General features: G+C 40.5%; 1 protein-coding gene across 2 annotated transcripts; it reads right to left on the minus strand.

The window, feature by feature from the left end:
- Nucleotides 1-9,574: 9,574 nt before the first annotated feature.
- LOC128737280 (uncharacterized) lies at nucleotides 9,575-51,905 on the minus strand. 2 transcript variants are annotated; one of them, XM_053831885.1, is made up of 8 exons: nucleotides 51,813-51,899; nucleotides 51,430-51,682; nucleotides 26,660-26,712; nucleotides 26,021-26,530; nucleotides 25,805-25,951; nucleotides 10,872-11,129; nucleotides 10,111-10,489; nucleotides 9,575-10,050 (listed from the first exon to the last, which is right to left on the minus strand). In XM_053831885.1, exons 3-8 carry the CDS (start codon nucleotides 26,693-26,695, stop codon nucleotides 9,785-9,787), a joined length of 1,596 nt encoding a protein of 531 aa, XP_053687860.1. In that variant the 5' UTR covers nucleotides 26,696-26,712; nucleotides 51,430-51,682; nucleotides 51,813-51,899; the 3' UTR covers nucleotides 9,575-9,784. The 2 variants fall into 2 exon arrangements, with proteins under 2 accessions (XP_053687860.1, XP_053687861.1); XM_053831886.1 differs by lacking the exon at nucleotides 10,872-11,129 and having other exon boundaries at nucleotides 51,430-51,905.
- Nucleotides 51,906-72,089: the final 20,184 nt, after the last annotated feature.

Consider the following 72,089-nt stretch of genomic DNA (forward strand, 5'->3'; position numbering starts at 1 on the left):
TATTTTTACTATAATCTTCAGAGAAACGAATCTTTTGTTGATTTTTTTCTACTAAGGATTGCTGCTATTCACCGAGTCTTCTTTTCACACAGTGCTCTCACATTAGAACACTCTACACAATAGCAAAATTATTGATCCAGTTGTCGCGCCGTATTATTTCTGATTCGTTTAGGATTAATGCTAGCTTACCGAATTGCACCATCCGCCCAGCCAGGGTTATTCCACTTCTTCCATTTCTTTTCTTTTGCTCGCTAATGAGGACACTCAGAGAATTCAGCCACTCGACGACTTTCTTGCAACAGGATTACTTAGTATTGATCGACCGCTTACAGTTTTCCTTTGCCATTAACCGCATCTCTCTCTCTCTCTGTCTTTCTGCACCCAACCCAACCCAGGCCCCGGCACTGACCACAATCACTGAAGCGTCGACGACTGTGACATTTCAGAATGAAGAAGCCAATTTGATATCCACCCGCAATTCTACAACCGTTCCGTTTCACCTCCTCAGGATACTCCACAGACTGCAACTAGTGAGTATAATTTTTCATTCATTCATGCTTCGCTTCTGCCAGGCTCTAACATTTATCCGTCCGTAGGTCAAAGCTTTTTTCGCTGTACACTCAAAACTTTCATCCGACACAAAATCAACACCGCAAAATGTCTAACCCATTAGTATTGCACATTTATTTTTCAATTTTCCACTATTCACCGTAAACTCAGGCCCCATAACACTGCCCCTATTCGACTTTAGACGCGTAAAGAATCGTTTTTCGCACCACTGAACATCACCATCAACCCGAGCGAGCTGTTTTCTTCTATTGTCGCCCACTGGTCGGATCCGTCGGTCGGTCCGTCACAGCGAAAGCTGCTGCTGATCAAGTGGAAAACTTTCCACCCACCGACCACACCGAAGGGTGTTTCTTTAGGGTACTCGAAAAACACAATCACTTGTAATCGGATCTCGGTGCTTGCTACCAGCGATCAAGTGAGCAAATCTGCCCTTTTGTTAAACGAACCTAAATCGTGAATCAATAACATCACCAGCACCAGCAGAAGAATTATTGTTTTTTTTCTTCTGCTAATTTCTTTTGTTGTAATTTGCTTCGCGAAATACACACTACGGAGCAGAAAATGGCAAATGGCTCTCGCGCGTCCGGCGCGGCTCCACAAACTCGACTGGTTCGTCGTCGGCACGCACTGGGCACTGGGGATGCAAAGTGTAGAACGGCTAAAGCTCTCACTCGCTGTGTTGGAGCTTTTCGAGATTCAGCAACATTCTCTCACTCTCATGATGCTTTTTTCTGTTTGTTTATTTGTTCTCACGCTCATGCACAAATACACCCACACGCCCGCAACACAAATGGACATGATAGTAGCTGTTCGTTAAAACTGTCAAGCTTTCCGGTCGGTGGTACTGGCTGGCGGTTCATAACACAACACTACCACCGCCCACGGTGAATACTAGATCGGAAATCAGCACGCTTTTTGTTGTGACAAACTAATATGTTTTTGCGTTTGCTTTCGAGCAAAGTTGCCAGAAAGTTCTACAAAAATATAGTGAAGTTGTCCGACGTTAAACAACAAATTTTGTTTTGTAGCTTAAGATGTTACCTAGGGTTTATTTCTAATTCCCGTCGTAGTAAGTAAAGCTAGTCTAATTTTCATCATTTGTTAGATGGATTTAATGAATACTCCAAAGGTTCTTGTGCTGTTTTGACTAAAACACACTTCTCTTTCGATCCGTGAAGTTAGAAATCACTGAAAAGCGATTATTAAAGCATTTTATTGAAATTACCCAACTGGCTTTATTTCTTAAATTCGTCGTACCGTTTTAAAATCCGTCCATCAAAATTTTTTATCGTCCGAACTAAAAATCACAACAATGTTTACGAAGCTAACGCGCATGCATTTGTGTAGGACGGCATGATAAATGTTATTCTGCAAAATTTCTGCAGGTCAGGCAAGTTTTCTTGGCTGTAGAATAATAGAATGTATTTTCAATTATGAATGACGAAAATTAAAACGATTAGTCAACATTTTCTTCTTCGTCGCACGAAAAAACGTAGGAAATTTGGCTGGTAGAACTTCTTCGATGATAAAAAGCGTTTTAATAGATCTCAGCTCACTTTGATTGATCGCTAAAATATTGGGGAATAACTAGTTTTGCATTGTGCGTCATAAAAATGCTGATATTTTTAATAATTTGTGTTGGATAGGACGGGAATAAGCAATTACGACGAAGCAGCAACATACCCTACTTCAAAGTAATTTAATGTAACACAGATGTTTCAAGGGCGATGTTGCGCTACACTGCCGCTTCGACACGATTTTGCGAAAGCGAATTACGAGACTGATGAACAAAAACTAAATTTGTTTACCTAACTTTCAGTTATGCGATTTCAGACCTCGATGGTTCGTCGCTCACCTTGAACGGAAAACTTTCATAACTAGATATCGAAACGAATTCCAAGTCCATTGACTGGAATGCCCACAGCAGCGGTGGGTACAAGCTATGAAAACATGTTTGTGTCTCCTTTTTGCTTTAACTAAGCGAGTGTAATGGGAATCACTTAGAATTATTGCAATCTAACTTCAAATAGATTTATTCAAATGAATTTTTGCGCAATTTGGCAGTTTGCCAGAGATTGTCATTACTTGAAAAGGTCTGAGAACTATGGACATGACAACTAATGCATAGGAAAATAAATCCTTATAAAAATGTGACAGATTTTACTTGGCCTATTCCAGGCCAAGTTTTTTCAACCCAGTAAACATTTTCATATGCATATCAGAGTAACAAATGAGTTATATGTACTTATATATACCCTGAAAAATCGTATCTGATGCACAAAACTAGCATATGCGTACTAATTTGGAGGCCATATACGTACTACAAAATATACGTTAACAATTCCACTTTATGAGTCTTTATATGCGATAAGATCCGACTCAAAGCGATTACTTGTTATCGTCAAATACGACAGAATATAAACTTGTGTCCGTTTCATTAGGCTATTTTTACGATCCTGAATTTATTAAAAGTCAATAACGATAATTTTCGTACATTGATATACGAGTTGGTGTTTGCTGGGAAAATACTTTCGGTAGATTTCTGCTATCTGAGTAACGGTGGAACTCGCTGCATTAACAGCTAACCATTTAAAAGCTCATCTAGACTTTCTTTAAAAACAAGAGTTTCTCATAGTGGCGTTTTTTTATCAAATGGCCGAAACTGTTTACTGAATATTTTTGATTAGAATGTATTTTGTGGATTTATTTTATGCACTTACTTTCATAGTTTTCTGCCAATAATTTATTCAAATTCATTTTTCTACCTCTAGTTTTTGTCGTAGGACTACGTCTCTCAAGGTAGGTAGCTGGTCAGGGGATAATTCCAAAAAATCAGAAGGGTTCTGCACAACACACGACCGCATAGATGACGTAGGACTACGTAAGTCTCTTTGTAGCGATAGTAGCATGAATCCATGTATATAATAATACAATTCTTCATGTATACATGCTAGATGCGTTGTATGTAACGTTTATCAAAGTAAGAACCTTAACAAATTTCGGAGGTATTTCTATAAATTGATTGAATCTAGGGCACAGGAGGGTATTTTCGGCCCATTAAGCGATTGCATCTATTTTTTCGGCATGTAACCTAGTTCTTGTGGAAGAACAGGTGGTTTTGACTTTCTTTAAATAAAATCAGTAGATTACTTACATTCTTGAGAAAATAGATATAACTTATTACAATTGTATGTTGGTAAAGTATTTTTATTGACGAAAATGCTGAAAATACCCTCCCGTACCCTATTTTATTAAAACGAATCAGTCACACTAAACCAAACAGTAAATCATGAATTGATCTGTTTCTACGTTGAATAGTGCTTTTCCTATGGTAAGCGGTATACGGTACGCGCTAGTTTTCAAAAGGCTGAAGATTTTACGCAAAACTTTTCTGCGGCTTACGAAAGAAGAATACTGATTTACAAGCTGCAGGCTTTTTGGAAGTGGTAGAAAATGTCGTCCGTGACTAGAAAACTTATTCCCGCCATTTGTTGGTCGTCCGCAACGGCGAAAAATTCAACTTTTCACTCGTTGCCTGTGTTATTATCGTATTAACAGGACGAGAAAATATTATAAACTCTTCAATTGTTGCGTGGTCCTTAAAAGAACCGATTGTTTGATTATCATAACTAAAGCGTGCCAAAAACTTGCACTAACGCACTTAACGTAATCTTCTTTTCGGTAAATTGAAGTGCCGATAACCGCAAACCAGGCACGGCTTGTTGCAACGAACCAACCGGAAAGCCACATTTATACTGGTCATAATTCTGGTCTTTTTGTTGTCGTGAGCAGCAGTTCCGCAGTTAATTATTCCATCACGGCAACCAGCTCCAGCTTCAATAGTTTCTTTCCTCAGCAGCCGATGAATGCGACTGACCGCGAACTTCAGACGTGCACGACTCGAGCGTGACTTTCGCTTGCCCTTGATGCTTTTTCCTTTGTCGCGTCCAGGCATGCCAGTAAGATGTTGGCCGTAGCTCAGCTAGCATTTGAATAATGCGGTTTGCCGGCTTACCTCGTGCTATGTACCAGAGCAAGTGACAAGAATCGGTTCCCCCTTTTTTCGTGGTCCAACATTCCATCATCTACGTTGAAGAAAATTTTAAGCATTTCAATTTCAGTCTGAACAAAAGAGCAAAGTTACTCGTGCGACGTTCACCTTTTGCTGCCAAAGGAAAATTACGCTACGTATTATTACTTTAGCATTGGTGATGGATAGATTTGTGTTGCTAAAGAAAACCTAGTGAAAAGCCCTAAGTTTCAAGTTTCCTAAGTTTCATCAATTACCGAAAATCGTTTTTTAAGAATGAACAAATTCGACACTTTAGTTGGACCACTGATTTCTAATATCATACTAGGGCCTAATAAGACTGTTCTCTCCTGTTTCGTCAGCTTATCGACCACGTTATGCACGTTATTAGCCGGCCACGTTATTTGCTCCATTCAACCCATGCTTCAGGTCTTTCGGTTATTTCGATCGGGTCATCAGCATCAGCAGAAATGTAAATAGTAGATTTTAATTGGAAATGTTTTCTTTTTTATTTAATTTTGTATTCTACTAAGACGCTTCAAAAACTTCAGTCAAGTTGATGTTATCTATACTGATTCGAAAGCAGCGTTCGATAGAATTGACCCTGCAATACTATTACGAAAACTGTCTCGTCTTGGTGCTTGAAAACAGAACCTCAGTAGTAGTAGTAGAGTGCTTCGTGTGAAGCTCGGATGCAGTGTTTGGAGTTCCCCAAGGAAGCAACATGGGACCTTTGCTTTTCTTTCTACTCTTTAACGGTGTTGCATTACTGCTGGGTGTGGACTGCAAGTTAGTGTACGCCAATGACCTGAAATTGATTGCTTTGATAGGAAATATAGACAACTGCCACCGCTTGCAAGATTTGATAAAGATAAATAAATAAATAAATAATCTAGATACCAACATGCGCTTCCGAAAAAAAAATCATTCTGTTGTCATGAAAGTGATTTTCTTTAAAGTTCGGACTCAGTATAGCATGTGAGAATTGACCGTCACGATCGCTACAGGATAAACAAAGTTCTTATACTGCCGGCGTCATTATTTCATTTATCTGGTAGCGCAAACCATCAGTTGCTAATTAAAACTGGCTCATTTTGGCGCACTTTCTTACTACTGACTATCAACTTTTGCTGCCCTGGATCTAATAAAGATCACTATATTCGAAAATGTTGATATTATTGGTTTTAGCAGTTGAAAATGATATTGGAAAGAATATATTTAAATTTTATTAGCGTTTTTTCCAGCCGCACCCTGTAGATGGTGACCCATGCACCCCTTTTTGTCATCCAGCCACTTATATAATTGCTATCAGTCCAAATACAAGAGAACGATAACTCCTTTACCTATTTGGACCTCCCCATTGTCAGAGACCATCTCCATCTCCGTTAGTCAACCTCTTGTGCTGATACTATTCTGCCAAAAAAACATCTGTGCCAAGTTTGAAGAAGAACCATTCAGGCGTTCCGGAGTTATGGTAGAACATACATATATACTCATATTCCTACATCTCCCCTCCCCATGATGGCGTCCCCACAATCAGCTCTCCCTTCTATCTCGCAGCCTCTTACGCACCTTTTTGCTCTCTGAAAAATTTTATAATGGAAGAGAAACAATGCCTTTTCCCTAGCTGCTATCGCCCTTTCACAGCTGCTATCGCCTCAAATGTAAGAGAAACACAACTCCTTTTACTTATTTGGTTCTCTCCCCTTGTTAGGCGGACCTTCTCCCTCTATCAACCCCCAATGTTGACTTCCTCATGCATTGAAACATGTATTTTCAAGCTTTTTCTTTCTTTCTCAGTCACTCACTCTTTATCTCTCGTTCTCTTTCTTTCTCAGTCACTCTTTATCTCTTGTTCAATCTCCTTCTCACCCTCTCTGCCTCTCTCTTCTTCTCTCATTCTCTCTATTCCTCACTCTCACTCTTAATATCTCTTATTTCTCTTTTTCACTCTCTTATTCTCCCACTTTTTTCTCACTCTTTCTTACTCTCCCTGATTCTGATTCTGACTCTCTCTCTCTTCCTCACTCTCTCTTATTCTTTATTTTACGTTTTAACTATGTGTGTCATTATAGTCCAAGCTGACTTCCGACCAGTCATACCTCCGATTGTGCCGCAACACGAATTCGCTCAAACTTGTTTGACTTTTTGCTTCAATTAAGTTCTTTTTGCCGTTTGTGGCAGCGAATGATCGCTTCATTAAAATGCTCAACGAAATCAGGAACTGGACCGTCCCAAATGGTGAACAAGACGGAGCTGTCATCAGAAACAGTAGACAGTATTTTGTAGACTGAAGCCGTTGCAGAAAACCTACGTTGGCGAACATCAGAGCGGTTTTCGACAGGGACGCTCCACGACGGATCAAATGTTCACCTCGATAAATTCCGAGAATTCAACTTGCAGACTCACCATTTGTTTGTAGACTTCCAAGCGGCGTACGATTCAGTCAAACGAAATAAGCTGTGGCAGATTATGCTTGAACATGGGTTTCCAACAAAGCTGATTAGGCTGATGCGTGCTACCCTTGATAGTTCAAAATCAAGCGTAAGAATAGCGGGTGAAGCAACGGTCTCGTTTGTGGCGTTGCATGGTTTTAAGCAAGGTGACGGGCTATCAAACTTGCAGTTCAACAATCACAAAATCTCACATACTGCTAGCGTTCGCGGTTGACATCGATATGTTCGGTGTTACCCGTACACGCATCCTAAGGAGGAATATGCGAGGATAACGCTTGTCATAGACCCTATCAAAACAAAATATATAGTGGCTGGTAGAGAGCGTGGTAGCCCTTCGGGTGTTGGTACTGTGGCGGTGATAGATGGAGGTACTTTTGAAGTGGTCGACGAATTTGTTTACCTTGGAACGTTAGTGACATATGCCAACGATATGACCCGTGAAGTAAAAAGGCGGATAACGGCTGCCAACAGGGTCTTTCACAGATTACGTAACTAGTTGAGATCCTGCGGCTTGCTGCTCCGTACGAAACTCGTACTCTGTAGGATGCTAATTGTCCCGGTGGTGTTTGACGGCCACGAAGCGTGGACGTTGAAAGGGACTGCCCGACGAGCTTTTGGCGTTTTTGAGTGTAAGATCCTGCGAAAAATTCTTGGCGACATGTTAGATGATGGAGTGTAGTGCAGGCGGATGAACTACGAAATTTACCAAGTACAGAAAAATGCGGATATTGTGAAGCGAATAAAACCGGCATGCTACAGTGGGCTGGCCACGTAGCAAGGATGCCGGATGAGAGAACAGTGAGAACAGTATTCAGCAAAGAACCTGACAGAGGCCACCAACTTCGAGGCAGACCCCGTACCCGTTGGATGAGCGCTGGTGACGAGGATGCTAGAGCAGCATGTGTTACGGGCGACTAGAAAATGGCAGCCTAAGACCGAGTAGCGTAAAGACGACTCCTAAATTCGGCTCAAGATTACAATTAGATTTTCAGAAGGTACAAATCTTCCACATTATTGTGAGAAACATGTTGCTCGAGCCAGAAATACTAACAAACAGGGACGCAGTATTCTACAAATAAATCCCTTCGTCAAGTAAAATTTCAGTTGAATTTTGACGCTTTTGGCTCACGTTCAACTCATGTGGCAGTTAACACTAAGGTTTGAATCTTACAAGACTGGTTTTTTCGTGTTTCTTTCCGGCAACATCCGAATTGCCATTATTGAAGCGCTGGAAACATCGGAAACATATCGAATACAGTAACACATCACTATATGTGACAATTATTAATCTTGGAAGTGTCCATCGATTTATCGTAATAATAGTTATAAAGTAAACGGGAAATTTTTTTGAAAAGGTGTTTTTTTTCTTTTTTTTTTCTCTTTATTATCGAGATTTTCAGCCATGGGCTGGTTCATCTCGTAATGAAAAGGTGTTTGCAGCTACATTGAACTAAATTTTAAGCATGATTTGCACTTTCAAGTAGGATTTCATAAAAAGTGAATTATGTTGTTAAGAAGAGGATCCATTCCTCGATCTATTTCGAATGAGGATTTTAACATGTTGTTGCATCAAACCGTTGAAACTTGTTAAGGTCTATAGACAGCGTTTGATTGTAGCATTCTTCATGTAAATTATAGTAACAATACAGACATTACCTGTTAAGAAAGGTCAGAATCAAAACCCATTTTGTGCAAAATTTTCTCACATGACACAATTACTTTTCTCATTTCACAATACCGGTTTCCTAATTGCTACGTCACATGGTTGTCGGTGTGAAACACTTCGAAATGAAATTGTTTCCAAAATTACACTGACTGCGTGTTACTTTATTGCACTTTTAATTGGTAGCATTATGGCCTCAGTCTGCTGGTCAATGATGTGCATAATCGTTGCCACTTGCATGCACAATTTTACGGCTGTTGTACAGGCGACGATTTTCCGAGTAATTTCCGACAAGGTTTTTTCACTCGAAACATCAGTACGTTAGTAGAACGTTCACCGACCGATAATATTTACGTCGCAAAGTTTAATTCCCGTCAAATTTGCATGCATTTTGAATGCAAATTGCAGCTTAATGCATTTTCCCTTTCCGACCGCGTGATTACCACAAGAACAGAAGGAAAACCAACACTAAACGCTCGTATAACCTATTGAATGAAAACTGTATTCATACACTTACCGTTGCCGTCGTCGTCGTCTTCGCGAAAGTTGATAAATACCGAGCTGTCAGCATGCTTTGCATGCTTTTCCGCTGAGAGGAGAGCTTTTCAACATAGGGGGAGCGAATCAAAGCATGCGCACTTTCTTGTGGTTTGACACTTCTCACCATGTGACAATCCGACTAGCAGCAGCCACCAGCCACAAAAGCTTCATTGTTGATGACAGCCTTTGTTGATAACCTACTAAGGAGTAAACAAAAGCCCGAACGTTTTCTTGTGGCGGAAATTAGAAAAGAAAAGGAAACAGCCAACCAGAGCTGCCAGACTGCAATGAAAAAAAAAACCGGATCTTGTTGCTTACGTGCTATATTTTATACGACAAAACAATCTTCCAGCAATCCTCGGTTAAGAAACATATCGAATCATGTAAATAAATCAAATAATGTTACACTCAGTTCCACAATTAAATATCCATTAGACAATCATTAAGCATTAGTAGAGTAGAATGAAGAATAAACCGTCGAGTTACCAGCAAAAAAAAAGATGAATCCTCTTAAAAGTGTTAAACTTATGAGTGGTTCTGATTTGGTCTCTTCTGTTTCCGCGTGCCACCACTGCCGCCGTTCGCCGTGATTGCTGATTGATGGTTCTGTGGCTGCAGGGGAGCCGGCTGGGGGTTGAGCTGCTTGATCTTGTTCTCAATGTTCTGCAACATCCGCTGCTGGGTGCTGTCCCTCATTTCACCCGACGGGACCGACGGTACTTTGCTCTTATTGCTGCTGTTCGTGTTCGTGTTCGTGAGACTTTTCGGGTTCGGGGCAACCACTTCGGGAGCTAAATTGTGTCGTTTCCGATTATTAATACTTAGTTTTCTGAAAAATATTTTCAACCTACCAACAGCGGCGACCGTTGTTTTGGCAGGGGGCGGTACGGCGGTAGTTTTGCTTTTCGAGTCCTGCTTCGGTTCGCTGGCCACCACCGATTCGGAGGATCCATTTTCGGCGATTGCCTCTACGGCCCGCTCAATCGAGGGGGAGAGGATCGGGACGGGCTCTTTGCTGATGTTCAGCGATGCCTTTTCCTGGGGCTTTTCCGGTTCCTTAGTGCTGTCGGCCGGCTGAGCTGACGCTACTTTCGGCTTGTCGCTTTCTCCGTGGCCATTCATGCCGTTTTCGTGGAAAATAGCTTCCGGTGCGTCCAGTGTCGTTTCAGCTTCGCTGGTGGATTTTTCGGAAATAGACGAGTCTGAAGATTCGCTAAAAGCTTCCTCAATCTAGAAGAAAAGATTAGCTTAGCCCAGTGATAATAAATTCAATGAGAGTAAAGTGAAATGATAATCATCTGGGATTGAGGCACAGTTCGATGCATAAGAAATGCAGGTTAATTGGTAATTTGATTTTGAAAAATAATCCAAAATAGTTGACAAAGTAGTTTTACGGACCCAGAATCAGTATCTTTTGAGCTCCAGCCAGTACATCTGTCACTCGTAACATTTGGACTCTTTTTATTCGTATCGAGATGCAAATGATTTCTTAACAGCTATATCGAAGTTTACTATCATGTTAGGTTTATTGGTTGCAATGGATGTTTAGCCAAATCATGTACCAATGGATGACGAAAAAATCCCCAAACAGTGCAAAACTGAAATTACTCACATCGTTAGTAGATTTAGCAAATTTTGAAGTCGAATGACAGAAATAGCGCCCATACAGGTTGCTAGTGAACATCGGAATCGGTTGTACCACGCTTCCGGAGAAAAGGAACGAATTGGATGCTCCCAGGGATATTTGTGCTTTCAAGGCAACTGCTAGGCTTAAATTGCATCTATCTGGTGGTGGTGGTCGAGGTGGTTCATGGCTTTCTAAATGATCTTCATGGTCGGTGGCAGACTTGATATGACCGTTACTAATTTCCTGTGGAAAGCGACGATAATTTAGAATTCTAAAAATTTTGCCCACACCTTAACCACGGAGACAATGATTTAGGAATGCTTTTTATGGTTCTAAATTGGATGAATGTGATTTAGGGATGACGATGATGATTTAGTAAGCCGTGTTATCATTCACCTAATGTTTCTTTATTGGATGATTCATGAATAGAAATAGTCGTGCAAATTATACTAAAAATTCTACTACATTTATGTAGTTTTGTTCCCCAGAAAGGTCATCAAACCGATTCAATCAACGATGGATGGTACACCGTGCTGTGTTCGGATCTCGGATGTCTTGTCAAGTCCATTCGAATCACACAGAGGGCTTCGTCAAGGTGATGGTCTCTCATGCCTGCCGTTCAACATAGCGCAACAAGGTGTTATAAACCGAGCGAATATCAACACGCGGAACACAATCTTCAACAAATTTCAACAAACAATGAATATTATCAGCAGAATATCTGTGGTGGTGGCTGCCCAATTAGCACACTTTTGGCATTTTTAGTTGAAGAAACTTATTTACGACTGAAATTGGTTCTAAATCAGTTGCCACAACTGCTTTATAACAACTGTGTTAATAGGGTGAACAGTACACCAAATTAAAGCGCGAAGATTGGGTTAAAAGTAAATACGTCTAAAACAAAGTACATTCTAGCCAGCCAGCGGAACCAAAGCCAGCCGACGCCGCTGGTCTTGAGGTAGTCGATGAATTTGTCTACCTTGGAATACTGGTAACGGCGGACAATGATACCAGCCGTGAGATTCGGAGGCGTATTATGAGCGGAAGTCGTGCTTACTATGGGCTTCACAAGCAATTGCGGTCGAGCAGACTAAGCCCCCATACAAAGCCCCTCTACGCGCATAAAACATGGACAGTGCTCGAGGATGACTCACTCGGAGTTTTCGAACGACGAGTGCTAAGAACGATCTTCGGCGGCGTACAGGAGAACGAAGTACAGAGGCGGAGGATGAACCATCAACTCGCACGGCTCTATGGCGAACCCAGTATCCAAAAGGTGGCTGAAGATAGACGGATACGATGAGCAGGGCATGTTGCGAGAATGCCGGACCAGGACCAGGCGAGTAAGATGTTTAGGCCAGCGGTTAGGAAAGTGGTAACCCACAACCGAGTTAACCGGAGAAACCTTGATCAACAGGCTTAGTCTTAAGCCGGCAAGCCACCTAATACTTACGTATCTATTGTTATATTGAGCAACTCTTAGAGATCCACCATGATTGAAGTTTAGTCTTTCTTCTGAACTTCCAAGCATAAAAGCTTGGAAACCTATATTTCTCAAAGCACAATGTACTACCGCTCGGAAAAAACTAAGTCTATGAACAGAGCAAGTGTCTGATCAAGATTAAGATTTGTTGCCATCACGAGCCGTAATTGAAGAGTTCAATGAATTGTTTGCAGCAAATACTAATTCTTTTACAACGTTATTTGAGTTGAGACCAAGTCTGCAGTTCGCCGTTTTCTGCTTTTGTTGAGTAACTTTCGAAAACCGCAAGCTGCCGAGAACTACGCGCGAGTACTGAATGAGGCACTGCCTTCTTCCGAGAAGTTTGGTGTTTCAAACCTCGAAGACGGTTGGGGCAGAATACGCTCGGCCATCGGAGAGGCCGCCACCGCGGTACTAGGTATTGAGCCTCGGAGTACACAAAATGATTGGTTTGATGGGGAATGCCAACAAGCGGTGGAGGGGAAAAACTGCTTGAAAAAATTGTCTAAGTATTGCCACTAGAGAGTACCTGGCCAAATACCGACGAGCCAGGAACCAGTTGACCACGATCCTGAGGAGGAAAAAGCGCCAAAAGGAGGACAGAGATCGTGAAGAATTAGAACAACTATTCCGAGCTAATGACACGCACAACTTTTATGAGAAAGTGAACCAAACTCGGAAGGGCTACACATCGAAGCAGTTCTTCGCTGAACACCTCAATGGCGAAGTCGCAGAAGGAGGCGGAACGGAAATTAACCTAGGAGCGCCCATGGAAGATAGTAATGTCTCAGCACCTGATCTCCGAGAAGTCAAACGAGAAATCGGGCTGCTGAAGACCAATAAAGCTGCTGGGAAGGACCGCCCGCCGGCAGAGCTTTATAAACATGGCGGAGAAACATTAGTAAAGGCTCTACACTGGGTTATTTCGAGGATTTGGGAGGAGGAAAAGCTACCGGAGGAATGGATGGAAGGGGTGGTTTGTCCCATCTACAAAAAGGGTGATCGGTTAGACTGCTGCAACTATCGTGGTATTACGCTGGTAAACGCCGCCTACAAGGTACTCTCTCAGATCCTGTTACGCCGGTTGGCACCGATAGCACAAGGTTTCATAGGGTATTATCAGACGGGTTTCATGGGGGTTCGCGCAACTGCGGACCAAATTTTTACTATCCGACAGATCTTGCAGAAATGTCGGGTGTACAATGTGCCCACGCATCACATCTTTATTGATTTCAAAGCAGCATACGATACAGTCGATCGAAACAAGCTATGGCAGATAATGAAAGTACACGGTTTTCCGGACAAACTGACGACGCGACTGATCGGAGCTACATTGGATCGAGTGATGTGTTTCGTATGCATCTCTGGGACATTCTCGAGTCCCTTCGAGACGCGGCGAGGGTTGAGACAAGGTAACGGTTTATCCTGCATGCTGTTCAACATCGCTCTTGAGGGGGTGATCCGACGAGCGGGCATCGAAAAGAGAGGCACGATTTTTATCAAGGGTAGCCAACTTCTAGGCTTTGCAGATGACTTCGATATCATAGCCAGGACCTTTGCGACGGCGGAGGCAATCTACGCCAGACTGAAGGCGGAGTCTAGGAGAATTGGGCTAAAAATAAATGCGTCGAAGACCAAATACATGAGAGGAAAAGGTTCAAAGGAAACAACCGCGCGTCTCCCACGGATGGTAACCGTTGACGGCGATGAACTAGAAGTGGTTGAGGAGTTCGTGTATTTGGGATCGCTGGTGACCGCGGACAACAACACTAGTAAGAAGATCCAGCGGCGCATCCAAGCGGGAAATCGGGCCTACTTTGCCCTTCGTAAAACGCTACGATCAGGAAGCGTACGCCGCCGCACGAAGCTAACAATGTACAAAACCCTTATTAGACCGGTAGTTCTTTATGGACTTGAAGCCGTTTCGCTGCTCACGGAGGACATACGCGCCCTTGCCGTGTTCGAGCGGCGGAGGCGTATGAATCACGAGCTACAGGCACTGCTTGGGGAGACTCCTATCGTACATCTAGCGAAAGTTAGCCGGCTACGGTGGGCCGGACACGTCGTTAGGATGCCGGACGACAGTGCGACGAAAATAGTTCTCTTCAACAACCCCACCGGCACCAAGAACAGGGGGGCCCAATGTACACGATGGCTCGACCAAGTCGAAAGTGATTTCCGACTTCTGAGACGACTAAGAAATTGGCGACGAGTGGCCCAAGACCGAGTTGAATGGAGACGAGTGCTTGAAAGAGCACGAACCACCCCGGCTCTACCCTACTAGCACAGTTGTTAGCAAACAATTGTAACAACCGAAATGCGACTAATTCTAGTCATAAATAAGTTGCTGCAACAAAAAGTGTCAAAAGTGTGCTACTTGGGTATGCTGAAGAAGAAGAAGAAGAAGTGGTTTCTGAACGCAAGACCAGTGTCTAGAGTCATTCCAAGATCTCGGACAGTTTGTACTCTGTTCAATTGTTCTCCGTTAATATTATAGTCAAATGATGAGATGCTCTTTTTACGATGGAAGCTACAACACTTAGCGATACTAATTTGCATTCCATTGACTCTAAACCACTCAGTAAATTTGTTAAGTAAAGTTTGAAGCAAATGACAATCATCGATGTTGCCAATAACTTTGAACACCTTTAATTCGTCAGCATAGACTAAATAGGAGCCATTTCTGAGACAACTGATTGCATCGTTAATGAATAATGAAAACAGAAGTGGGCCTAAGTTGCTACCTTGTGGCACACCTGAACTGTTAGTAAACCAGCGTGAAACGGACGCTATCCAATGAACGCAGGAGAGCATCCGGTTTTGTTTAATTTTGCTAACAGTATCGAATGGTCTACTTTGTCGAATGCTGCTTTGAGATCGGTATAGACCTAACCGATTTGTCGCCCTTGTCCAATGTTACGAAGGCAAAACGATGTGAACTCGCATAGGTTTGTCGTAACACTTCTCCCAGGAAAAAACCATGCTGGTTCGTTGAGATGTAGTGCTGAGTTTGATGAAACAAATATTTCGATACGACGATCTCAAGAAGCTTGGAGCAGGCACAGAGAGAGGTAATACCTCGGTAACAGCGTATATCACCACGCATGCTGTCTTTTTTATGCACGGGAAACATAAATGAAGCTTTCCAGTAGGTTGGAAAAGTTGCTTTTCTAAGAGACATATTTATAAGGTGCATTAACGGTAAAAGCAGTTGAGCAAAGCATTTTTTTAGGATGCACGCAGCAATTCCATCCGGTCCTGGTTTATATGAAGTTTTCAGTTTTTGTATAGCATTGTTTGTATAGCATTGTGGAGAGGCGAAAGCCGGCATTGAGCGAGCGCGGACCAGATCGGCTAAGACAGCTGCCCGTCAACGATACGCCGAACTGGAGAGGGCTGTTAAACGTGCTTGTAGGCGGGACAAGAGAGCCTGGACTAACTCCCTAGCCGAACAAGGAGAAACCGCCGCCGCCAATGGTGATATCCGTTTGTTGTACGATATTTCTCGCCGCCTTAGAGGTGCCAGGATGAATACAAAGATGCCGCTAAAGGACAGAGCTGGTCAGCTATTGACTGACCGTACAGAACAGCTTAAGCGATGGACTGAACATTTTGAACAACTCTCCCGAGTTTCAAATGTCAGAGACCAACAAAACCAGCAGCGTACGACGCCTACAGTTCGTCGAATAAATCGCGTGAACTCGGAGGCGCCATCGCTGGATGAAATTGTAGCAGCCATCAAGAGTATGAAATCCAATAGAGCGCCAGGGATAGATCGTATTTCAGCCGAAATGCTCAAAGCTGACCCATCTTTGTCAGCCCAGATGATGCATCAGCTTTTCAGCAATATTTGGGAAACCGCAACTTTTCCGGTGGACTGGATGCAGGGCATATTGGTCAAAGTCCCTAAGAAAGGAGACCTAACGGAATGCGGTAACTGGCGTGGCATCACGTTGCTCTGTATTACTCTCAAAGTACTCTGTAAGGTAATCCTCAACCGGATCCAGGAGAAGATCGACGCTACTCTCCGGCGGCAGCAAGCTGGATTCCGTGCTGGCCGATCATGTGTAGACCATATCACAACGCTCCGCATTATATTGGAGCAGATCAACGAATTCCAGGACTCTCTTCTGCTGGTGTTCGTTGACTTCGAAAAGGCGTTCGACCGACTCAATCACGAAAACATCTGGGGCGCACTTAGGCGTAGAGGAGTTCCAGATAAGCTAGTCCATCTCATCGAGGCTCAGTACGAGGCGTTCTCGTGCAAGGTTTTGCACGACGGCGTCTTGTCCGACCCCATAAGGGTTACTGCTGGCGTGAGACAGGGCTGCATTTTATCACCGCTTCTGTTTCTCATCGTTATGGATGAGATATTAGTTGGAGCAATTGACAGTAGACCAAATCGAGGATTGCCTTGGAATCCTCTAACGATGGAGCAGCTAAATGACCTCGACCTAGCCGACGACATTGTCTTGCTCGCACAACGCCGAAACGATATGCAGAGCAAGTTAGACGACCTCTCCGAGAGCTCCCAGGCAGCAGGTCTCACAGTCAATGTAGCGAAAACTAAGTCTATGGTAGTGAACACTGACAATTCCACCAACTTTACAGTAGCGGGACAACAAGTTGAGCAGGTAGCCGTCTTTCAATATCTTGGTAGCCAAACAACGCCCGATGGTGGTACCAAGACTGATATAGCCACACGGATCAGGAAGGCCAGGGGTGCCTTTGCAGGTCTGCGAAACATTTGGCGCTCAAACCAGATCACTCTACGTACGAAAACCCGAATCTTTAATTCAAACGTTAAATCCGTACTGCTGTATGCCTGCGAAACGTGGTGCGTCTCAGCGGAGACAACGCAAAAACTGCAGGTATTCATTAACCGGTGCCTGCGATATATTATTCGTGCCTGGTGGCCTGATAATTGGATATCCAATGAGGAACTCCATCGTCGGTGTCATCAACGGCCGATAGCCACAGAAATTCGTGAACGTAGGTGGAAGTGGATCGGACACACCTTGAGGAAAGGAGCGAACGAGGTTTGCAGAGCAGCACTCGACTGGAATCCACAAGGACAGCGTAGAAAAGGCAGACCCAGAGGCTCATGGAGACGGAGCTTAGCCAACGACATCCGGGCTGTAGACGAGAACCTGTCCTGGCGACAGGTAAAAGCCATGGCGGGTAACCGTCAGCAGTGGAGATCTCTAATTTCATCCCTTTGTTCTGCCGGACCGGCGGACATGGACACATAAGTAAGTAAGTAAGTAATAGCATTGTTCATGATTTCAGGCGTCACTTCGAAGATGTCCACATCAACAGTATTACTGGGTGTATACTCTAAAGTGTCTCCGACTATGCCGGAAACACCGTGGAAGACTGAATTAAAGAAAGTAGCAAAAAGGTTGCATTTATCAAGCGTTGTGTTAGCTGTACGTTCATCCAGGAACATCGACGATGGTAATCCTGACTCTTTCCACTTAGATTTTACAAAATCCCAAAGGCCTTTTGGGTTGCGTTTAAGATTTAGTTCCGTGGAGGCAATACGGCGTTGATAAAGTAAGCAGTTTAAGCGTCGGTAACGGCGGCTGGCATTGTGAAACGACAATTTATTAATTGCTGTACGATGTTGTCAGTAACATTTAAGCGCGGCATTGCAGCATCTTTTTCTATAGCGTAGCTCGGGATTAGACCATAACGGTTTCTTTGGAGGTCTTTGGACAGGAACGTACATTGTGAATGCATGCTGGAGAGTACTAGTGAAGTAGCCGACTGCAATGTTGAGATCCAAGCATTCGGTTACATGATCCCAGGTGATTTGCGACAGATACTGGCTTAACTGTCTAAAGTCAGTTTTTCTAAAATTAAGCGCTTGAGCATCAAAATCTTGGTCAACAAGCTCCGATGAAAAATCAGTTCCATAAAACATGCACGTGAATGGTGGGTGGCAGCTGTCGATTGTAACGAGGGGGTCGCAAGCGTCATCGATAACAATCGAGTGCGAAATCTCCTCATTGACGAACAATAGATCTAATGTGTTACCATAACGGTTTTTGAAAGGATTCATTTGTCGCATGTTGTTGGAGCTCATTCCATCTAGCACTCTAAGCTACTTCTACTCAAATTTGCAAGAGAAAATACCTATTGGATAATTTTCTACAGCGTTTTTTTTTTCGTGATGCAATTTGATGTGGGACATCCATTATGGGGGCCCGTGCTACTACGGATCAAATTTTTACTCTCCCACAAATCCTCCAGAAATATCGAGAGTAAAACGCATCATATTTTCGAGGATTTCAAAGCAGCATACTATACAGTTGAACGCGAACAACTATGGCAGATAATGTAATGCACGAGTACGGTTTTCCGGACAAACTGACGCGGCTGATCAAAGCTACTCTGGAGCGAGTGAAGTGCTACGTGCGCGTCTCGGGGACACTCTCGAGTCCTTTCGCGCAGAATCGCGCAGAGGGTTGCGGGATGGAATGTCCTGTATGTTATTCAAAATCGCTATTGAAGGCTAGCGGTCCTCGAAACGAGAGGAACGATCTTCAGCAAGAGTGGCCAACTCCTAGCCTTCGCAGACGATCTCGACATCATTACTAGAAACCTTGGAACGGCGGAGGCAATCTACGTCAAACTAAAACCGGAGGCTTGGAGGTTAGGGTTATAAATCAATGTGTCGTAAAGCGAATATGTGGTAGGCTGCAGAGGCTCCAGCGAAAGCAACGTTTGCCTCCCACAGACAGTGACTATTGACGGTAATGAACTGGAGGTGGTTGAGGAGTTCGTATATTTGGGATCCCTGGTTACCGCCGACAATAATACGAGTAAGAAGATCTTATGACGCATTCAAGCTGGATATCGAGCCTGCATTTTCCTCCACAAGACGCTTCGATCAAGGAGCATACGCCGCCGCACAAAGCTGACAATGTACAAAACGCCAATCAGACCGATAGTCCTCTACGGACTTGAGACAGTAACTTTGCTTACGGAAAGCATACGTGCATTTGCCGCATTTGAATGAAAGGTGTTGCGGACTATTTTTGGCGAAGTACAAACGGAAAGCGGAGAGTGGCGGATGCGTATGAATCACAAGCTACACGGACTACTTGGAGAGATTCCCGTCGTACACCTGGCGAAAGTTGGGAGACTACGGTAGGCCGGCCGCGTCGCAAGGATGCCGGACGACGATGCAGTGAAATTTGTTCTCTCCAAGAACCCCACCGGCACCAGGAATAGAGGGGCTCAACGTGCTAGATGGCTCGACCGGGTTGAAACCGACTTGCATGTGTCGATACGCTCATCGAATTGGCGACGAGTAGCCCACGACCAAGTACAGTGGAGAGGAATTCTAGATACAGCAAGCGCCACTCCGGATCGGTGCTGCTAGAACTAAGAAGTATGGATTGTATGCTTGTAATTATTAGACCTACCCTATTTTCGTGTTACATGACCCTGACGAACCAAATTGTCACCACGAAACGAATATGTAAGGAGAGTAGATTATGTTTTGATCGCGTACCGTCAGATACGCGTCAGATAAAAAAGAAAAAACACCCAGAGGTGGTAGAATCACAAACTTGCCGCAGCGACAGCCGGCAACAGACTGTCTGTTTCTATCGCACTAACCGAGTAGATAACAGCCTATCTTCTCAGCGACAGAAACAAAAAGCAATTATAAAAAAAACATTATCGTATTATTAGACCACCTAATATAAGTGTGTGGTAGTAGTTGCTTTAGTCTAGTCAGTAAAACATTTAGTTAGGGGCCGTGCAATAATTACGTAAGGGCTTTTTCCTCATTTTTGAACCCCTCCTCCCCCCTATATAAGATTTTGTAAGATTTTGGCCAACCCCCCTCCCCCCCGTAAATAATCTTAGTAAGATTTTTTGAAACATCAAAATTCAAGTTTTACTTAAAAAGTTAGACATCGAAAAAACATTGTAACAGGTCAATAAAGTTCAAACAAGTTCATAAAAACCAAAGTTCAAACAAATTCATGAAAAAAACAAATAATATCAATTATCTGTTGTAAATCCCTTTATGGCCCACTCACAAACAGAACGTATTTCAGCATTGAAGTTGACAATAAATGTTGGTGTATGCTTAGAAATTCACTAGCGTTCACTTGATTCACATTGATCCACTCTAAATCGTCTGAACACGTGTCCTCGTCAAGTAGCGTACAAAGAACTTCTTTGCCTCTTCTAGATGGCACGCGACATGGTCTTAAGTTGGAATTGGTACAGCGTTGCGTCTAATGTACGGATCTGTAATGACCATCCGCGGTGTCATTTGACGCAAAATACCGACCCCATTCTGGTCACATGCGGCAGGCAAGATCTTTGGGAACAGAAGAACAATACCGTCAAACGGGGTAACTTGCAACAGCGGGGTAACATGCAACAACGCTATATGGATCCAATTTAATGTACTTTTTGATCTGTTACTTGAATTTTTAATCTATATCAGTCACTGAATCTTGTTGTTAACACTTCAAAGAAGCCTTTGACGTTGATTTTCTGCTGTTTTGATGATTTTTAAAAAATCTCACAAGATGGTGTCAAATTCATCGTCAATTTTTCGTCAGTAAAACGTTTGTGTCGCCCACAGGCACTTCAAATAAAAGAAGCCTAACAACCATTTTTTATAGTAAAATGAACAATAAAGAAACATAATAATTGATTTATGATAACTAGTTTTGTTTATCTTACTTGTTACCACGTTATTCGTAAAACAAGTACTTAAACGGGGTAACTTGCAACAGCTGGTAGATATAAAAAGCTGTTTTCCGTTACCTTCAAGAGGCGCGTTATCATTTAATTTTGCATAAATCAAAACTAAAGCACACCTGAAGAGTGTAAGAGACTTTCGGTAAGTCGGTAATATGCCAGTTTTTCTCTGGATATACTGAAAATGGCCATAGAAGCGGCCAAAACGAAAATAAGGTCACTGAGAGAATCGACCAGCAATATGGCAGTGTCTAATTACGATCACTCGTAACGTAATGAACAATCATATATTACGTAACCGAGATATCGATGATTTTTAACTTTTCCGCCCCACTTCATGACGCGATTTTGCATAATGGATATACGACGTGTAATGCGTTGTTACACAACTCCCACTTCACTAAGTGCGTTACGTAATATGTGAGTGGTCCTTAAAAAGGCAGCTTTATTGTATCCAGACAAGGAATATCAACTGCATGAATAATATAAAAAGTTATTTCTGTAATTTCCGTTACGGGGCTCATAAATTGTTTTTACCAACGTGACATAGGGCATTTATGCGTATATTCATAGCAAAAGCATTAAAAATCGCAAGTCGGATTATCATTTGCATATTCAAATCAAAAGAAATTCATACAAATCTTTAAATTCGTTCAATTTCCAAAAAATGTTACTTGTTGCAAGTTACCCCGTTTAAGGGGTTACTAGTAATAAATTAGTTAAAAAATTCTACAACAGCCAATATTGATCGCATATTTTTTCTCAATATGTGAAATTGTTCTATGGTAGACCTAATAACTACGTATTAATCAAACGTCCTCAAATGTACTACAGATAAGTTTTCACTTGCACTCATAGTTGAGAACTGTTGCAAGTTACTCCGTTTGACGGTACATCCCAAGAAACATTTTTGTTGTATAGTAGCTTATCAAGCACTTGTTCCATTGGTACAGCTATACATTAGTTGAATAAGCTACTTTTAAACAAAACTGCTTCTCGTGATATCATAAGGGATTTTGCGGCTGCCTTGCGGAATTGGAATAGGCAATTGCAACGAAATATGTTGGAATAATAGCATAAACCGATGACATCAGATGGCTCTGGAACAAGTAGGCCAACTGCAGTTTCAAGTGGGCATACCTAAAATACTCAGCAGGTTACTACGCATTTCCTTGCAGCATGAAGGATTTCGACACTTCACAACTTAACTCATCAATTTAAAATTTTTTGTAACAAGTAACATGAGTTGCTATTAAAAATATGAATTTTGTCGAGTGTGAAAATCTTACGTAAGAAATGATTAAACCCCCCTCTCCCCCAAATAAGATTTTGTAAGATCTCGCGGAACCCCCCCTCCCCCCATTATACCTTACGTAATTAGTGCACGGCCCCTTACCAACCGAAAGAGCGTTGGCGCGAATTCCACTTGCCACTGAATGATCCAATATATTTTTGGCCCAAATACCGACATTTACCAGTTCATCCAATTTATCATTCTTCGCACCAGACACTTTTTTACTTTCCAAAAAAGGAGAGTAGTGTTTATTGGTAAGAATTTGTGTTAGTTTTCTCTGCGGGCATGGAGAACAATGGGCAAACCATAAATAGAAGCAGGACCAGAAATAGAAACAGCAACTGTTTGTTTTGCATAAGGGAAGCGTAGACCCTGGCCATCTGCATCAAAGACTTGGTAACTGTTGTTGCTTCACTGAATGAAATTGCCAATGCTTCCATTTTTTCCATTTATTCATATTTGAGCTTTTACTAAGAAACTCAAAAATAACTATTAGATATTCCATTGCTAATAATGGATGCAGATTTGAACACCATTAGCTACATTTAATTCAAGATAGGCGTCGACCAAAAGTTCCAATTAGATCCATTAGTTCCATTAGATTCCGCCCTTAGTTCGGCTCGCCAATCGCTCTCCGAATAGCGCTAAGTCCAGCGACATCTTTTCTGGAGCTTTGCTCCAATTCAACCCTCATCCTAATACTCAAATGATTTGTGCTGTACTTCTAATACCATGCAATTAGACGATTTGCCATCAATTCCCGGCCTTGCTGACGGTACCTCGACTGCCGGCCTACCTACATTACCAGAACGTTAGTGGTCTAAAATTTTCGATTTATTTTTTAAATGCCATAATAGCAATAAGATACGTAGCGGTGAAATGTTGACTACTGTCTCCAGATATTTGGTTAGCTTTGTCGACCCATCATTGACGTCCGCATTATTTATGTTTATTTTGCCCACACATAAACAAGTATTCTAATGTGCCACTTTTGTAAATAAAGGAGTTGTCATGAAAAATCGTTCTTTTTTAATCATTTTTTATATTTTGCAACGTAGAATAACAATCAAATTTTCAATATACAACCAACCAATTTTAACATTTGCTTCAATTCTGGTAGAGCAAATGGGGAATTATCTAGGGGTATTTTACCCCCAGTTCCTTCACCTGAAAATTGTTTTCTGTCACATGCGTGTTAGATAAAGAGAGCAAACGCGAAAGAAAAAACGTGACAAAATAGGAGTGAAAATTAGACGTAAAGTGAGAAAAAAAGTGGATGAGGAGAAAACTGGATAGAAAAAAAGGAAAAGTGAGGTAAAAAACTAAGAGATTGTATAGAAAAAATAAATGGCAGAAAAAAAGAAAAGAGCTCCATAGAATATGAACAAAATGAAAAAGAAATTGCGGATAAACTGCGCAGAATGAGATAAAAAACGGAATAAAAAAGAACGGATCAGATGGAAAATAAAACCGGGGCGATACCGATATGGAGGAAAACTAGGACATGATAAGAAAAAAAACGCAACAGATGAGCGAGAAAAAAACAAACGACGAACTAACGAAAAACGGGGCAGAAAAGGAAAAACACAAAAGACGAAAACTGGAACCGAAAAAAACTGTTGAAAAACGCCAAGACAGGCCGGAAAAAACGAAATGAAAAAGTCGAAAAACGGAACAGAAGAAATTCAGGACTCACGGAAAACCACAAGACAAGGGACAAGATAAGAAGAGAAGTAGAATAGAGCAAGAGGAAATAGCGGGCATAAAAAAGAAAAACAAGGGGGAAAAAGATGGAAAATTTGACAACAAAGGGAATATAAAATAGAAAACAAAAAAAAACAAAAGGGAAAATAATAATAACGAGAGGAAAAATAAAATTGTTAGAAAAAACGAGAAAAACGGGAAAACGGGGTAAAAACGTAGAAACGGAATATAAAATGCATTCTTTTTGTTAAATATGGAACAAAAAGAAAAATGGGACAGATAAAAAAGAAAAGAATAACAGTAAAAACCGACTAAAGAAAAAGATAAAACGGAAGAGAAAAAGTCCAAAACGGGAGACAAAAAGAACGAATAGGAGAGAAAACAAAGGGAGCCAAAAACAGAATAAAAAGACAGAAAAGACGAAAAATGGTGGATCAAAAAGTAAAGCGGCACAGTCGAAGGCATAAAACGAGAAGAAAAGAGGATAACAAGAATTAGAAAAATACGAATACTGGACACGACAAAAAGGAAAAAGAGCAGAAACTAGACTGAAAACGGGGAAAAATAATAAAAAAACAAGAGAAAAACACGAGGGATAAATATCTAAAATTGGAACAGGAAACACGGGACAGAGAAAAAGGAAAATGATAGAAAAAGAGCAAAAACAGATGAAAAGTGGAAACAAAACCCAGAAAAATAGACAAAAAGTAGTAGAAACGGGAAAAGGGTACTGAAAACGAGAAGAAACAAAACAGAAAAGAAATAAAACGTGTGAGAGAGTAAGACGAAAAGTGTAAATTTTAATTTCAAGTAAAACTTCGTGACTAATTTCGTGTCTATGTCCGGATTGCAATATAATTTCAGGTTCAAATTAGTCCAAATTCAAGTCCACTTTGATGTCCAATCTCAAGTTCAATTTCAAGTTCAGTTGCATGTTCAATTCTTAAACCAAATTTTACGTCTAATTTAATTCCAATTTTAGGATCATTTTAAATAATTTAAATTAAGCTCTCTTAAACTTTGTTTTACAATTCCAAGTCTAATTCAATTCCAATTTCAAATAAAAACTATAAATGATGTTTCCGATTTCATGACTACTCCCAAGTAAGGCTTCCAAGTCTAATTTTAAATACAATTTTATGTCCAATTTACTTCAAAGCTTCAAGCACTAATTACTTCAAATTAAAGCCAAATTAAATACCCTATGTTAAAGTCCGATTTCAAATACAATTTCAACTCTAATTTTTAGCCCAGGTCTATGTCTAATTTACAGTTCAATTTTATCTTTGATTTCAGTTGCCCCCGAAAGTCCGGTGATGTCCGCTTAATCGCCCAGTATTTGTGTGATAAGTAATAATACATTCGACATGTTACGATTTCTCCGTTTATCCGGGCCAAAAAGGTTCTTCTGAAAGGCCGGGTGCCCCACCTTTCATTTATGTCTGAGCATGCTAGTGTTTATGCTGCCGAGGGAAGCGGAAGAGAGGAGACGAAAAGAAAATCTTTCATATGTACATTGGACCTTTTGACACGTTGTTTGTGAAGTATGATTTCTACTCGAAAATCAGTGGTGAAAGCCTATTAAATGATGCAATTACTTATGCCATTGTTATGTCAAGAATTCATAACAAATGAAATAGCGCTACAATTGTGCAACAATTTACCCAATTGATCTAACACAAAAAATATTGTTTTCGTACTCACATTGAAACTGGAATCTTCGTCAACATTTGCGTACTTCTTTAGCAGTTCTGCACAAACTGCCCCTTCCACCGAGTCATCACTATCCTCAACGTCCCGCTCTTCGGTACTATGTTTCTTAGCTGTATGCTTCTCACACGGATTATGATTCTACAAGTAGAAAAAATATTTTAAACATTTCACAACCGCTAAACGATTAACTATTCGTTAGTTGCTTACTGCCCGCAACAGTGCTGGTTTTTTGGTGCTAATCACCCCTCGGAAGGGCAAGGCAACTCGATCCAGCCAGGTGGGTCGAGGTTCGTCCATTAACGACTCTACTCGGATGATTCTGTTTAGCCGTTGGCCGTGATACTTGAGCGCTCGCAGCTTTCTGCGCTTGTTCTGCAGGAAGCCTACCATCGTCACGGGATCCACCGGGGGTTGCCCAAGCATCAGCGCCAGAAACGATAGTGTAGCGCGAATCAGCCGCAGTGCGATCAGCGCCGGAAGAAACAGCAGCCACGGTAGTGGCCGAATCAAAGGAGGAGCCGTAATGTTGATCTTGTTCGGGTCATCGTTTGCCGTAACCAGCGTAACCTGCGGAAGGCTCCAGCGAGCCGTTTTCTCCACGATCGACAGCACACTGTCCACCCGGCGGTATACGAACTGGCCCACCCGAGTCGTTACGGCACGGGCCGACCCATCGTACAGCAGTTCGAACAGTGAATTCTGAGCCTCAACGGTTTCCTGGGGAAGAGAAGCAGAAGCCATTATTCCGGCGTTCGGTAGAACCGGTGCAACAACGTGTGTTTGGGGTTCAGTCGCTAAAATCAAAACATGTCTAGCCTGCTGCTGGGCAGTGGAAGAGGTTCTTACCAGCTCATCACTCGTCTGAGCTCGGAGAATGCTCATTTTGCTATCACGTTCGGCTGAAATGAGCAGGAAAAACAGAAACAAAAATGAACAAAAAGAAGAGCACGGAAAGTAATCAATTGCAGTTCAGCCGGCTTAGTATATATAGTTGGATTTATTATTTGTTGTTGCTCAATGTTGCTACTATCATCTTTTTAGCTCGTGACTAATTTAACCTGACGGGCGAAACGCCACGAACGGCTCGCGCGGCCGGCGCGGTAATCGAAAGTGAGCACCGCCGGTTGTGCCCTTTGAGACCGGCATCCTATTAATACGTAATGTTCCGTTGAATGACGGAGTTGCGGACAATTAATTGTAATCTGGTTTACTTACACTAAACCCATTGTCAGTGGAAATGTGTTGAAATGTTGGATTTCTTTAAGATTTTTTCTTGAATGGATTAATTCAATTAGTTTCATTTTTAATTTGGCCACTTTTTTTGGAAAATGTAGAAAAAATAGGTTGAAATGATTAAAAACGAATTGACGAATGAAACAAATCCTTCTGCACAAACTCTGAAGAAAAAAAGACAAAATTGCCACTCGTACAAAGTAAATGCAGCAAAATGACACATCACAGTCGGTTTTGTTATGGAGGCGGGAAGTATCTCGTGATAACATTATCTGTTAGTAGATTTGTGTGTCTGTACCGTTCCGGTTCTAAACCCGGTCATGTTAAATACCAAAGTAGCTTTATACTACGATGATTTCAGTTTTATGTAATTCTTCTAGTGAAATGCTACAAATGTTGGAAAGAAAAATAAGCAAAACATAAACATCTCAATTCACTACCCAACTGCTCGAATATTAAACCCGTACGGTTGTTCTTCTACCTTGCACGGGGAAAGGATGCACAGTCCAAAGTGTATAAAACACAAACGAACGAACAAACAAACAAACAAACCGGCTGCTGTCCGAGCCAGCCTACACATCCTGTTTCTCGGTACGTACCTAACCTACAGTCAGCCCCGGTAGAGTACAGTTCCGTGGCCCTACTTCAGCTTGAGACAGTTTTTGTTACGCTATAATTGAGTGGCTGTCAGTACACAACTCGAGTCCGATAGCCGGAACAACAGCAGCAGCACGCTGATTTCGGAATCCGCTTCTGCCCTGACGAGTGAGTGAGTGCTTGGTTGCATGCAACCTATTGACTCTCGATCGACTGATAACCGATTAGCAAAACGCCTGTTTATTGAAGCACACAATACACGTAAGGAATTATTGGTGGAGGAATTATATGCGCATTTTCGACCTGTTTTGGAAAGGTGAGCTTACTTGAGGAAATGTTTTGAATTTTGAAGGGGGTAACAAAAGGTTTAAAAAAACTCCCGCGATAAGGGAAATCAGTTTGATTTGTTTATTTATTTTGGGTCGAGGCTTCGAGGAGATGATTAAATTTTACGAATTTTTACAATTACATGGCCTGTGATCTGCGTGATCTCATTTGTTTGGGAAAGGCAGTGAAATGAAATGAAAGATGGTTTTGAAATTATTAAGCTAGTATTTGTTGGACAGTAATTTTGTTACTTATGAATAGTGAAGTAAAATTACAGTAGGCAAACAAACCTAAGAATTCTTGAAAACATTTTTCGATTTTTTAGATGGAGGCTCATCACTAACCGAGATGCATGATTAGAATTAAGGAAAAACTCTTTAACTGTAGCGTACGCAACGACAAACGATTAACCCGCAACGCGAAGGAAGAATTTTACGAGTTCTTCGATAAGACATAAGAACATACGGTATGTGCTCAGGACAGGATATTGAATTCGAAGCTGAACCCATATTACACCCATATTGGACTGGTAATTCTTTATGGGCTTGAAACCGTGACGCTGCACCGTGGTCAAATTTTGAAAACACGCGGACATTAGCAATTGGGTAAAAAATGCGTAATTTTTCAAGGGTGATGTCTTCAGAGAAGTTTAATAATAAAATATAGTGCATCTTTCTGCACTATTAGGGTGACCCAGGATTCACCTATTAGGGTGATACGAACTTTTGTTTTTTTTTTAAATTTCAAAAAAAAAATTTCTTCGAACGGTTACAAAACATACCAAAATAAGCAACTTTGCTGAATACATTAACTATCTATCAGTTGCGAAATATGATGATGTGTTAAAAAGGAGCGCATAAAAATTAATTATGCTCAATAACTTTGCACACGATTTTTTTGCTGCTTACGAGTGTTCTACAAAGTTATTCAGTATGCAAAAATACACAATTTCACAGAAGACTGTATGCAATATTCAAATTTTTTTTTCAATTTCGGGCAGCTTCGCAGCTTTTATCTATAAAAAAGTACAAGGGTCCATGCCTAGTGGCACGGGCGCAGGCTTGAAGTAGGACTACGAATGTAGATCAACTCGTCTCCCAATCCCAAAGCCGGTGATTTTTGTAAGAATTTCAAATAATAGATTCCCCTGTTGCGCAGTAACGGAAGGTTTATTTGCGCTGTTGTATTTTGTACAACACCTGTGAACCGTTGACTTTACCTCGGTGTATCTCGGGAATCTAGCAATAAATAAAATTACTGTTTTCAGTAAGGTTGATCCGCAAACAAAGATCTTTCAAATGGTGGAAAAAGTTCCATAAGTTTTTCACCAAGTGGCATTAGTATTCGAGAGAATTCTGTTACGTTTTAGCATGCCTATAAATCGGAGTTGACGCGAGTAACGAAAGGTAAAGGATTGTGTGTGTGAGAAATTCATAATTTCAACTCTTCAGCTAATTTAAATGCTGGACCTGAAAAGGTCCGTTTGTTAATCTCGAATTCTCAAATTTCTGACTCGTGGTGTCCATTGTCTACTTTCGTCCATCAGATAGGTTATTGGTGTGTGGATTAATCGTGGGAATACTGTTTATGGGACAAACGCTACTGGTAGAATCTGTAATCAAGATAGATTGTTATGTTTATGATGTTATGAGTCGCAAGCTAGCTGCTTGCCGATGTGTTTCCAACGAAAGCCGGTGACCGAAGAAGGGAAGGAAAAGAAGTTTAACCCAGAGCTCATCTCGTACATATTTCTGTCATCCGTGCTAGGGAAGCACTGACGTGGGAAGGCAAAAATGCAAATAATGAAATATTAAATATTCGACTCAATTCGATATTTTCTCAATTATTAAACGTCTGTTAGGGAAACATGTAATCTACTGTGTTGTAATGGATTTTTTGAAAAATTTTCAATCGAGTGATACCAATATCTCTAGAATCTTTTGACGGATGACTGAGTTATAAGCGTGCAAACCATAACCACTTTTCGTTACATGTTCCCTTTTCGTTTTTCTAAAGTGCACACCAATATAGAAATCAAAGAAGTAGTCCTACTTCAAAAAAATATTTCCATCAGGAGCACTCCAAAGGAATCTCAGAAAAATCAATTGAAAAATGTGTTATTTTTTGATAAAAATTTTTATAACTCATTAAATATGCATCTTCGTGAAAAACAGTCTTCAGAGAAAATATGTATTCAAGCATACTAAATAACTTTGTAGAACATTTAAAAGCAATAAAAAAAATTGTGTGCAAAGTTATTGAGCATAATTGATTTTTAGGTACCCCTTTTTGGCACATCATTATATTTCGCAACCGGTAAGTGATAGATAGTTACTATCCGATAGTAGTTCTGCAACTTTTGAAGAAAAAATTTTTTTTTTAAATTTTATTTAAAAAAACAAAAGTTCGTATTGCCCTAATAGGTGAATCCACGGTCACCCTAATAGTGCAGAAAGATGCGCTATATTTTATTATTAAACTTCTCCGAAGAAACCATCCTTGAAAAATTACGCCTTTTTTACCCAATTTCTAATGTCCGCGTTTTTTCAAAATTTGACCACTGTGCGCTGTTCAAAGAGGACATACGTTCCCCTGCCGTGTTCGAATGGAAGAGAATAGCAAAGAAGAAGGAATCACGAGCTACAGGTACTGCTTGAGGACAATACTATCGTACACCTGGCGCAAGTCGAGAATTTACGGTATACCAGACACGTGGTAAAGATCAGGGTATGAAATGGGGAAGGCAAATGAGGAGCGTCCAATATAGCTCAAGCCATCCCAAGCCCCTACCTAGCGCCTCCACGTGGCCATTCCTGGTAATGCTCTATTGAGTAACCAAGCTAGGAGGTGCGCTGCCTGGTAGTTCCCGGCTGTCTGGTCTCAAAACCGCGGTTTTGGGCAGACGGCGGAGCCACACGGCCTAGCTAATAGGGAAGCCTGATAAGTTATTTTAATGATTTTTTTCGTTTTAGCTTATGATGCATCTCCTGCTATATAGTAAAAACTTTGGTCAAAACGAGTTTTAATACTGCACATGGATACCAGAATGAAAAATTAAATTAACTAGAACTAGAAGCATTTATGGAACCTCATAGGACGCTACTCTATTCCATACGAAGGACTGCTGGTGAGATTGTTCTATTTTTACCATATATACCACATTACATCTTAATATCATATTATTAAAAGTATTATTATTGATATCATAAACGTGGAAGGCTGGATGACGGAATGGATTCTGTCCTGAATCCTTAAGGTCTGAAGCAAATATGGCAGTTCTCAATTCTCACAAACAAATCATCACGTGGGTTAAAGTTGGTACAGCGGAATTGATTATTACATGGAAGAATCCTAATGCTGGAAGGCGACTCTTATAATCCCGGAATGCGCACAAGTGCCTCTGCTTGTGGGTCCGCCCAATCCCTTTTGGCCCTTCTGTAACAACATTAGTGTGAAATTCATTTGATAATCAAATTTGGAGCTACTGTAATTCTACCCACATTTTTTTTCCCGTGTTGGGGACTTACCACCGCGACCATTATTTTGATCTATTGTGGTGTGTCCTCTTTCAATTTACGCCATGTCGTATGGGTGAGCTATCAAAGTTTGATGAGCCACCTCAACTACTGTCGGCATTTATCCCAATCAGGTGATGCATTTCGTATGAAATTTATCACCTGATTAGGAGCAGCATTCCAAATATCGCAGGGCTCAGTCAGCCCCTTATCAAGATATCTACGTCATTTATGATATAGTGCAACACAGTCGCACAACAAATGTTCGGAGCTTTCAATCTCATGATTACAAAAGCGTCAGTTAGCTTCATTAAGTTTACCGATGAGTTTCAGGTGGTACTTACAAGGACAATGTCCTGTTATCAAACCGGTGTATGTGCTCAAGTCGGGTTTTGAAAGGTTTAATAGTTTTTTTGATTGAAGAGCATTTGGCTCTATAAAACGTTTCGATTCGAAGGGCATTCGAGGTAATATTCCAGTTAGACTGTACCTTTAGTTTTTCCCAATTCCTAAGTTCCATTTTAAGGGCACATGAAGATAGTCCAAAAAAGGGTTCGGGTCCTATGAACTGCATAGATGATCCCTTCTTTGCCAATTGATCAGCGGTTTCGTTCCCTTTGATTCCACAGTGACCAGGAACCCAATAGAGGTTGACCATATTGCGAAAGGAAAGTTTTTCCAACAGTTTTATGCATTCCCACACCAGTTTAGAAGTGTGAGTTTTTGATTTCAAAGCATTCAATGCTGCTTGACTATCCGAGCAAATACAGATATTTGCATTTTTGTAGTTTATTTTTATGCATATCGATACACACTCTAGTATTGCATATATTTCTGCTTGAAATACAGTGGGATGTTTTCCCATTGAAACTGAAACGTTAATCCCTGGGCCTGTTATACCAGCACCTGCCATGTTATTTTGTCTTGATCCGTCTGTGTAGAACACCAGTGATCCTGAGCGAAAGTTACGTTCTCTGGCATTCCAATCAGAGCGAGTAAAATCAAGAACACGAAATTTGTGATCGAAGTAGTTACGCTTAGGCATATGATCTTCGTTCATTAATATTAAGGGATTGACGGAAAACTCTTTGAATTCTACCCACATACATTGGCAAGTCCTTGAAATGATGGTGGCTTTCCCCTACTACCACTACTACTACCAGACACGTGGTAAAGATCATGCAAGAAAGTGTGGTGGAAACTGTTTTCTTCAAATAGTTCCACCGGCACAAGAAGCAAAGAGGCCTAGCATGCCAGTTGACTCGATCAAGTGCAAGGCGACATGGGGCCATCCATATTCCACGTGGACAGTTTAGAGGGAAGTTGGCGGGGGGGCGTGGATGGTCGTTTATGAAAGTGTACACGCTTGTCCACGGAAGGGGGGAGGGGGTACGGAAAATGTCCACATGGACAAGTTTTTTTTGTACCAAAAACAGAAATTAGAAACAGAAATACTGAATTAATTATACATATTAGCATTAACCATTGATCAGTGATTGTCTTTAAGCTCAACTAATGTTTTATCTTCTGATGAGCCAGATGTTGACGTAAACCTAGACGTAAACACATGAACCGAGCATTACGGAAGGATTCGCCCTCAAAAAATTTTACGAACCACATCGCCTCGGAAAGGTCCTGTGTTGTGTTGAACTAGACGGTCAAGCTGAGGTGCTCTTGTTAGACAGGGATACTCATGACGGAGAAGATTCGTCCAGCGAAAGTCAAGCTGAAACGGAGTTTCTTGCAGTCGATAATAATTCACTGTAGACAAGATTACTATGAACAGAAGAATTAAGGTCCTAACACCTTGCGTTGCATTTTAATACGATGCGGATATTTAACAGAAAATCCTCGGAAAAACTCAAATTTCCACAGCGACTCAAAATCCATATGCATTGTGTCGGAGCCTTTAGACTGGAGCTTCCCTTCGCGTTAGCTGAAAACCAAATTTAGCATTACTGTTTTGTTAAATTTTACATAAGAAAAAATAAACTAGGTTGAAAGGAAGGGGTGGTTTTATGCTTTAACAAAATTGTTTACTTTCAGGACATCAAACGGGACTAGGCTTGTCGCAGTCCTAAGAAATCTTGTTAGAACTAGTGGACTTTATCACTCTTTCTGGTATACTTCCCAAGCACAGATATCAAATTAGTATAATTCTAAGCGTAAAGAATCTTCGACCTATTGGGACGAGGTGGTTTCGTTGCTTTTCTTTTTAAACATAAAGTAATCGAAATCACAGTAAACAGATGGTGTATTTAACTGTCGTCCCTACCAGTAGAGCAAGGCGATTACAAAGAAAATGTATGGGATAATTTGACCTTGAAACTGTTCGGTAATTTTTACTAATTAGTGATTGAAAAAGCATATTACAATAGAAATCACATAATTGCTACATCTTTTATTAGTCGGTCGGTATCCAAACCATGAAAATCTATTCATAATTGGCAGAGTTATGCGTTCAAAATCTTTCATTCTTTCGTGACGCTGGGTGGAATCCAAATTTTGGATTGACACCCTGCGGTAAGACGTAGTTCTACGTCAAAAAATGTCCACGTGGACAAACAGGGAGGGGTGCAGGTGTGGGGGTTGAGTCAATGTCCATGCTTGTCCGTTGAAAATTGGTATTTTTCTGTCCACGTGGTATCTGGATGGCCCCCATGCGACTTTTGAGATACCTGTGAAAGCAGTTCAAACCGAACAGACTGTAAATACTACTTGAAACATCGCCATAGTCACACGACTAGCATTTAAGGACAAGGTCGTCAGAGTCCATTTATGGCAGTCAGTATGGCACCGAATATCACCCTTCCCTTCCCTTCTTCAGTGTATCAACATGCTCCCATAGACTCGGGAAACCATCACAAAAAAAACTACAAGGTATACAGCCCTAAGGGTTGTACGAAAGAGTGACGTAGGACTATATCAGATAATCAGATCAAAGACTAATGCAAACTGCATTTCTGGCAGAGGTATGTTTATAAGAATCTGTGAGTGCCATTGTTTAAGTGAATGTTTAAAAGAGAGGAGCGAAGTATTCAGACTCAATTCTTCATTGAATGCAGAGTGACTTTGAAAATACGTGGATAGGGGTTCATAAGTACAACGCCTGCAACCTCTGAGACATAGAGAATTCTTTTAAAAATCACTTGTGTGCATCATAAAGTTTGAAATGGTAATGAATGACCATTCAACAGATTATTGTATAGAATACGCTTATGCGTAGTTTGATATGTTTCAATAATCTTTCTTTAACTCGCTTGTGGATTTTAAACGAACCATTGGTTATAAATAACATTAAAACCAAAGCACGCCGTTCATCGCAAATATAACGTGCCATTCGAATGTCCTTCTCTTTCGATTCACTGTCTATTGCTCCGAGAAGGTTTTACTAGTTTACTTTTACAGTTTACCGCTTGTTACATAGCAGAAAATATGGCACATACGCAAAAGTTTCTGTTTTATTTATATAAGAGTCCCTATTCTCCTACCACAGGGGTGAGGGGTCTCAAACCATCATAAAATAAATAAATTCAAAATAAATTCATGCTTTAAAAACGCCCACATGCCAAATTTGTTTCCATTTGCTTGATTAGTTTTAGAGTTATGAGGAAATTTGTATTTCATTTGTATGGGAGCCCCCCCTCTTCGAAGAAGAAGGGATCTCAGTACACCATAGAAAAACATCTTACCTCCAAAACATTCCAATTTTGGTTCCTTTTGCTTGATTAGTTCTGGAGTTATGGGGAAATTTGTATTTCATTTGTATGGGAGCCCCCCCCCCCTTAGAAGAGAAGAGGTCTCACCGTAGAAAGAAATCCTGCCTTCTGAAACCCCCACATGCCAAATTTGGTTTCATTGGCTTGATTAGTTTTCGAGTTTTGAGGAAATTTGTGTTTCATTTCTATAGGAGCCCCCCCTCTTACGCCCTCCTTAAAATTGCTCTCTTATCCACCTATAAAATTGCTGGTCATTTTATCTATCCAACGACACATAAATTGTTCAGTTTCGTTCAGTAATTTAGTAGTTATTAACATTTGAAATCTTTCATTCAAACGTTACACTTCTATTTTCGTTTTCACAAAGTGCTACCCAGTCCCAGTATAGTAAACAAAGACGTAGTCCTACGTCAAAATAAAATTAGTTCAATTAACCTGCTAGCCGTAATCAGATCTTGCAACTCGAAGTACTAAACATTGCATTCTATAGGTTCTATTACTTTTTGGGGCATAAATTACACTAAATACTGAGATTTGTGGCCAAATAAAATTCATCACTATATTTCCACTTTTTCGCCGTCGATTTTTCTTTAATTTTTTTCGGCCGTTCCATTCATCACATCACTCGCGAAATTTAACTTGAAACACAGAAAACTTTAATTTACCACCCGAACAGTTATCTGGTAAGATATTATAATGATTTTGCCCAAACTGTTCACTTGAATTGATATGAAAAACTTTACTTCGTTTCGATTGCAATTCCGAATCCGCGACCGTCGTTGTTGATCTTGTTGATACGTTACCAAGGAAACGTGAGTGATGCCATATTTACGTTGAGCGTGAAATTGGCCAATAATTTTCACTATTAAATTAACGGTCGTAAAGTGTCGAAAATATACTTATAAAACTCTCTTATAATAAAATTCACCGTAAACAACATTTGATGTGATAGAATTACTGTCGGATCTAGTTCAATAGCAAAAATAGATACGCGGATCAACGTTTCATAATTGTTCATAACAGATTATTACCTACTACTAGCAACTTAGCATAAACTTAGCATAAACAAAACGATAGTGGAAACAAGTACTGAAATCAATAAAAAAGCAGCTGGCCTCTGCCGACCTTCACCTTAAAGCACCCCTCAATTACTCACACCACACCTCTTTTAGAATAATCCGTCAGTCCCGCCAGCTCCCAAGCCGACGCTGATAGATTCTGCAGGTGATCGTACACAATTACTTTCATATCTCCTCCTGCATAATGAATATCTCGAAACCATGTTATCTTTCAACTGCGAAAAAAATGTACCGACCAGAACTGTTTACAAATACAACGCTACCAAAAGCTAGCATCCACGGCCGCTGGGAGGGCCGCTATCGCCAAAATGAAGTTCCCAATTTCTAAATGATCCCATCTCTACTACCGAACCGATTCAGCAAATAAGTCATTCAATATGTTCCGCATTCATCCAAAAAATCCTGGCACAACCTAGCAGCAGCATATGTACGCTCAAACTTAATTATTATTAGACAAATTATCCAAGCCTTGCCACTAGCGAGAATTTGGTCAAATCTCGACTAGATGCAAGTTGACCACAATCTTGGGGAACAAAATGAGCCAGAAAAAAACGGAGATCGTGGGGAATAAGAACAACTATTTCAAGCTAATGACAAGCGCAAGTTTTATGTGAAAATGAACCAATCTGGTAAAGGTTGCACATTGAAACTTGATTTATGTATGTAGGGACGAGGGAGGGAGTAACAAGGGAGGGTAACAACGACCACAAACGAGCGAGGTGATCAACTGGTGGAAGCAATTCTTTGATGAACGCCGCAATGCTGAAGTTCGGAAGTTGACCTAGGAGTGCCCATGAAAAATAGGTGTCTCAGCTCCTGATCTCCACTGGAAAACGAGAAAGCGGTTTGAGAGCGATCAACAAAGCCGCCGGAGAAGACCACCTACCGACAGGGCTTTATAAACATGGCGGAGAAACACTGGCAACACTGCGTTATTTGGGAGAAGGAGCAGCTACCGGATGGATGGATGGAAGTAGTGGTTTGTCCCATCTACAAAAAGGGTAGTCGGCACGAATGCTGAAACTATCACGGCATAACGCTGATAAACGCCGCCTTCAAGGTACTCTCCCAAATTCTGTTACACCGGCTGTCATCGATGGCAGAAGGTTTCGTAGGGAATTACCAGGCTGGCTTCAAGATTTTACCATCCGACAGATTTTGCAGAATTTCAAAGTTTTCAAAGCAGCATACGATACAGTCAATCGAGACCAGCTGTGGCAGATAATGGACGAACATGATTTACCGGACAAATTGTGGCGACAGGCTAGAGCTATGGTTCGAGTGAAGTGTTTCGTGGGCATCTCGGAGACACTCTCGAGTCGCTGCGAGACGTGGCGAGTGTTGAGATTTTTTTGTGATGAAGGGGGGGGGGGGGTTGCCGTGACGTGACAAAATGTGACAAGGGAGGGTTGATTTTGGTCAAAATTTGCGTGACGTACTAAATGGATGTCGCCCAATTTGTAGACTAAACTAAATTGAAATGTACTTTTTGTAACTTAAAGTTGAACTGCTGGGGCTGCCACATCGAAAACACTCACATGAACAACTTGCATTCTGCGAATTTAGAAGTAAAATTTGTATTTTACCAAAGTCATTCTACTGCTCATGCATATTGAACTGTGTTGATGCCTTTAGCTCCATACAATGCTCATAAGAAGGATGAATAAATTTTAAAGTAAAATTTCTATTTAAGTCACTCATGAATAAAGAGCTGTTGGGACCCTATCTTTTATTAAATCGTCTTATTTGACGCATTTAAATACTTATGTAACTAACCGTATAGTTTAAAGCTTGTTGGAAAACAGAAGAGTGATAAATGAGGAAATGCTGCGTTGGCTAAAAGATATGCAGTAGCACTCGACAAAACGTGGAAAGGCACAGACAGACGAAGATACAGTGAATCCAAATCTTTCGGGAAAAAAATCGCTGCCTGGAGGAGCAAAAGTATACTACTAGAAACTCAGAGGATACGAATTATCTGTGCAATCTACAAGAAAGGGAATAAGACTGTGAGAACTCTCGTACAATCACCGTTCTCAATGCCGTATACAAAGCGTTCTACCCGGGTTCGTTGAAGGACAATCAGTGATGGATAAAATATTTATGCTCCTGCAGATTCTTTGAAAAATTCATGAACAAAGAGTTTTCACGCAAAATTATTTCATTGATTTCAAAGCAGCGTATGATACTATCGACCGTAAAGAACAATGGAAAATCATGACAGACAACAGCTTTTCCTGGAAGCTGATCAAATCAATTAAGATTACGTTGAATGGTGCGCATTACGCACTGTGTATGGATTTCGGGTGGTTTGCGGAGTTCATTCGAACCCTGCAGAGGGCTTTGTCAACGTAATGGTCACCCGTGCTTGCTGTTCAACATAGCGCTACATGGTATCATGAACCGGGCGGATAGCAACTCCAAACCAAAGTACACGCTAACTGGCGAAACCGAGATTGACCGACGCCGCTGCGATTCGGATTCGGACTCGGAGATTCGGAGGCGCATTATCAGCGAAAGTCGTACTTATGGACTTCACAAGACGTTCATTATATCAGTTGTTCTCCAGAACAGTATGACTAGGTGGACGAGATCTGACGAGTCACGGTATCCAAGGAATTGAAACGCGGCAGCTTACATTGAGCTAAGTCATATGACAGAGAGCACATTACATAAATAAAAACTTTATATAATTAGTCAATTTACGGTCCTTACAACACAGTGTTATCCTTTGAGTAGATGCCGTTTTTGTGTTAATTTACTATCATGATAATATTGCAGACTGGGCCCTCTGACTGGGCTGATAGGCCCGGTGGATCCTTAGACTTCAGATCTTTCAGATCAGCCATCGTCGCCGTCTCGTGGCACAGGAGTTGAAAAGTAAAGTTGCCCAGAAGCACCCATTTATCTGTAAGGTAAACCAAACCAACCAAGACTTAAGTTTACTAAGGCTCTTGAATTTGGGAAACGTTTCTCTGGACGGACGAATCGAAATTCGAACTGTTTAACCAAATGCGGCGGGCTCGTGTGTGGTGCAGATCGGGTAAAGAGCTTCAGGACCGCAAATGCTTGAAATGCTTTACGGGGCATGGAAGGAAAAGCATCGTCAAATCGACAGGATAATGATGGCAGTTTGGGGGAAAAATTTGCAGGTATCGCTGATCCGGGCGGGCATTGAAGGGAAGTTCGTATTTAGGCAGGACAATGACTCGAAGCACACAGCTAAGAAGACCAAGTCTTTCTTCCAGTCTTGTACAATCAAACTGCTGCTGCGATGACACCAACAAGCCCGAACCTTAACCCCATCGAAAATTTGTGGGTGACTCTCGATGCCAGGGGTGACAAAACTGGTGTCACCAATAAAATAACTATTTTGAAGCCCTGTAGCGCGCCTGGGAAGAGTTTTTTTAAGTAAAACTATTATAAGGAGGAGTCTAACGTAGTGTAAAGAAACAAGTCTTACAAAAGGATTCTTTAGAAGAACATAAGAATTCAGGTATCAAAAAATTTCAAATAAAACCAAATGAAAGATGAGGTGGGCACTTCGTTTTGCCTATCAGTGTAAGTATTTCAGTCACATTTAGAATTAACTAGATTCAAGCTTCCCCTGACAATTACAATACGTGTGTGAAATAAAAATTTTGGCTTTTTCTAACGCAAAACATCATAATATGGGAAATTTATTAATGGAACGACCGATTTGTATATTTTCTTAAAAACTGTCTTCAACCGAGGTTCCAAGATTTCGTAACGTCTCAAGTAAATGTGGTCATAAGTAAGAGAAAATAATTTCTCGCATTCTTTTGTTTAAGCTACAATTTATATTTTGACAGGAAGTATCTTCAGTGAAAAATTAACTGAATTCTTTAAAATTAAATTAAATTCTTATTAAATTATTGAGCGAATTTTAAGGTTGATACCCACTTTATTAGTACACTTTGAACCCTAGTACTTAGATACAATTTACACACCAGTTTATTCTTGAGCTGTTAACGCACTCTTATCGCAATGTTTTACAAGTTTCGCAATGAAATAATACTTTAAAGTGTAATCAGAGTTCTAGCAGAAATCATTCTGTTTTCCTTTTTAATTTCGGTTAACCTTTTATAAAAAAACCCGAATTAATCCACCTAGCGGTGTGACCTAGCCTTTCTACTGCCGCTATAATTATTTTTTAATTTCTCAGGAATATATATATAATTAACTTGACTATATTTTCAAACATCCGTTCCTTATTATTTCTTTGAAACGATGATTCTACAATTGATGAAGGGACGGTAAGGGAAAGTAATGAAGAAGGATTTTTTCGGGAATGAAGGGGAAGGGTGGAAAGGAAGGGGGGGTAATAGGTAGCTATGCTTAACAAGTTGTCGTTGTGACTCCTATCTTTTGTCCAATGCTGGAAGGTGCATGGGTCGAACCAAGCTGTAATCAGAGATTATAACCGGATTTGATTACAGCTTGGTTCGACCCATGCACCTTCCAGCATTGGACAAAAGATAGGAGTCACAACGACAACTTGTTAAGCATAGCTACCTATTTGATTTGATTTTGATTTTATTGATTTTATTCATCTGACTTGTGTCTTAATGAATTTGGGGAAAAAGCCGGGAGGGCATAAAAACCCTTCTTTTTGGTTGCATTAAACTTAACAAAAACAAACTTAATAGCTAACAATCAAGCTTAAACGTGTACAGGTTAAAATAACAAATATGCAATAGTCAGGACAATACATCTAATAGTCTACGTTTAAAACTAACTCCGAATTCAAAAAGGTGAAAAAATTCATTAAATACTGTGCACATAGAATAAAACGGAGTGTTACGTAGAAACTCGGATCTAGCGAAAGGAAGGCTGAAGAAGCCATCACGAGCTCTTAAATGTCTAGATTGGACCTCAGCACCAAGTAGTTCCAAAAGATTGGGACAATCAATTTCGGACGAGATAATTTTAGCAGCAAAAACAGCTTTAGCGATTTTCCTCCTATTTTCGAGTGAAGTGATACCAAACAATCGACAGCGGGATTCATACGGCGGCAAGTGGTCAGGGTTGATCCAGCGTAGGTTTCTAAGAGCGTACCATACAAACTTCCGCAGAATATTTTAGATGCGACGGATCCAATTCATATGATACGGGGACCAAATAATAGCAGAAGACTCAAGATGGGATCTAACTAAAGCATAATACAGCGACCGGAGACAGAGGGGGTCATCGAACTCCTGAGCTATCTTAAACATAAACCCGAGTTGCCGATTAGCTTTATCGACTACTGATGCTTGTTGCTCTCTGAACGTAAGCTTCGAGTCTAGGTTCACTCCCAAATCTTTAACAACTTCTGTCCGCTCCAAGGTATGATTTCCAATTGAATAGTCAAAGCTGTAAACTTCCCGGCTTCTTTTGCGATGAAAAGATATAACGACGCACTTCTCAACGCTAAGGGTCATTCTGTTTACTTTACACCATTCAGCAAAACGATGCAGACGGGCTTGAAGAACATGGCAGTCAGTGAGATTTTCGATGGTGTTGTAAATTTTGAAATCATCAGCGTAAACTAGTTTACATTTACCGTCATATAAATTCGCTGCATCGTTGAAGAACAAGGTAAACAAGATAGGTCCAAGGTTGCTGCCTTGTGGAACTCCGGAGCAGTTCGAAAATTCATGCGATAAGGCAGTACCAACTTTGACTTGTAGGGTTCTATTTTTAAGATAGGATTCCAGCCATGCACAAAGCTGCCAGGAGAATCCTAAATGTCTAAGCTTTTTAATGACAATGTCATGATCAATGCGATCAAAAGCAGCTTTTAGGTCCGTGTAGATCGCATCTACTTGAAGACCGCTACCGATAGCTTCACTGCAGTGAGTAGTAAACTCCATTAGATTAGTGTTCACTGAACGACCAGGCATGAACCCATGTTGCTGCAAAGAGATGTAACCACGGCAGTTGAACATAATGACATCGCAGACAATTAACTCCAAAAGCTTAGATCCGGAACAAAGTGATGTAATTCCACGGTAGTTTTCAACCAGCTGTTTCAGTCCTTTTTTGAAGACAGGAAACATGACTGACTTTTTCCATTCAGAAGGAAATTTCACCTGCTCCATTGAAAGGTTGAAAATCCGTAACAAAGGAATTTTGACCATAGATATACAAGTTTTTAGAATTGCTGACGGCACTCCATCTGGTCCCGGTGCATAAGATGGCTTTAATTTTCGTGTAGCTTTCATTAACATATCTTCAGTGATAGTAAAAGTATCTAGATCGATCAGATTAGCCGGAATATGTTCTATACATTGATTGTCGACCATTGCACAAGTTGGAGAGTTGAAAATTGTAGAGAAATGGTCAGCAAAGAGTTCACTTTTCTCCGCGTTCGACGTTGCCACAACATCTCCACGGGTTATGTTTGCAGGAAGACCATGATCGTTGGTTTTGCTTTTAACGAATGACCAAAATTTGGCAGGAAACCGTCGTAATTGCTCTTGGGTTTTGCGAACATAGCAAGAATATCTCTGACGATTGTATCGACGATAATTGGCGCTAGCGACATTAACCCTCTAGTGCCCAAATTTTTGATTTGCTTGAAAATTTTTTAAAATGCTCATTTCGTGGCCAGCATAATGGAAAAAATATTCTCTAATTACTAAGTTCAGGAATAGTTTGATTATTTATAGAAATTCGTAACCCGCCAATTGGCGGGGTTGGGCACCTGGGCGCAAAAAAGTTGCAAAATCAAATTTTTCAATTTAATTCGGGACCTCGATTTCAGAACATCTATGACAGTGCTAGTATGTATGAAACTAGTTATAATGAGCTTCAACTGGAATTTTCGACCATATGGCCGATTCCAGGTCCCGGACAAGTTCCTTCGAAATCCGTTCCGTACTTGAATCAGAAAAGAAACCCTCCCCGGGCCCGGAACCGGTCATACGGCCTCTGTGAGACATGAGATGATCGCCAATCGCTATTTTGTCGAGTGCTGATGTTTTTTAATATGCGACACGACATAATTTACTGATGCTGAAATGTCCCTTTATGGGAACCGGTTCCAGATTTATAATATCCCCCCGGATTCGGATGGCGCGCATCATGGCTCATAACTACGGCAAAGTAACTGATATGTCCACAGTCGATGATATGCTTATAAAAATCAACAGATTTCAAACCAGTTTTAAATATTTGGCAAATTTATGTAAAAAAGCCATGTCACGGTCGCCCAAGGAACTCCGGAATAACTCCGGGACCATATGACATATGGCTATTATCTACAGATATTATGAAAATAGAAAATATTAGCGGAAAAAATCTCAAATTTGGTGAAAAAATATTGAAAGATAAAAAAGTTACGGCCATTTTAGTGAATTTTGCAGTGCTAAAAATGAAGTAGACCCTAGAGGGGTTAATCGAAGCGTCTTGCGGAGGGAAACTAGACTTGACTTCCAGCTTGAATGCATCATTGAATCTCCTTGCCCGTAATATTGTCGGCGGAGACCAGAGATCCCAAATATATGAACTCATCAACCACTTCCAGTTCATCGTTGTCTATAGTCATTGCCCGTGGGAAGCGAATCTTTCCAAACAGACACAGAAACAGTTGTATTTTCAAATTTGGCAATGGATTCAGCAGAATCACCACGATCTTGCCTATTGATGTCCTTATCAGTAAGCAGTTTGCTTTTGGGGATTCTATTACTCCGAATAGTTCCCAGTCGTATATTCCTCTCGTTCCTCTCGAGTGGAGATATAAAATGGTATGGTAATGTCGTATAATAATAATCGAAAAATATGATTTTTAAAATCCGGCAAAATTTTAGAAAGACGAACACCAACAGCTACTAAAGCTGCTCCCAAGTCAGGATTGCCTACACCATAATATGCTTTGAAACTGTAACCTTTGAAAAACCTTTAGAGTCTGATAGAACATGAAACTTAAATCCTCATTTATGTGACTTGTTTGATAAATTGGGTTTTTCAATTTTGTAGTACACATTTGTTCACTGTAATCTTTTATCGACTGGTAATTCATTTAATTTGTTCATTAACACAAACTTATTAAGCGGTATAGATTAAAATTTGCGGTTTTAAAATAGTCTATGATGGATCCCATTTTCAATAATATTGTCTTGCTTATCAAGAATTTGTCGTTAAGCAGTAAAATTCGCCGGGTTTCAATGAATCTGTTTCTTGGTTATAGGGTTATGGTTTTCAAATACAGCTCGTCAAAAGGCGTACTGAAAATTAGGTGATAAATCCTGTAAATTCCCCTTCCATATTAATCCCACTGCATGCTTGTGTATTTTTCAAGGCATATAAAAGAAGCTAACATGGCCTTTAACAATAATTTGTAGCTTAAACTCGAAAAAAAATCAACAAATACAACGAAAACAACACGTTGTCAAATTACCAAAAAAAAGTTGACGTTAATGCCCAACCCCGCCAATTGGCGGGGTCAGTTCCTTGATAAAAATCGGCCAGTTCCTAAACTTTTTATCGCAAATTTACTTTTTTACCATGAAGTACAACTTATCAGCTACTCACCAATAATTTTTTTGTTCATTTATTCCAAGAAATAAGCAATTTACAACAATTTGAATTTCACTCTGCAGAGCAAAATAATTTCTTTCTCAGTTTTCTTGCATTTTTCAAGTTTCGCACGAAATATCTATTTCTAATTAACGTAATAAAACAAACAAACCTCTCGAATAGTTAGATTAGACTATAATGAGAAGTATGGGCTGATACCAACATAAAACGAATAAGCATAGTAGATTTACAACGATTTTGCTGAAGCTCGCCAATTGGCAGGGTTGGGAACTAGAGGGTTAAAAGCCATTTTTGTAATGGAACAACAACGGCGGGTATATTTACGTAATGCAGATGCACGGAATCTCTTGAGTAAGCGAAGGTGTGCATTACCCCATATTGGCTTGGAAGGGGACTTAAAGCGCGGAGTATATCTTGATAATGCGTCTCGAAAAATGAGGTTGAACTGCAGTGTATCATCATGCACATCGATGCAGCTTGTGACTGGATCCCAGTTGACCGACTCGAGAAAACGAAGTAAAGCTGGTACATTAGTTCTCTTAAAATTTAACGCTGTGCTGTCCTGGTCAGCAGTTTGGGCGACTTGTACGTATACATCGACGTTAAACTCTAGTGCAGGATGATATTCGTCAAGTGGAACTAGAGGGTCAATGGCGCGGGACGGGACAGAGTAACTAGCTGTTTCGCTGATGAATACGAGGTCGAGATATCGCCCATAAGGATTATAAATGCCATTAATCTGTAAAAGATTGCATCTAGCTGCACCATCAAGTAGTATTTCTTGAACCATTGCTTCATTACGTCCTCTGGAAAGAGTATTGGCTGCATCGACATACAAATAGTTATGCTGCGAAAATTTCCACTTCAAATTAGGCTGATTATAGTCACCGGCCACAATTATTGTATCATCAACATTTGAAACTTGGTGAACCCTTTCAATACAATCCACATGTGCTTGAATAACCTCAAGATCGGCATGTTTATCCGGGGGTAAGTAGAAGCATCCAACAAATAGATGTCTGTTTCTTAGTCGAATTGAAACGAATATCTGTTCTAGACCAGCGGAATAGGCAACTTCACAATAGGTTGAGTCAAAACACTTTCTGACGGCAATTACAACACCGCCACCAACCCTACGGACACTGTTTAAAGGGTTTCGATCCATTCGGTAAACAGCGTACTGATTGCCAAATAGTTGTACGGAATTGATTCTGTCGTCGAGCCAAGATTCTACTAACATGATAACGTCATAGTCCTGGTCAATACAAGCTAGAAAAAACTCGTCAATTTTAGACTTTAACCCTCTGACATTCTGGTAGTAAAGTCGCAGAGAAGTAGCGGCGTCGTCGTCATCTTTGCGTGATCCATTTGGTCCAGTAGAAGCAGGCCGGGAGCCCTCTGCCCCAGTCTCACTCACTGGATTAGAATGACTCGGTTGGTGAAGGGTAGCAGAAGACTCGGCTGGATCGGATAAAGCTGAAGTTCCCGAAGTGTCTGAAGACGTGCGTTCTGGTTCATCAGCGAGTCGATAGTAACAATTGGGTTGCATTACAAGACCATCGTTGCCGCGAATAGGTGGGAATTCAGGAAACGAAGGAGCGTGAACGTGAGGATACTTGCCTGATCGAGCAAGTTGGAAGAACCCTTCGCCATTTCCGGACACAGGAACGGAACGACTTTGCAGGCGGGAACTTTCAGTGTCAGGATGATAACTGCAACGCACGACTGTGTCGGAGGGCTTAGGGTCTTCCACTATGCTATTTATCGTGCGTTCCGTTGTCGAAGCTGTCATCAATGAAATGGAAGAAGCATCTAGACTGGACTCGTTTCTTACTGACAAGGGGTGATAAATGGGGTGGGCGGTGGGACAGCAGGCGATGAGTTCCCGTTGATTCGAGGGGTTTTGGAAGGCCCCCAAAAATCCCGTTCCGTACGGATATTTTCAAATTCCAGGAAGAATATTCCTTTCGGCCAGACGGATGGATCAAGAGCAGTTTCCTTCAACTTGATATCGACTCCAACTTTGAAGGATATAAATGCCAGTTGAGTAAGGTCGGCGTCTCTACGCACAAGTTTTTTCACATCTATTGGCTGGTCAGTCTTTAGGCAATCTTTCACTAACTTGGCTACATCCTGTTCGGTCACGTGAGGTGCAATTCTGGAGACGTAAATCCAAAATTTCTCTGGCGGCTTAGCAACAGTTTGGACAATCATATCTGCTTTTTCGATGGGTTTCGTACCACCAACGAGAATAGCCGTCGGACGAGATCTCGGTGTTTCCCTTGCAGAAATTTCACGAGGACGTTTCAAGTTTGGCCAAACGGGTCGGGTCAGATTTAAACTACTAGTGCTGCTCGATTGTACCTTTTCATTCAGTGATACCGCCAATTGCTTAGTCTCCTGCAATTCAACCTTCAATTCAGCTAATGAATCAGTGAGTACATTTTTCATTGCATTCACAATATCTGCCGTTGGTGCTGGGTTTTCTTTGAATGTTTTCAATTTTAATAAACACCCGTCACAAAACCATAGCAAGTTTTCATGTTCATTTATGAAGTCCATGTTGGGACGTTTTAAGCCGACACATTTGAGATGCGCGGTTTGTTTGCAAAAGCCATCGCACTGCATGAACTCGAGCGATTTGATCGGCTTAGAGCACTCGCAGCAATTCGAATCCATTTCAACAGCACCACACAAAAGATGGGTTCAACGAGAAATGTAATGATGGGAGAAGTTCAACTTGTTAATCGTTTGCCACCACTTAAATTTTTTTTTTCAGAACTTTTATTTATTTTCGATTTTAGCCAAGCGCATTCACACTGAGGACCACCGTGATTTCTATACAGCGGTACCAATTGCCACTCTGCAGCGCTACCGGCACAATGACTGCTTGTTTATCTTATGTGACAATGAATTACACTCAATAAATCTTTCGTTTACACTGTTAGTTTATCGATTTTCACCAAACTTTCATCTAACACGTACTAAAAAACATTGCATCCGCTCACTAGCGCAATTTTAATACACACCGTCAACAAAATACCGGTAAAATAACGAAAAGAATTCCGAGCTCACGCGATACTGTTGCTGTGTTTGCACAATGGGCCAATTTACCCCCCCCCCCTTCCTTTCCACCCTTCCCCTTCATTCCCGAAAAAATCCTTCTTCATTACTTTCCCTTACCGTCCCTTCATCAATTGTAGAATCATCGTTTCAAAAAAATAATAATATATGCCTGACCGCATTTCAAGGTCATGACTAAAGTCACGAGTTTGGTCAATCCGTCCTTATTTTTCAAAATCCTAATCCAAAAAAGATAATATCTGTGTTTGAAAAAATAACTGAGTAGAATATAAGATTTGAAAAACAAAAAATGAGAAATTGGACTTTTTCTTAGTTGGCGCTGTTTCAGTTAATTATTTTTGCATGAAAATCAAAACTTGAGCTTCTTTTGAATAAACTTTAATGAAAAATTAGTCACTAGCTTGATCGTATCGTTTATATGATATTGCCCGTTAGATGTTTTAGAAAACGATAAGATCAAAGAAACAAAAGCGGCGCCATGAACATGCTTGAGGATGGGAAATATGATCGATATAATTTGCGGCACTTGTTATTTTCGGTGGTATGAGTGGACCCATATTTATTTATTTAATAAAACAAGATACATGACATATGACTATTATCTTTTAAAGTGTCACTAGCGAAAACAAATCGTACAAAATTATTAGTAACCTTTTCTTCCTCTTCTTCATATAAAATTTTTAAGCTCTAGCATCTGTTGATTGGAAAAGCATCTATTAATACGCAAAATTTGTTTGAAATTGGTATAAATTTATTTGGAAAAATAAACTTGATTAATTTATTTCGATTTTACACATTTTAACGGTTTAATATACGGTGCTTAAGTGATAAAGTTTGAATAACTTTTGAATAAATCGTCCGATTTTCAGTAACTTGGTTTCGTTTGATAGATCTCAACAGTAACTTTCAAATGATAATAAATTGCAGGATGTTTCCCTTTGAATTAATGCTTATTTTTGTTACATAAAGCAGTTTTAAATACATTTTTTCCACATTTCTTTATTTAACTTTCAAACCACTAGCCCATTCGTCGTGAAATCTTGAAGTTATGGCTTTGAAAGACTCCCCTTTCATATGTAATCAATTTTGTTCAAATCGGTTAAGGGACCTATGAGGTAGTGAAGTCCCTTATTTTTCGTATTTTTATACATAACTTTTGAACTAAAAGTCCGATCAGTATGAAATTAAATAGCGAACAATGGGACACCTAGACCTTTCATTTAACACTAAGATCATTAAAATCGGTCCAGTCATCTCCGAGAAATGTTGGCTCAATCAAAAGCGTTCCACACACACACACACACACACACACACACACACACACACACACACACACACACACACACACACACACACACACACACACACACACACACACACACACACACACACACACACACACACACACACACACACACACACACACACACACACACACACACACACACACACACACACACACACACACACACACACACACACACACACACACACACACACACACACACACACACACACACACACACACACACACACACACACACACACACACACACACACACACACACACACACACACACACACACACACACACACACACACACACACACACACACACACACACACACACACACACACACACACACACACACACACACACACACACACACACACACACACACACACACACACACACACACACACACACACACACACACACACACACACACACACACACACACACACACACACACACACACACACACACACACACACACACACACACACACACACACACACACACACACACACACACACACACACACACACACACACACACACACACACACACACACACACACACACACACACACACACACACACACACACACACACACACACACACACAGAAAATGCTCAGTTTTCGAAACTGAGTCGAATGGTATATGATACTCGTCCCGCTAGGCTTTCTTTCGATTTTCGGTTTTTCGAGTGATTCCTATACCTTTATACTATATTTTCATATAGTAGAAAGGCAAAACCTTTTATAAAAACATTTTCACCGACTGAATTTCAGCATCTTGTTGAATAGAAATAAGACAAAAATTGTATTTGTTTTTCTGTTAACAAAATTAATTTTCGATTTTAATTTCTCACTATATTTTTCTCCATCCGAAGCAGAGCGTTGGACTTAAGTGTTACTCATAACTTTGATAGCCGGGGTGTTAGTATAAAAACAGTAGCTGAGCTAGTAAGTAGTATAACAACTACGTATGCTTGAACCTACATAACCTTGAATAATCTCACTCTAATGAGGCATTTGTATTACTGAGAATTTAAAATGTTTTTTGAAAAAAATGTCTGGCTATGGCTCAACACTCATTTGTTGCAGTGATATTTGAGTATAAAATTAATATATTTTGAAAACTATTGAAAAGAAAAACTGAAAAATTGTTATTTGAGTTCCAGACTAACAACTGTAATCGTGCTTCTTATTATTTATAATAAAAATAACTGTCCACGTAATATTAACAATACTATTCTGTACTGTACAATACTCAGTACAGTTTCAAAGTAGTGCGGTAGATTTCTATTCCCTCTGCCGGGTCATTTCATAACTCTACGCAAGGACATCAGTGACTAATGATAACTAGCAAAACTATTCCATGCGGCAAAAAAACGAAAACAACTCTGTGGCTGCATGACTTTTTTATTATTGTACCGAACTATTACTGCTGCTGCTTAAATTGCTGTCCAAATCATGACGGTCACAGCTAATTTTCATATTTGTGTTTAGAAATAAAATAAAATATATTTTGTTAGCCTGAAATTCCCTACGCTCTAAGAAAATCAGCTCTGTATTCTCTACGACGGAAATGTCACTAATATAATTAAGATGACATGGTATCTTAGTATCCATCCAGTGAGATTCGAGGTCACCCTACCCTATTCGATCATCAAACACAAACACAAGCACAACTGAAAATCAGCCAAACACCTAAGTTTTATCAGCACCCGGTATTGTTCTCCGGCGCTAGAGGACTGACTCTTGCCTCGATGCCTCGCTTATGACGTCCTACCGATGATTATTATTTCGCAGTCATACATTATCAATAATTATGCATTTTGGGTTCGATTTTCGGTTTCGACCGCCGGCCAATAATCTGCACACGATTTTTCGGACAGAATGTGCAATCGGTTGGTGTCATACTGCGTTCAAATTCATCGTTTGTTTGTTATTATTGCTGTTACTCCCGAGCTCTCTATTTTCCCTTGCTTTACTGGACAAAGCAAGGCTGGATGCGCAGTGATCGAAATAAAAAAAATTAAATGAAAAAAAAGGAACAACTGAAATGCACTTTTTTCCATCAATCATCCACGAGCTATCACGATGTGCAAAGTTCAAAGAGTATCGATTAATAAACAGCGAAATGGGTCCCTTTTAAGTGCACTACTGCCCATTAGTATCCTTTGTAACGAGAAAATTGAAGCTGGCCGCAACCACACGATTAGCTTACCTTCGTTAGTTTTCTGGGGTTAGAGGTTAAATTCGGAGTAATTCCTATCACGGAATGAAGTAAAAAAATAGTTTCTTCACTAGACACAAAACAATATCACTATCCGTATCACATCACTTTTGATTCGACAATGTGCTTCATGGTTCGCTTGAAAAGTCCTAATGGCTAAGAAAGTCCATCGAATTATCAAAGTCTTTGAAGCGCCTTTTTTCCGGACACAATAGAAAAGGCGCTCACCTACACTGCCAGGTCACTGTTAAACGAGAAAAAAACCCGAAAAAAATTGGTCACACCCACACACACTGCTGCACGCACTCCAGGACCAGCTCAGAGCGGGGTCAGAGCGATTTGATAAGTCCGATCGTTAAAAAGAAACTAATTACAGGAAAATTAACAAAATATGTGTGCAATTGGGTTTTTTTCCTTTTCCTTGTTCCGTCGCAGGAAGAAGAAGCGGAAGCTCTGCGTGTGCAATTGGCGCAACGGTGATCTTGACACTGAAGCCGTTGGCGAGTGCATCCCGCTGAAATAATAAGCATTTCGCCTTCACTCGGGAAAAAGCATCCCATTCGAGCGATCTCGTGTCTGCCTGCACTCATGTCGTGAGCGATAGAGGGAACAACGTGTGGTTTGCTGGTCGCTTTAGCTTTGCTGCGTACTTAAAGAGTGAGTGGAAATTGTCAGCGTTTTCCCATATTGTGGATGATAATTTTGTTACTACTAAAATTACTTTTATATGGTTTCCCGAAATAAGTAATAATTATCTTGAAATTCGAGTAGGATATCATTGGCAATCGAACGGAATACTGCAACCGTTCAACGATTGCATTTCCACTTGTTCCCCAACCCAGCGAAGCGCCTTCTACTCTTGCTTCCACAGTCAAGCATGCGAAGCTTTTATATGAAAGCTCAGCTAGGTTGCGAGCAGCAACAGCAGCAAGCGGTGGAAAGCGTCAATCACAATCTAGAGACAGCTTTAGGTTTTAGGATAGGAAAAACAAGTTTGTTCGCATCAAAATTTATGGCAGCAGCTTGAAACATCATATTAACAAACCATTTGATTTGTCTTTGTAGAACCGCAAGTTGAGGTCATCAACAATGAATTGCAATAAAATATACTCCATTGATTTTTTATTGAGTTAAGTTATAATACCTACACACCTAGTTGTATCTATGAGCATTTCAGGTGAAAATCCCTCCAGTTTGCCAAGTAGCGTACCGATCCTGTGACTACGTCCGTTTCTTGTGCTAGGGTAGGGTCACGGTACCGAGTCTCGTGATGAGGCTGTCATCTAAGTTTAGTTCCGAAACAGTACGTTTCTTAATTCATCCGCCTGCTCTGGATCATACGCTGCTGCCGTGAGCCGCTCCTGACCGGGAGTGCAGGTACTCACTAGAGCCGTCAAGAACCGTTCCATACATCGGGCAGACGTTCAGTAGTTTCCTCCGGAGTCCATCCGATCTCCGCTAAAGTTGCTCGTAATCCGATTTGTACCACGATAAAGTTGGAATGGTAGTTGCCAGATAAGAGGCTGAGTAGGATATTTAATTTCGCAGGCACCCGAGACACTGATGGTACGTATTATCCAGCTATTCATCAACCTTCAATATATTGGGGCATTTCGTAGTTTTAACGGTTTGGACTATAAATGCGTGTATTTTCTTACCATATCAGCTCACTGCTTTTGTGACAATCGTGACATAAATCCCAACCTCCGTGCTCGATTCCCGCGAGTTCCGATGTCGAAAATAGTAGTGAAACAAATAAATTTAGTTTAATATCTATATTTTACCTTTCATAAACTGTTATCTTGCACATTTTTTAATAATTTTGTATTTGATCGTTAGGTGGAGAAGTGCAGTGAGATATTTAAATATTTTTTCTCATTTTATTTTTTAAGTTTTTATTCTTGACCTTGAAATGAGGTCATACATATATATTAATATTTTTTTGAAACGATGGTTCTACAATTGATGAAGGGACGGTAGGGGAAAGAAATGAAATTTTTTTTTGGTGAAGGAGGGGAAGAGTGGAAAGGAAGGGGGGGGGAGGGGGGTATTGGTAGCTATGCTTGACAAGTAGTCATTTTGACTCCTACCTTTTGTCCAATGCTGGAAGGTGCATGAGTCGAACCAAGCTGTAATCTGAGATTACAACCGGATTCGAACCCACAACACCCGCCAGGGCATGTGGTTCGCTGGTACTTGTACCTTTGAACCATAGAGGCGCTGGACAAAAGGAGACCGCAAAATCCACTTCTCAAGGATAGCGACGCGTTAGGTTGGGTTATCGACACATATTGTGCCGCTTCCTACATCAATTGCAGATTACCACCGAGCGAGAAGTTTTAATCTAACTACTGTTTACTTTCAGGACGACGACACTATGCCGGCCCTTACGACTTGCAAGGTACTGCACGTGACGTTGTTCGTCTGTCAGCGTGTGTTAGCCGCGTTTCTCGGCGCGGGTTTTCGAGTTAAGGCCCCGTTCCTATGATTGATGCAATTGATGCAGGAAGCGGCACAATATGTGTCGATAACCCAACCAAAACGCGTCGCTATTCTTGAGAAGTGGATTTTGCGGTCTCCTCTTGTCCAGCGCCTCTATGGTTCAAAGGTACAAGTACCAGCGAACCACATGCCCTGGCGGGTGTTGTGGGTTCGAATCCGGTTGTAATCTCAGATTACAGCTTGGTTCGACTCATGCACCTTCCAGCATTGGACAAAAGGTAGGAGTCAAAATGACTACTTGTCAAGCATAGCTACCAAAACCCCCTCCCCTTCCTTTCCACTCTTCCCCTCCTTCACCAAAAAAAAATTTCATTTCTTTCCCCTACCGTCCCTTCATCAATTGTAGAACCATCGTTTCAAAAAAATATTAATATTTTTTTAAATTCATGTAACATTTTGAGAATATTGCGTGACAGATGCAAATCAAATGTATTTTAGCGTCTGTTTCGCTAGGATGATGTGAAATCCTGATATTTATACTACATTTGTTCTTGTTTATACTATATTAAGTTTCTACAAACGTGTGCAACATACCCTAACATAACCAAACATAACTAGCTGCAAGCAAAATGTAGTAACCTTGAAGCAGTTTAAATCATCAGCGTCTCCCGGGCCTGATGGAATATCTTCGATCGTACTGAAGAATTGTGCATCTACTCTTTCAAAATTTGTACAGTTTAATATTAACCTGTCGCTTCTTCAGAAAACAATTTCCGTGTGCTAATGGAGTTCAGTTCATTTTGCCTACAAATTATGAAAAGTGGAGCACAGGCTGACACAGTGAATACCGACATCAAGGGAGCGTTCAACCGAACTGACCACCTCTACTTTCGCATTTGTTATGAAACAGTTGAGTTGACTGTTATATGACCAATTTGAGTTATTACTTATGACATTATACTATTAACTAAATTAAAGAATCTCCGCCTCCATATCCCGTTCTCCTGTACGCCGTCGAAGATCGTTCTCAGCAATCGTCTTTCGAAAACTCCGAGCACTCGTAGGTCCTCCTCGAGCATTGTTGATGTTTCATGCCCGTTGAGAACAACTGTCGACAATAAGTGTTTTGTACAGGGTACATTTTGTACGGGGGCTTAGTCCGAACACAGCATAAAATGAATCAGTTTGATAAGCTTACTGGGGAAGTTGTTCTCGTCTATAAATGTCTATAACTTCGATGTTATCAAATGCGGCTTTGAAGACAACGTACAAATGGTGCATGGAAACTTTGTGTTCACGGCCCTTTTCGAGGATCTGCCGCAGTGTAAATATTTGATCCGTTGTAGACCGACCTTCGACGAAGCCGACTTGATAAGTTCCCACAAATCTGTTCGCAATTGGTGATAGACGGCGGAAAATGATTTGGGACATTAGGCCCCCTATGCCTAGTGCTGACGGAGTTCTTAAAGAGAACGGATTTGGTGTTCGACGGGAATCTCGTCAAGGCGATTCATACTCCTACGCCCCTTTCGGCTATCGATTTGCCCTCCGCTAAAAATAGTCCGCAACACCTTTCATTCAAATACGGTAGTACACGTATATCTTCCTTAAGTGAAGTAACAGTTATGAACAGACGGATATGAACGTAAAGAACTACCGGTCTCAATAGCGTTGTGCCGATATGCTGGTTGATCGCAACGTTTTGCAGAGGAAAAAGTAGGTGCGACTTTGAGCTTGACTGCATCGTTGAATCTCCTTAGTCGTATTATTGTCGACGGTGACCAGAGAACCCAAATATACGAATTCATCAATCACTTCTAGTTCATCGCCGTCAATAGTCACAGTCCATGGGAGGCAAACATAACTTTCTCTGCAGCCGCTTTCTACCATCTATATTACCTTTATATTTTCGACACATTGATTTGTAACCCAATCCTCCTAGCCTCCGTTTTTAGTTTGGCGTACAGTCACTGCCTACGTCGTCCCAAGGTGTCTAGTAATGATGTCGAGGTCGTCTGCGAAGGCTAGGAGTTGGCTACTCTTGCTGAAGACCGGTCCTCTCATTGCGACGCTCGCTCGCCAGCTCACACCTTCAATAGCAAAGTTGAATTACATACAGGACAATCCACCCCCTAGGCGCAACCTTTTGCGCGATTCGAAAGGACCCGAGAGTGTCTCTCTCTCGATCCAGGGTAGCTTTGATCAGCCACGTCAGGTTGTCATGAAAACCCTACTCATGCATTATCTACCTCATCTGCACGCGCTCGACTTTATCATGTGCTGCACTGAAATCCACAAAAATAGGATGTGTGGGCACGTTGTACTCTCAAGATTTTTTAAAAATTTGTCGGAGAGTGAAAATTTGATCCGTAGTGGCCCACGCACTCATAAAACCCGCTTGATACTGCACTATGAAATCTCTTGGTACCGTCAAACGGGGTAACTTGCAACAGCGGGGTAACATGCAACAACGCTATATCGATCCAATTTATTGTACTTTTTGATTTGTGATTTCAATTTTTAATCTATATTAGTCACTGAATCTTGTTGTTAACAGTTCAAAGAAGCCTTAGATACTGTTTTGTTGATTTTCTGCTGTTCTGATGATTTTTAAAAAAAATCCCTCAAGATGGTGTCAAATTTATCGTCAATTTTTCGTCTGTAAAACGTTTGTGTCGCCCACAAGCACTTCAAATAAAAGAAGCTTAGCATACATTTTTTATAGTAAAATGAACAAAAACAAAACAAAATGATGACTAGTTCTGTTCATCTTGCTTGTTACCACATTATTCGTAAAACAAGTACTTAAACGGGGTAACTTGCAACAGCTGGTAGATATAAAAAGCTGTGTTCCGTTAACTTCACGAGGCAAGTTATCATTTAATTCTGCATCAAACTATACTAAAGCTCACCTGAAGAGTGTAAGATACTTTTGGTAAGTCAGAAATATGACAGTTTTTCTCTGGATATACTGAAAAAGGCCATAGAAGAGGCCAAAAAGAAAATATCCTCAGCAGCAATATGACTATCTAATTACGATCACCCGTAACATAATGAACATTCATATATTATGTAATCAAGATATCGATGATTTTTAACTTCCCTGCTCCAATTCGTGACGCGATTTTTCATAGTGGATCTGGATATACGAAGTGTAATGCATTGTTACACAACTCTCGCTCCCCTAAGTGCGTTACGTAATATGTGAATGGTCTTTAAAGAAGGCAGCTCTATCGGATCCAGACAAGGAATATCAACTGCATGAATAATATAAAAAGTTTAATTCGTAATTTCTATTACGGGGCTCATAAATTATTTTCACCAACGTGACATAGGACATTTATGCGTATATTCATAGTAAAAGCATTAAAAATCGCAAGTCGGATTACGATTTGCATATTCAAGTCCAAAGAAACTCATACAAATCATTAAATTCGTTCAATATTCAAAAAAATATTGCTTGTTGCAAGTTACCCCGTTTGACGAGTTACTAGTAACAAATTAGTTAAAAAATTCTACAACAGTCAATATTGATCGCATATTTTTTCTCTATATGTGAAATTGTTCTATCCTAGACCTAATAACCTTACATTAATTAAATATCCTCAAATGTACTACAGATAAGTTTTTACTTGCAATCATAGTTGAGAATTATTGCAAGTTACCCCGTTTGACGGTATTGAGGATAAACGATATAGCAAAATCTGGGAGAGCACGTTGTAGCCGGGATTGTCCAGCGTAATGCCGCGGGGATTACAGCAATCGCTCTTTTTGTAGATGGGACAAACCACACCTTCCGTATTCTTTGGCCAACTTTAAAATTTTTTGCTTCCTTGCTTCCTCCGGAACCTCAAACTTATGCTGGGCGATGAAGAACAGTAGCCCCGGAAGCTGCCAGAAGTCCGCCTTGCCGTATAAATCTTATCATCCATGATGAGACAATGAGGCTTTGTTAGCATCTGGGTGTACAGTTTCCGGCCAATGACTTTTTCTCCGTATTTTACCGTTCGTCTGCTACTCCGTTATTGACCAGGACCGATGAAAATTGCAAAATAATGGCTGGAAAAACCATAATTAGTACAGTACACTATTCCTCATTGAGCAACCTTTTCAGGTCCCTGCATGCTGATCAAACCCTGGTAGGATGGGAAGGAATGTTAGTCCAATACTTGTTGCTACTAAAGACCAGGGAATCCTTTGTATCTTCACATGTATTTCGGGAAAGGAACTGTTAGTAGAATTGTTAGTAGAAGGGGAGAGCTAGAGAAAAATCCAACTTATTGGATAATGTAATCTGTCAAAAGCTACGCGCGGCGTGGGTGTGGTTTCATTAAAACGTCCGAGAAGTCTCTTAGCACCGATTAACCGATATTCAATTGTTTCAATCGAGTACATGCTACAGCCCTACTAGCACGGTTGTTACAAAGTTGTTGTGGCAACCGAAATATGACTAATTTCAGTCGTAATCCGGTTGCTTCAACTAAATGCACCTAAAGTGTGCTACTTGGGAGATACCGTAAACTGCTTTTCTATCCCGGTAAATGAGTTACTTATTCATGTCGGCACACGACGTGTTATCTTAAAATGTCATCGAGACATACTGAAATACCTTACTCTTTTTATCAATACAAAATGTTGGTAGCGAAAGTTATCTAGCATTGTTTATTCATCAATATAAAAAACGGTATAGTATTACTAAATTACGTGCGCAAGATTGTGATATTATCGTGAGTTTAATGCATCGACGACGAGCAGTATCTGAGAACGCGCCGAAACAACACGCTCGCCTGAATCAACCCGAAATCTCTCACAGAATCAAAAGTATGGTGATAAAAGTAAAAACGAACCACGCAACTGGCACGAACTATATCAATATAGGGTTTATTTCTAATTCCCGTCATAGTAAGTAAAGCCATTCTAATTGTCATCATTTGTTGGATGTATTTAATGAATACTCCAAAAGTTCTTGTGCTGATTTGACTAAAACACATTTACCTTCCGATCCGTGAACTTTGAAATCACTAAAAAGCGATTCTTAAAGCATATTATTGAAATTACGCAAATGACTTTATTTCTTAAATTCGTCGTACCGTTTTAAAATCCGTCCATCAAAATTTTTCATCGTCCGAACTAAAAATCACAATAATGCTCACGAAGCTGGCACACATGTATTTGTGTAGAACAGCATGACAAATGTTATTCTGCAAAATTTCTGTAGGTTATGCAGGTTTGCCCGGCTGCAGAATAACAACAATGCATTGAGTGAGTTATTTTCATCTTATGAATGACGGAAATTGAAACGATTAGTCGACATTTTCTTTTTCGTCGCACGAAAAAACGTTGGAAATTTGGCTGCTAGGAATTCTTTAATGAAAAAAATCATTTAAATAGATCTCAGCTCACTTTGATTGATCGCGTATGAGAGGTAACAAACTAAAATATTAGGGAATAACTAATTTTGCATTGTGTGTTAAAAAAATTGGTAATATTTTTGATAATTTGTTTTGGATAGGACGGATCTAGGGATAGGATCTGCAAAATTTGACCACACCAATACACACAAAACCGCATTCAACATCGTTGATTATTTATATAAAAAGTAACGAAAAACTGTTTATAATACTTTGATATTCACCTCATTCGCGATCAAAATGACTTTCACAGGTCTTTGGATAACATTTGCTATTGTTTTTTCGTGACATTCGTAACATTTCAAAGCAAAACAGCAATTAATTGCAGAGCACACGCGAACAGATCGACCGCACCGACGCCATCTTTTTCCAATCTCTCCCGGTTCTTGGCTCGTTGAACGAAAAACTTGGACGGATTCAACTTTTTGGCCACTTTGAAGCATTGGGCGTCCGTATAAACGCTTTCACGACACGCTTGTGATTCTGATCACTAATACAACATCCATTTTGACCACATTTCTCCCTCCGCTTGACACGCTTGCTCAGAGTTTAGTGGAGAAACTGACAGCGATAAAAATACAGTGTAATCGATACACTCTAAACTACGTGTTCCCAAGTTTTCAAGAGAAAATACCCAGTGGGTAATTTTCTACAGCGTTTTTTTCCGTGATGCAATTTCATCTCGGCCACACTTTCAACTCATTCCGCACTCGTCGAAACTTGGCCAAATTCTGCCTCGTGGCAATGCTTAGATAGTTTCTAAACGCTCGTTTTTTCCTTTCCATCGATTATTGGCATTCCCCGTCTAACCATTTATTTCATGCACTCGGGGTTTCTTCACCTAGCACCGCGGTTGCGGTCTCGTTGACGTCCGAGCGTATCCTTCCGTCTTCGAAGGTTGAAGGACTAAGCTCTGCAGAAGAAGGTACAACTACGCGCTACAGCTATATATCCATCGATCAACATGGCTTCTTCCCCGGAAGATCGACAACTACTAATTTGGCTCAGTTTACCCAAACTGTATTAAACATACGGAAAACAGGCTACATTTGACCGAGTCGATCATTCCATTCTGATGGCGAAGATTACTCGACTGGGCGCTTCGTTTGGTAACCGTGCCTGACTAACCGTTCACTCACTGTGAAGATCGGAAATAATGAATCGTATAGCTTCGTCAGCTCATCAGATGTTTTTCAGGGAAGCAATCTCGGACCACTACTATTCTTTATATTTTTCAATGTTGTCTGTTTTGTCATCCCGCTAGGATTCAGGCTACTATATACGGACGGCCTCAAGTTGTTTCTGACGATACGATCCATAGTAGACATTATTGAACTGCATAGATATCTCGACGATTTGTATGAATGGTGCTCCTATAATCAGCTGATTCTCAGTATAAGTAAATGATACGTAATCTCCTTCATGCGCAGAAAAACATCCGTTCCATGGGACTACACTATTTCTGGTCACTCGCTACCACAAACTCATGGAGACCTGAGGGTCAGATGAATCAAATAAATAAATGATAAATGATTAACATGTGAAAAGGGCTTATGTGCAAATGAGAGATTCTCTTCGCATCTCCTCTCTTCCACTTATCACGACGATACAAATGCACTTGAACGGATTAATTTAGCATGAAACGGTTATTGGCGTTATTAGCTAGCTATTGGTTAAGAAAAATGGCATTGGAATGCATTTATGTCGTCGTGATAAACGTAAAAGAGGAGGCACATAGAGAATCCCTCATTAGAACATAGGCCCAATTTAATATGTTTCGCGAGAAGAGTAAGCAATTTGAAGCGGACACTGATGGAACTTACAAATCAGTGGCAAAATATATGTATATTCATTCTTCTCGTTTGTCACGTAAGTAATGCAAATTTTATAAGTAGGTAGCTAACAACTTAACTGTGTAAAAAGCTTTATTTTTATGATAACAAAATTCAATCGAAAATTTGTCGTTTTCATTCGGATTCAATCTACTGCAGTGTTCAGGAGATTAAGTTTTATTCGTCGACTAACTTCTTCCATTATCGCTGAAAAGGAGTTTACGATCAAAATTAACTCAAATAAGAATGTAAATTGAATAAATTTTCTATTAAAACATCAAACCATTTTTCTTTTTAAGATTTCGAAATTACAAAATAAAGAAAAAATATTCAGCTAAGCTTCTGGTGAACCTAATCTGGCCATTCGTATAACTCAGTGCTGGCCAAACTGCGACCTCTATGCCTGCAGGCGATCCTTTTTGGGTGGTTCGTGCGGTCCACAGATTGATTTGAGGATTGATGGAGGGGAATCATAAATTAAAATTACTAACGACTGAGGGGATTAACATTCAGTTTTGTGGCGAAAGCTCATGCATATTGTGGATTTGAATGCTTCCACTTTTAACGCCTGTCACTTCCAACGGTTTTTGGGTCTTCTTCAGGTTACGCTTGATGATGGCCCAATATTTCTTGAATATATCCTTGGGCACCAAATCAGTTATTTCTTAGCAAACCTGAACAATTTCATATGCTTGAAAACGTCTTTCGTCTGCCGAATAGAACTCCTGCCCTGGAAGTTGTTTGAAGCCTGCTTTAACATTAGTTTCGTTGTCCATCATCACGCCATGTAATTGAACTTCGTCAGCATCGTCGTGTACAGCTTCCGGGATCGTGTTTTGCCCATCTTGTTTGGTATATCGTCGCGATTTGGCATCTAACTTTTGATTAACCTCCGATTAAGGCTTTCCGGCAGTGGACACGCATTCCTCGAACACTTGTATTACTTTAGTGATAGTTAATATGGCCACTTTTAACAATTTCACTAACTAGACGCCGCCAACATAAGAGCAAATATCAAAATCTAAATAGAGACGTTTTAAGTTTTGTTCATTTAGGCGATGGTGGATTTAATGTGCATACTAATCTAGGTCAATCTAGATTAATTTGGATAGCAGTTTCTGTTAACCACTACTATAGCATAATATTTTTTCTGTCCATACGAAATGCAGGATTCAAAACGAATCCCAGCAAGACCATTCAGTTTCGAATACGATAATGATATAATTTTGTCCGGAGTCGTTCCGTTGCTACTCTGAACCATTTAATAAAAAACCAATCATTACAATCGGGACAACTCCCGTGGCTTTCCCATTGCAGCTTATGTCCCCCTTGTTATTATTCAATAATGATGATACGTGTATGATTGCTTAATGACCGCCAGCAAGGAGCATGTCTAATTCCGGAGACGGCACCAAGAAGCCGCAGCCGAAGGGAGTCACTTTTCCGGTTCTAATGCTCGGGCCACAATCAGCCAGCCAGTCAGCCAGCCATGTGTCGTCGCCCGAGAGCATACGCGAGAACTCTGGGTCGGGCCGTGCCGGGGAAGCTGCGCAATTTATCTTGCCTCGGTACAAAGTTGGCAAGCCATTAATTAAATGCTCATAGTAGTAGCTCATGCAGGGCAAAACGAAAGCAGTCAGAACCGGTCGACCGGTGCTGAACCTTGGCGAAATATCAAACGCTCAAAACGCTCGTTGTCGAGTGTCATTGCGAGTGACGTGGACACTTATCCTTGTGTGTTGTGCAATCAAGCGGAGCGAACTCGGCTCGGACGGAGCACGGACAGACCCCACGAAATCGCAATGACATTCGCGGTGTTGGGGGCGAGGCGAGCAGAGAATCTTTTTTCTTTCTCTCGCGTACTCTCGGTTCGATCGGCAACGGAGGAGGTCCACCACCGTTTGTGCATGCGGGCACAAACGTCAATACAGGCGAGTGCTCGTAAAAATGGAGTTGTGTAGTTACTCGCTTCACTGGTTGATTCAACATGCCGATATTTTCGCCCTGCCATGGACCGGTCTGCAGCAGGCAAGGCAGCTGCTGCCGGCCCGGCCGGGCCCGACCAGTGCAGTGCTGTTCTAATTACCGCTCACTGTGTTGGTAGTAATCGTACTCCAGGCGAGTTTCTCATAAGCCACGGTTACTGACGACGACGACGACGACGGACTGGTTTTAGTTTCCCGCCCGGTTCTACCGGCCGTACTCTCTTTGCCCGCGCTGATTGCGGCCGTTCCTTGCCCACAGCAGTGGCTGTGTGGCACACTGAGTCAATCAGTATGGTCAATCAACTTTCTGCTGGTGAAATTTGAGCTTTTTTTGAAAAATATGAAAGAATTTTCAAAGTAAATTCAACACCAAATTTGGAATTGAGGACTGATTTGGCAAACCTTCGTTGACCCGCTGTGCGGTCGTCATCGTCGTCGTCGTCGTCGTGGTGATGCATTATTTTTCAAAGCTTGCTTGTGCTGCCTTTTTCATCGAGTATGTATACAAACACTTCATCATGCTGCCTGCCGATGTTGGTTGTTGGTTCGGGGGGGTTCCGAGCGCGTCGAGAGTGACGGCGGACGGTGCTACCGGACTGGCTTTTTGACTGCTGGCTGGCTGACTGACTGGCTTCGAGATCCGCGGCTCTGAACATGGCTCAACTTGGACAGCGAGTTCAGTTCAATTCGTTGGCGCGTTTTGAGTAGTAGCACATTCGACCGCGGGACGTGATATTTCCGAAGCAAGCGTTTGTCATCGATCGTCGTCGTCGTCGTCGTCGCGCGCCGTCGCGATCGTGTTTTCCTCCTTTCCCGTAAGGCTGTTGCGTCGCGTTTAAGTTTGTCCGTGTTCTCGTTCGGTTCGCTCTCGAAAGGCTAAAAGTCTTGTAAGCGCGGGTGCGTTGGTTGGTAGCTTGACTCCGTCCGTGTCAGAAGCGAGGACAATTGGTGGATCGGTCAGTTTGAACGCCAGCTAACGCCAGCAGCAGGAGTAGCAGCAGCAGCAGCAAGCAGTAACAGCATCAGCAGCAGTAGCAACAACCCAATCAGCAACAGGTTTCTGTACGTGACATTTTTTCGTAATTCAACTTTTTAATTCACCCTTTCCGCTGCGCTGTTCTGCGCGTTTGGTACCGGGCGGAACCTGACGCGAAGCGAACCTGGCCTAGCCATTCCTTGATTCCTCAGCCGGTCGGTCGGTCCGTCGCAGCTTCCCCGAGCGCGCTTGGAACGCAAGATGATTTAACACATTGCTCCGATGATGATTGCTAGTCTTTCGTTAAAAGTCCAATTGACGGCGGCGGCTCTAGGGCCCGTATGCCGCTAGTAGGGAAAATAAAGTATAATGCCTTCAATTCGGTTTTTGATTGGCTATTTATGAATCATTAACTAATGAGTGTTTTACATGGCTATTAATTAACAGTTGAAACATTAAGGTACCATGCTTCCAGAGGTTCTAAAGTTGTCTTTAAAGGAATAGAAAACTATAAAAAAAACGAGTGCAATTCAATTAACTAAAGTCATTCTCGTTTCGATTCAATTACGCTGATTACGAGTGCAAACGGAGATAGCTATTTCGCCGGTATGTAAGTAATACTTCCTTTATTAAGAAATGCAGGTAAAATCAAATAGACGAGCATAAGACGTAACTGTGTTGCTTTACAACGACTCGAAGATTGAAAATTACTAGCCAAGCAACAAGCTTGGTTTTATTACACTCTTTTTACGGATTTCCTGAACAAAATTTGTCACAAAACTACAATAAGAGTACAATAAAACTCAAATTGTTGCTTGGGTAATGATAAATATTAGTGAAAACTATGATCAGTAAATCGCAGTAGCGAAACAAGGCTGTCTTGTTTTTGATTCTGTTAACATTTATTTAGGTTTGTTTTTTGGTAATTCCTTTTTTTACATGAGATTCCAAATTGTCACTGCGAATTTTTGTATCTTTCTATTCTTTTCTATACTTTAGTGTTAGAGTTCTAAGTCAGAAACTTGGTTCTTGTGCATTACAAAGCCATTTCTGGTGGGGCTTGGACCTTTATACTCTCAACTTCCGGTTGAGTGAGTGTTATAAAAATCATTTTTAGAAAGGGACCCACTTCTAGTTACTGAAAACTGGAAAATATTTGATACTCACGACACAGTGCCTCGTTTAGAGTTGGTTTAAAAAGTTATTGAGCTCCCGGTATTCAAAAGTAGAGATCGCCGAGATGTCAGTGCCACTACGGATTAGTTTGTTCGCCGCCTCCAGATTACTTGAAATATTTAATCATAAGCGATGCTTCAATTCGTAGCACTAAACATTACATTTATTCTAATCAACATGGATTGGTGGCTGGCCGCTCCGTTGAACCTACTTGACTTTACATCCAATTGCATTATTGAAATGGAGCGCAAAGTGCAAGTAGACGTGATGCATACTGATAAAATATTGTAAAATATTACCTCTGTCAAATGGTTACGCTCGTATTTGTGCTACAGAGTTTTACAAATGAAACTTGACTTGAAGGTATCGTCCCAGTTCACGAATCAATCTAGTGTGCCGCAAGGCAGCAACTTAGGACATCTTTTGTTCATTTTATTCTTTAATGATGCTACCTGCGCTCTGAGAAAGAGGCCCCCTTATGACGTTCCATCGAATCAAATCGCCTATTGTTTTCGACTACAAAATTGACTATCAGGAACGGAAGAGGGTTGAGCATGTCAATGATCTTGGTGTGATTCTCGATCCGAAAATGACTTTCGCTTGCCACCGTACAACGATCAACTCAAAAGCGACTCGCCAGTTGGGATTTATTGCAAAAGTTGGACGAGATTTTAAAGACCCGCACTGCCTTAATGCCCTATATTGCGCCTAAGTTCGTCCCCTTCTCAAAAATACGTGCCTAAGTTGGACTGCGCAGCAACTCTGTTGGAGCCTTCGAATTGAACGAGTGCAGAAGAGGTTCATAAGATTATCCCTGCATAGTTTTCCTTGGTGCGACCCGGAAAATCTACTTCCGTATCCCGATCGCTCTCGCTTTGCCCGATCTAGATACATTAGAACGTCGACGCAAAATTTAACGAGCTTTGTTTGTGGGGAAGCTGTTACACTGTAAGATTGACTCGCCGCAATTACTTTCGTTGGTAAATTTTCGCGCGGCACAAAAGACTCTGCGACCATCCCATAGTGGTCCAAGAGGGTGAAAAGTAAAACTGTTTTTTTCTAGCGCGTTTTGCTTTCATTATAGCATTTCGGGTCTTCAGCACTTTTGTTCGTATAAATATGCTCCATAATATGCAAGTGCCAAAAGGAAGTCATAGCTTGCTGTGAAAAAAAATAAAAAAATAACTTTTTTGTGTTAGTAGATAGAGACATGGTTTCTTCGGCAAAGTTGTAGAAAAAGTAAAAACAAGGAAATGTTCTGAAAAAATAACGCTTCTATCTCTATGCGGTGTATAACTATAGAGTATTTTATTAGAAAATTCTAGTAGAAACTTCTCAGAAAGAACTATTTTTTCATACATAACTTTTTTCGGGCGCATTTTATGAAAATATATTTTTCTAGGAAATTATTGAAGTACTCAAAACACGTGTTTTTTTAGAAAACTGCGAATCTCTAGGACATTTATTTGGTAATTTATCGCTTATTTAAGTTTTATTTTTCCTCAACTTTACAAACCAATTGGGTAGAATAGGGCAAGTGAAGACATGAAATCAGTGCTTCACCTTGAAGATTAGATTAGGTACTCTAAGCTCATATAGGCGCCACCTGTCTCCATCCACCCTCCAGTTTGTGGAAGTTTGAAATTTACTTGTTTTTTGGTGTTTAATGAAAAGGTTTAATAGTGTGTGTGCATTAAGCTTATAACGTAAAACACATAAAGAGTACGGCAACTCTTGTATGGGTGGGTGGGACGAGCCGCACTTATGCAAGTTTGCAGTACATAATCTAAGCTTTAAGGTAAAGCATTGATTTAACTTATCCACTTGCCCCATTTTATCCAATAGGCCCGTAAAGTTGAGGAAAAATAAAGCTTAAATTAGAGATGACGTTAGAGAGAGATTAGAGAGATTAGAGGAACGTGTGTTTTGAGTATTTCAATAATTGTTTAGAACAATATGATCGGTGTTAAACCAGAGCAGACCAAGTCACAAAACTTAAAAAAATGTGTTAATGACAGCAAACGATCAAGAATTTTCAAAGCTACATTTTACTCTAATCAGACTACAAAAATGTTGCAAACAGCCAGAGCTATGAGATGATTTCGAACGACCGATACGTATAAACCATACAAAGCAGCGAACTTTCAACGCGTTTTTCTCGAAATCAGAGTTTTGTCACTTGGTTCGGGCTGACTTAACACCGACCATATGTTCTTGTAAAATGCAACCAACAAAAGCTATGCATGAAAAACCGATTTTTAAAGAAAATGCACTGTATCTCTGCACCGGACAAAGATAGAAATATCATTTCTTCAGCAATTTTTTATAGCTTTATATTTTCTATTATTGTGCCGAAAAAACTATGTCTGTACTTCCCAACACAAAAAAGTTATTTTGAAATTTTTATAACAGTAATCTTTGAGTAACTTTTGGTACTTTCAGATTATGGGTGGTATCTTTATGAACAGAATTTCCAAAGTCACTATATTGTCAAATGAATCCAAAATAAGTCAAAGTGATCGAACCTTTCCTCCTTTTTCGGGCGTTTCGGCTGGTATTTCATTAATGTCCCGTGTAATGTTGTCTACTGAAGCCTCATCAGTTAGTATATCTCTATAGACGAGAAACTCATTTCTCATAACTCATTTGTTATTTCTGATTTCTGATTTCTGATTTCTGATTTCTGATTTCTGATTTCTGATTTCTGATTTCTGATTTCTGATTTCTGATTTCTGATTTCTGATTTCTGATTTCTGATTTCTGATTTCTGATTTCTGATTTCTGATTTCTGATTTCTGATTTCTGATTTCTGATTTCTGATTTCTGATTTCTGATTTCTGATTTCTGATTTCTGATTTCTGATTTCTGATTTCTGATTTCTGATTTCTGATTTCTGATTTCTGATTTCTGATTTCTGATTTCTGATTTCTGATTTCTGATTTCTGATTTCTGATTTCTGATTTCTGATTTCTGATTTCTGATTTCTGATTTCTGATTTCTGATTTCTGATTTCTGATTTCTGATTTCTGATTTCTGATTTCTGATTTCTGATTTCTGATTTCTGATTTCTGATTTCTGATTTCTGATTTCTGATTTCTGATTTCTGATTTCTGATTTCTGATTTCTGATTTCTGATTTCTGATTTCTGATTTCTGATTTCTGATTTCTGATTTCTGATTTCTGATTTCTGATTTCTGATTTCTGATTTTTGATTTCTGATTTCTGATGTGGCTCGCTGGTACTTGTACCTTTGAACCATAGAGGCGCTGGACAAAAGGAGATTGTACAACGCCCCTTATTAACGTAGCGACATGGGTTGGGTAATTATTTTTAGACACAGATCATGCCTCTTCTTCCATCTACTGTAAAATCACCGACCGAGAAGTTTTTTTAATCAAACTTTGTGTTTACTGGCGGGACGACGACACTATGGAGGCCCTTGCGACTTACAAGGTACTGCGTGTGACGCTGTTCATCTGCCAGCGTGTTAGCCGCGATTCTCAGCGCGGGTTTTAGGGGAAAGGGAGCCCTCCGTCATTTTAAATTTTCCCTTGATTATTAAAGGACACCTGCTCGTAACTTTCGTCATTCGCTTTCTGTCTTTGATTTCCGTATTTCATCTTAGATTTTTCGTCCCTTGGGTTTTTCCTCTTTTGAGTTTGTTTTTCGTATTCCATCGCCTTTTGCTGTCGGCTTATCTTTTTTTAGTTTTTTTAGTTTGGTTTGATTACCGGAATTGACCCGTCGTATTAAACGGCAATATTTAACGTTCGTTAATCGTTTCTCGTTATTTTTAACATTTGACTTTCAGCGAATTATTGTCATTTTTTTGCGTTTTTTGGTTTGATAACGTCATTATTTGTAATCTTTTTAGAAATCTTTTCTTGTTGCTATTTTGCAGCGTTTTTAGTGTCTCTTCATTGCTTTTTCTGCATTTATTTGTGCTCTTTTCGACCCCTTTTTATTGTTTGTTTTTGCATCTTTATCGCTTTTTTGTGTTTTTCGGTATTTTGTCATCGTATTTTTGTCATCCTTTATCGTATTTTCGCCTATCTATATGTTTTCACTTCTAACCATAATTGCATCGTCTTTTCGCTATTTATTTACTACCTGTTTACTACCGTGTATTGGCTGTCTTTATGTCGTCCCTTTATCGTCGTTATCTATTCGTCATATTATCGTTGCACTTCGACTTTTTGTCATCTCTTTGTTACCTTTTCTTCGTATCCGTCCTCTCTTTGTCATACCCCTGTCGTATTTTTTTGTTGTCGTTCTATGGTCTTTCTGTTTCTACCATTTTTATCGTTTATTTTCAGCAGCCTCTTGTCGTTATTGTTTATCTATTTTGGCGTCTCTGCGTAGTCATTTAAAGTAACAATTCTTCGATTTTTTATTATCTTTTCATCATCTCACGTCCAGCAAAAATGTCGTTTTTTGCCTGTCTTTATGTCGTTCTTTAGTTGTCATTTGATGTTTTTGATACGTCCTTTATATTTTGTCGTCTTTTGTTATCACATTTCTTGCGTTATTTCTATTATATTTTTGTTGTTTTTTCGTCAACTTTTCTTCGTATTTTCAACGTCTTCTTATCACTGTTGCGTTCTCTTTTCGTCCGCCTTTCATAATCTTTACGCTATCTTGTCGTCCTCTATTCAATGTCTTTTCTTCGTATTTTAATCATCTTTTAATCGCTTTCTGAAGGCATAAACGTCTAAAGTTTACAATTATTTCTCGGATTTATTTTGTCGGGTTAATCAATCTCAAAATATCAAAAAGGTAGTAGACAGCAAAAGGTGAAAATATAAAAAACGGAGCGAGCAACTAGTACAGCGTTTCGAAGTAACAACAGCTAGCAGAACAGACAAAGTGTAGAACAGTGAAACAGAAAAAAATCAAAACAGTTACAAGAGGGACACCATTTTAAAACTCATCCAGACAACCAACCCAAGCAGCACACTTTTGTTATTTCTAGTCACTGTAACCTATTTATGACTGAAATTAGTCATTAATCGGTTACCACAACTAGTTTATAACTACTGTGCTAGTAGGGAATGTAGGACACTAACATAGTTAACATACTTAATCCTCTGAAAAAGATGAAATAAATCATCAAAACCTGTCCAAGCATAGAGAACAAGTTTCCTTTTTCTCAGAAAGAATAACGTTATCCTTTTCGGAATATTATTTACTGCATGTAGCGTAATCGTGCTTTTTTAACTAAATGAAACTTTCGACTGACTTTTCCGTAAAACTAATGAAACTCCGTAGATTTGAGCACTGGGTCCGTAGAAAATTCCTAAATCCGTTGATTTGGTATCCGTGGCTGCAAGTGTAATCGGAAGCCCCGGCCATTGCGAGGGGGCACACCCTTCCCTGTCTCGGTTCGCTTTCGTAACTTTACTTTATTGCTTATTTACTTACTTTATTTTCATCTTTTGATCGCTCCATTGTTTCGTGTGCGTGTGCTGCGTAGCATGTTGCGTCGTTTTGTTGAAACTCCATGCTGGCAAAATCCAATGCTTACATGTAAGGCAAAAAATTGACCGCTTGCGGATTGCATTGACCGTAATCTGGCAGCCAACTTCGTCTTTGAAAAAAAAGCCTTGGGCTTAAATGTCTCCAGAGACTTGTCCCTTCTATATCGATAGACTTGGCAGCCGGTAGTTAAATTACTGGACTATTGGGGGGGCTAATGCAACTAACTCTTTCTACCAGCACCGCCCAGTCGATATTGCTTCTAAGACCAGAATAGCATCTCGAAGCCAACTGGGTGGTCGCCTTTGAAAAAATATGGACTGACGATCACTGTGGCTTGGATGGTTTGCATTGAAGCATTGATTTTACGTCATCACTTGTACCATGCCACCCTGCGGTTTGTGAAGTTAAGGAAAAATAAAGTTTAAATATGCGATAACTTTGGAATAAAAGGTCTTAGAAACTTGTAGTATTCTGTAAATTCGTGGGTCTTTAGAACTTTGATAATTACCTAGAACAATGTATTCTTGTAAAATACTGCTAACAAAAGTTATGCATGAAAAACTAATTTTCGAGGAACTTCTAATGAAAATATTCCATTACTCTACACCCACTACAGATGGGAAATTCAGGTCTTCGACAAGGCTCTTTGTTTTGACGTTACATACTATATATATACTATATATTTGCTATATTACTAAAATGAAATGAAAAGGCACTAGGCAAAAAGTGGCCCTTTCTGCCCTTTGGAACCACAGTGAGCTGGCGTAAAGGCCCTAATTGTGACAACTTCGTAATCTTCGAGATCACTCCTGATATAGTCATCTATTAGTGTTGGCAAAAATTCAAAATATCATACTAAGCTGTACCTATCTTTTATGTTTTTAACACACCTTTCGCACTGGGAAAATTATTCGAGGTCTGAAAGCATTCTTTTAAGCATAGAAGAATATTTATCTGTGATTAAGCGACCTGACCATTCTCATAAAATTCACTACATCAAAGATTCATCATTCCTAATTCGCATGCAGTGCACAATCCTTAGAAAACGCTGTCACAGATGCAAAAACGCAAAGTCCTCGGTCCTACAGCCTATGAAGATGGCTGGCCTTCCAGCCGCTGAACGGTTTGCCACTCACACATTGCTTTTTATTACGTGGGCGCAAATTATTTTGGCTTAAATGATCATTACAAACTCACAATACGGGCAATTTACCTCGTTTTCATTAATTGATTAAGCACGAGTTCGTGTATAATTACCCTATGATATATTGTGAGTCGACGTAGAACAATTCGAAACGACGGGGAACTAATTTTATTGGCGCCAGCCAGATTATCCGCCACTTCGTTACTA

The sequence above is a fragment of the Sabethes cyaneus genome, chromosome 2 (genome assembly GCF_943734655.1).
Source record: "Sabethes cyaneus chromosome 2, idSabCyanKW18_F2, whole genome shotgun sequence".
NCBI classification, from domain to species: Eukaryota; Metazoa; Arthropoda; class Insecta; order Diptera; family Culicidae; genus Sabethes; species Sabethes cyaneus.

What these genes read in the sequence shown, in the direction of transcription:
- LOC128737280 (XM_053831885.1), bottom strand. Translation starts at nt 26,695, where the DNA reads ATGAGCATTCTCCGAGCTCAGACGAGTGATGAGCTG. An exon ending in AACCAGCACTGTTGCGGGCA is followed by an intron (nt 25,952 to 26,020) that starts GTAAGCAACTAA and finishes TTCTACTTGTAG; the next exon opens with AATCATAATCCGTGTGAGAA. An exon ending in AACAACGGTCGCCGCTGTTG is followed by an intron (nt 10,051 to 10,110) that starts GTAGGTTGAAAA and finishes GACACAATTTAG; the next exon opens with CTCCCGAAGTGGTTGCCCCG.